The 69,213-nt window shown below is 50.1% G+C and overlaps 7 protein-coding genes across 10 annotated transcripts in view; 1 reads left to right on the top strand and 6 right to left on the bottom strand.

The window, feature by feature from the left end:
- Nucleotides 1–1,515, bottom strand: part of ap4b1 (adaptor related protein complex 4 subunit beta 1) — a 35,845-nt gene extending 34,330 nt beyond the window's left edge. For 2 of the 3 annotated variants that reach the window (XM_079238743.1, XM_079238744.1), the window contains exon 1: nucleotides 1,151–1,515. In XM_079238743.1, the coding sequence (XP_079094869.1) occupies nucleotides 1,151–1,263 (113 nt within the window). In that variant the 5' untranslated portion in view covers nucleotides 1,264–1,515. Of the gene's footprint in view, nucleotides 1–150; nucleotides 159–1,150 lie in introns of those variants that run through there. The other variant, XM_079238745.1, reaches the window with a different exon arrangement.
- Nucleotides 1,516–13,450: 11,935 nt separating this feature from the next.
- On the bottom strand, nucleotides 13,451–19,911 carry sephs3 (selenophosphate synthetase 3). The gene is made up of 8 exons (XM_079239567.1): nucleotides 19,549–19,911; nucleotides 18,729–18,832; nucleotides 16,896–17,003; nucleotides 16,493–16,647; nucleotides 16,180–16,270; nucleotides 14,775–14,874; nucleotides 14,393–14,605; nucleotides 13,451–14,318 (listed from the first exon to the last, which is right to left on the bottom strand). The coding sequence occupies exons 1-8, from the start codon at nucleotides 19,823–19,825 to the stop codon at nucleotides 14,083–14,085; spliced, it is 1,284 nt and encodes a 427-aa protein (XP_079095693.1). The 5' UTR covers nucleotides 19,826–19,911; the 3' UTR covers nucleotides 13,451–14,082.
- An 859-nt stretch (nucleotides 19,912–20,770) lies between these two features.
- Nucleotides 20,771–44,709, bottom strand: ikbkg (inhibitor of nuclear factor kappa B kinase regulatory subunit gamma). The gene is made up of 14 exons (XM_079239247.1): nucleotides 44,402–44,709; nucleotides 43,855–43,994; nucleotides 37,596–37,864; nucleotides 34,150–34,224; nucleotides 33,739–33,924; nucleotides 30,451–30,512; nucleotides 28,946–29,048; nucleotides 28,719–28,834; nucleotides 28,480–28,632; nucleotides 26,612–26,684; nucleotides 26,400–26,534; nucleotides 25,331–25,467; nucleotides 23,389–23,465; nucleotides 20,771–21,963 (listed from the first exon to the last, which is right to left on the bottom strand). The coding sequence occupies exons 2-14, from the start codon at nucleotides 43,991–43,993 to the stop codon at nucleotides 21,773–21,775; spliced, it is 1,716 nt and encodes a 571-aa protein (XP_079095373.1). The 5' UTR covers nucleotide 43,994; nucleotides 44,402–44,709; the 3' UTR covers nucleotides 20,771–21,772.
- A 369-nt stretch (nucleotides 44,710–45,078) lies between these two features.
- tmed4 (transmembrane p24 trafficking protein 4) lies at nucleotides 45,079–49,838 on the top strand. 2 transcript variants are annotated; one of them, XM_079238732.1, is made up of 6 exons: nucleotides 45,079–45,228; nucleotides 46,768–46,868; nucleotides 46,941–47,066; nucleotides 47,974–48,120; nucleotides 48,202–48,372; nucleotides 48,940–49,838. In XM_079238732.1, exons 1-5 carry the CDS (start codon nucleotides 45,093–45,095, stop codon nucleotides 48,349–48,351), a joined length of 660 nt encoding a protein of 219 aa, XP_079094858.1. In that variant the 5' UTR covers nucleotides 45,079–45,092; the 3' UTR covers nucleotides 48,352–48,372; nucleotides 48,940–49,838. The 2 variants fall into 2 exon arrangements, with proteins under 2 accessions (XP_079094858.1, XP_079094857.1); XM_079238731.1 differs by having other exon boundaries at nucleotides 48,202–49,838.
- Nucleotides 49,839–49,916: 78 nt separating this feature from the next.
- plpbp (pyridoxal phosphate binding protein) lies at nucleotides 49,917–56,905 on the bottom strand. Its single transcript, XM_079239431.1, has 8 exons — nucleotides 56,781–56,905; nucleotides 56,403–56,510; nucleotides 56,296–56,331; nucleotides 56,146–56,221; nucleotides 55,937–56,077; nucleotides 53,124–53,266; nucleotides 51,957–52,055; nucleotides 49,917–50,857 (listed from the first exon to the last, which is right to left on the bottom strand). Exons 1-8 carry the CDS (start codon nucleotides 56,868–56,870, stop codon nucleotides 50,666–50,668), a joined length of 885 nt encoding a protein of 294 aa, XP_079095557.1. The 5' UTR covers nucleotides 56,871–56,905; the 3' UTR covers nucleotides 49,917–50,665.
- Nucleotides 56,906–58,456: 1,551 nt separating this feature from the next.
- Nucleotides 58,457–60,878, bottom strand: snrpg (small nuclear ribonucleoprotein polypeptide G). Its single transcript, XM_079239626.1, has 4 exons — nucleotides 60,726–60,878; nucleotides 60,556–60,578; nucleotides 59,756–59,880; nucleotides 58,457–58,599 (listed from the first exon to the last, which is right to left on the bottom strand). Exons 1-4 carry the CDS (start codon nucleotides 60,755–60,757, stop codon nucleotides 58,549–58,551), a joined length of 231 nt encoding a protein of 76 aa, XP_079095752.1. The 5' UTR covers nucleotides 60,758–60,878; the 3' UTR covers nucleotides 58,457–58,548.
- Nucleotides 60,879–62,093: 1,215 nt separating this feature from the next.
- Nucleotides 62,094–68,800, bottom strand: LOC306754710 (uncharacterized protein). Its single transcript, XM_079238767.1, has 2 exons — nucleotides 68,666–68,800; nucleotides 62,094–65,260 (listed from the first exon to the last, which is right to left on the bottom strand). Exon 2 carries the CDS (start codon nucleotides 65,235–65,237, stop codon nucleotides 63,705–63,707), a length of 1,533 nt encoding a protein of 510 aa, XP_079094893.1. The 5' UTR covers nucleotides 65,238–65,260; nucleotides 68,666–68,800; the 3' UTR covers nucleotides 62,094–63,704.
- Between the last annotated feature and the right edge of the window lie 413 nt (nucleotides 68,801–69,213).

Here is a 69,213-nt window from a genome sequence, read left to right as displayed (position 1 = left end):
CCTCCTGTAGGAGCAACGTGGTAAATTCCACTTGGCGTGAAATTACCGCCATGCAACAGGTTAGAAATGGTGACTCCATGGAAACCCAGCAGCCTGCGGTCTTGGCAGCTACATGAGGGACACATGGAGCGGTGTGGACCTGCAAGCTACCTTATGGCTTTCAGTGGAGCGGTGTGGACCTGCAGGCTACCTTATGGCTTTCAGTGGAGCTGTGTGGACCTGCGGGCTACCTTATGACTTTCAGTGGAGCGGTGTGGACCTGCAGGCTACCTTATGGCTTTCAGTGGAGCGGTGTGGACCTGCAGGCTACCTTATGGCTTTCAGTGGAGCGGTGTGGACCTGCAAGCTACCTTATGGCTTTCAGTGGAGCGGTGTGGACCTGCAGGCTACCTTATGGCTTTCAGTGGAGCTGTGTGGACCTGCGGGCTACCTTATGGCTTTCAGTGGAGCGGTGTGGACCTGCGGGCTACCTTATGGCTTTCAGTGGAGCGGTGTGGACCTGCAGGCTACCTTATGGCTTTCAGTGGAGCGGTGTGGACCTGCGGGCTACCTTATGGCTTTCAGTGGAGCGGTGTGGACCTGCGGGCTACCTTATGGCTTTCAGTGGAGCGGTGTGGACCTGCGGGCTACCTTATGACTTTCAGTGGAGCGGTGTGGACCTGCGGGCTACCTTATGGCTTTCAGTGGAGCTGTGTGGACCTGCGGGCTACCTTATGGCTTTCAGTGGAGCGGTGTGGACCTGCGGGCTACCTTATGGCTTTCAGTGGAGCGGTGTGGACCTGCGGGCTACCTTATGGCTTTCAGTGGAGCGGTGTGGACCTGCGGGCTACCTTATGGCTTTCAGTGGAGCGGTGTGGACCTGCGGGCTAACTTATGGCTTTCAGTGGAGCGGTGTGGACCTGCGGGCTACCTTATGGCTTTCAGTGGAGCGGTGTGGACCTGCAGGCTACCTTATGGCTTTCAGTGGAGCGGTGTGGACCTGCAGGCTACCTTATGGCTTTCAGTGGAGCGGTGTGGACCTGCAGGCTACCTTATGGCTTTCAGTGGAGCGGTGTGGACCTGCAGGCTACCTTATGGCTTTCAGTGGAGCGGTGTGGACCTGCAGGCTACCTTATGGCTTTCAGTGGAGCGGTGTGGACCTGCAGGCTACCTTATGGCTTTCAGGACGGTGCTTCTGTAGCGCAGCGGGTCGGACTGGATGTTGGGGTTGGACAGACATCTCTTCAGCTCCCTCACCGTCTCCTCACCGCCCAGATACGGCATGATGGCCGCACAGTCGCTGGACCAGGGTCAAACACCTGAAGACAACAGCTAGTTTAACTGGCAGTGGCAACTGGCTCCCTGCTGCCCGAATTTACATAAACCTGTTCCAATCCAGCCGAAACCACTTCTACATCACGAACGGGAAGATGTGAATTTGTTCCAGTTTAAAATATGTTACCGGAAAAAACTCCTAACCGGAGGTTTTCACTGGAACCAGCATGGATTGTTTACATCACGAACATCCGCGTTTCTTCTTCTTCTTCGCTTTGCGCTTCTGTTCAGCCACACGTGGCCCTCTAGTGGCCAGACTGGAAACAGCACCCATCCTTCAGGAGTTTTTTTGTTGGTTTTTTGGGGGTTTTTTTTACGTTGGGTTCCTAATTCCTTAAAATCTACAATCCTGCAGCTTTTTGATGCATCTCTTCTGCAACATTTCTTCTGCATATCAGCAGCCCGACAGAGGCCTGAAAACGAGACATTCATTTCGTTCAGGTGTGCTGGATGCATCTAAACGGTGCCCCTGATTTATGTGCTTTGCGTTTGGGACCTGAAAGCATCTCAGATGAGCCACTCTTTATGCCACGTGACATTATTTTACGAAGACTTTCAGCTAAACATTTATTCATCTGTTCAATAACAATATATATATATATATATATATATATATATATATATATATATATATATATATATATATATATATATATATATATATATATATATATATATATATATATATATATATATATATATATATATATATATATATATATATATATATATATATATATAACAATAAATATCTGCAAGCTGGGGCTGCACGGTGGCGCAGTGGTTAGCACTGTGGCCTCACAGCAAGACAGTCACTGGTTCAATCCTTGGCTGGTTTGGTCAGTGGCCTTTCTGTATGGAGTTTGCATGTTCTCCCTGTGTATGCATGGGTTCTCTCCAGGTACTCCAGCTTCCTCCCACCATCCAAAGACATGCATGTTAGGTTAATTGGTCAGAATGGTCTGAATTGCCCCTAGGAGTGAGTGTGAGTGTGGTTGTTCATCTCTCTGTGTGGCCCTGCAATGGACTGGCAAGCTGTCCAGGGTGTACCCTGCCTGTCACCCAAAGCTGGCTGGGATAGGCTCCATCTTCCCCGCAACCCTGAATTGGAATAAGCGGTTCGGAAAATGAATGAATGAATGAATGAATCTGCAAGCTGTTCAGATGTTGTTGAGCTTTTGGGTGTTATCGATGAGCTAAAGAGATCTGATCACGTTTCCTGCAGGATGGGACAGGTTATTTCTGTCATGTGACCAGTTACCTGGTGTGGTGCAGTTGAGCTCTTCGCATTCTTTACAGCGCATGTTGTTTCTGTGCACAAAGCTGACTGTTAGTCAATGTTCTGGTCTTATTTGATCATATATTTACCAGGTCTCAGCGTTTATGTGTGACGATTTGTCGGGTCAGAAGTGCCATGAGTGGACATGTCCTGCGTGGACAAGTCGTTCCATGCCAGGATCATGCGCAGTGCAGAAAGCAGGTTTCTACAGGCCGCCTCTCTGTGGAACAAGTTGCCTGAAAATATGTAGACTGCCAGTAAAATAGGTCTTAAAAATAAAATTAAATCAGTGGTGAAAATCCTGCTTGTTATGCTGTTCTCATGTGTGTGGAAATACTGACGTCATCTCGTGTTTTTAGTACACTTTTTGTGTACATGTAACTTTATTTTATTGCACTTTTGTCTTGAATGTTGGAGGTGTGGGGTTTTGCATCCATGTGTTTTGTTGTAGTGCTAGTTCATGTGGGGACCTGAGGAAGTCCGGAGCATCTAACGGGAATCCTGGATACAAACCAACCAGACTGGGAAGGATGCAGGGCTAAAGGCCAAGACTGGACCTGGATCACAGCCTGGAAGAAGACTCCTCTGGAGATCCGTGGTGTGGAGCCATGCTTGCCCAGACTCTCCGCCGTCATCAGGCTTAATGTGGGACAAACATGCTTCTCTATCAGCGACGTGGCCACATTTCTAAAAGAGATTATGAAGCTGCAAACAAGTCTGAAAACATAGACTGTAGATAAAAAGATAAAAATTGCAGATAAAAATTCTCCATTCTAGATTGCGCCGTCTGTTGGCATCAAATTGTAGTAGTTCTGACTTGCTTGATTTTCTTCTCACATAGATATTACCTTAAATTAGGTATTTTTTTCGCAGGATTTCATGCCAGTTCGGAGGGTGTGCTGCAAGGAAGATTTTTCTGCATATGTTTGGCTCTTTCAAGGCTTGTTATGATGAGTCTCCATGGCAACGAAAGACTTGTTTACAATCGGGATCAACTAATTAACCTCTCCCAAATCAGGATTATCAGCGAAAAAACACATCAAATCCCGATGGAGTCGAAAAGAAAGAGAAGAGGATGCAGAGCGGGAGTCAGAGAGCAGAGAAAGCGATGGAGATTCAAACCATTTCTTTTTTTTCCACTTAAGTCTTTATTAATTTTTTAACAAATAAAATATAAACATATACAGAAGGCAAACCAGTGCCCCTTCGATGCATAAATTTACATTGTGTAAAATAACACAACATTAAAAGAAGAACAAACACACAAAGTGAGAGCAACAAAAAAAAAAAAAAAAAAAAAAGAAAAAGGAAAAGACAGCAACCAGTATTCGAATATACAGGTATATACGAAGAAATTTTTTTCCCCTCCTTTTTCTTCCTTTTTTCTTCCCTTCTCCTTCTTTTCCTCTTTTTTCTTCCCCTTTTTCTTTTCTCCCTTTTCCTTCCCTTTCTTTTCTTCCCTTTTTTCTTTTTTCTTTCCTTCCTTCTTTCCCCTTTTTCTTCTTTTCTCTTTTTCCTTTTTCCCCTTCTCCTTCCCTTTTCCCCTTTTTTTCTTCCTTTTCTCCTTTTTTCTTTCCCTTTTCCCTTTCCTTTTCTTTCTCTCCCCCTCTTTTTTTCTTTTTAAAATGTGTTCTTTGAAATTTTGTAGGCAATCCATTTGTCCCATTTTTCATGAAATTCACCCTCTTTAAGTCTCAAGACATAAGTCCTTTTCTCCACGGTGAAAATCTCCTGAACGACCTCCATCCACTGAGTATGGCTGGGCGGTTCAGGTTTTAGCCATCGCCGTGTTATTGCTTTTCTTGCGGCTGTCAATAATATTTTTACTAAATACTGGTCATCCTTATTTACAACATCAGAAAGATAGCCAAGATACAATGTAATGAATGTCAAAGGAATGGGGTATTTTAACATCTCGCACAAAGTTACGTGGACAGATGTCCAAAACAATTTAATCTGTGAACAATCCCAGAAGATATGAGTATGATTAGCACCTATAGTGCCACACTGCCTCCAACACATTTGCTGACAGGATAATTGTTTACTTTTAATAGATGGCGTAATAAAGAACCGCATAAAGTTTTTCCAATTAAACTTTCTCCATTTTAAAGAATTTGTAGAAGACTGAGATAGCTCACAGATTTTATGCCATACCTCATCAGAAATTGTAGTAAGTGATTCCTTCTCCCATTTTTCCTTGATATACAGAGTTGTACGTTTTTGACAGGACATTAAGCTCAAATAAAGCTTAGATATAATTTTACGTGTTTTTTGTTGGTACGCATCGCATATTGTCTCTAAAACTACATGAGATACACTTCCTTTTACTTTAATTTCTTTGTTATAATATTCTCTTAGTTGTAAATACCGAAATAAATCCTGATTATCGAGACCAAATTTGTCCTTCAAATATTGAAAACTCCTCATCTCACCATTATTAATCAAAATGCAAAATGCTGTAACACCCTTATAGTGCCAATACCTGAAGGTTGAGTCATACATTCCTGGTTTAAAATCCTTGTCGTACGCTATCCATTTAAATATTTTTCTTTCCTTTTTCAATTTTAATTGTCTTAGCACACTAAACCAAATTTCTAAAGTGAATTGTGTAATTGGACTTAGTATATCTTTCAAATTAATTGGTATAGAATCTTCACCTATAATTGTTTGGATGTTATGTCCCGGAATGCATGCCTCAACCTCTTTCCATTTTGCTAGATAGCCAGGATCGCACCAGCAGCACAAATACCTCAGTTGTGCTGCATAAAAGGACATTTTCAGGTTAGGGAGGTTCATGCCCCCTCTATCCTTTGGCAACTGTAGTGTTGCGTACTTAACCCTGGCCCTCTTACCATCCCAAATAAATTTTGATATCAACTTATCCCATTCTGTAAATTGTTCAGGTGGTATATTTATCGGGAGGGATAGGAACAAGTAAAGAAGCCTGGGGAGAATGCTCATTTTCACCACGTTTATTCTATTGCTTAAGTCGAGTGGATAGGTGGACCATCTTTGAATATCCGTTCTAATACTTTGATCAATTGGTTTGTAGTTAAAGTCGTATAAAAGTAGTGGATCTTTAGACAGGTATACACCTAGATATTTAATTTTGTTGGCGTTCCACTTTATATTATATTTAAGAGTGATGTCATTTGAGGGTGAGTGGTTGAAAATTAATATTTGGGTTTTAGATATATTCAGCTTGTGTCCTGCATGGGTGTTATACATTTCTAGAAGGTTCATTAGTTTAGGTAAAGATGTGTTGATATCCTCAAGATATAACAACACGTCGTCTGCGAATAGTCCAATCTTTTGTTCTCTATGGTTAATTATAATGCCCTTTAAATCATCTTTCTGTCGTATCGCCTGAGCTAGCGGTTCGATGTATAAGGCAAAGAGGGTGGGACTTAGTCCACATCCTTGTCTACATCCTCTACTGAGTTTGAATCGTTCTGTAAGTGACCCATTCATTTTTATTCTAGCAGTGGGCTTAGTATAAGTTGCTTTTATACACTGAATAGATTGAGTTGTAAGGCCAAATTTTTCTAATGTTTGATATAAAAAATCCCAATTTACTCGATCGAAGGCCTTTTCTGCATCAAGGCTAATCAAGGCTGCTTTAAGTTTTTTGTTAGTTATAGTGTGAATGATTTGTAAACTTCTTCTAATGTTATCTTGCGTTTGCCTGCCAACTATGAAGCCAGTCTGGTCTTCGTCGACGATGTCTGAAATAAATGTTTCAAATCTTTTAGAGATAATGGATGTGTATAATTTGTAATCCACATTTAATATTGATATTGGCCTATAATTGCCACAATTTTCTCTATCTTTATTTTCTTTGGGGATTAGGGAGATAATTGCTTCCTTCCATGATGGAGGGGTTTTGCCTTCCTTATGAATATAGTTTAAGGCCCTAAGAAGAGATGGCTTAAGTTCTTCCTTGAAAGTCCTATACCACTCACCAGGGAAACCATCACTGCCAGGGGCTTTATTTGCCTTCAGTCTACTTATTGCTTTGTCCAGTTCTTCTGGTGTTATTTCAGCTAATATTCTGTTGTTTTGTGCTTCTCCTATGCATGGAAGGTCTAATTCGTCTAAAATTGTTTGATGGAGTCTTTATCAGGACCGCCTTCTAGTGAATATAAGTTGCTATAATACTGATAAAAGGTTTTTTCTATTTCTCTTGGTTCTGTCTGTAATTTTTGCGCCGTAGGATCCCTAATTTTAACAATTGTTGAGTCTGCTTGTTGTTTACGTAATTTTCGAGCAAGTAACTTTGTTGACTTTGGGCCAAGTTCATAATATGCCTGCTTTGTATATCTGGCTTTTTTTTCTACTTCATCATCCAAATATTTTTCAAGTTGCAATTTTAAATCTTGGATTTCTTTTTGAGTTTCTTGGTCCTTTTTTAATTTGAATTTATTTTCTTTATCTTTTAAATCTTGAATCAATTTTTTATATGCTTCTAATTTTATTTTCTTAAGGTGCGTTGCCTTAGCTATCAATTTTCCCCTTAAGACTGCTTTCATTGAGTCCCATAATATTGATGGATCCACTTCTCCATTATCATTGTCTATTACAAATGTGTTAATTTCCTGCTCAACATAGCCAACAACTGATTGGTTATTCAATAGGCCTACGTTTAGCCTCCATAGGGTACTTTTGGGATCATTCTCCAAACTGATGTGTAAATAAATTGCACTATGGTCCGAAACATCTGCGACCCCAATCCTACATTCTTTAACCCTATAGTAATCTTCCTGTCTCATTAAAAAGTAGTCTATTCTTGAATGTGCCAGATGTGGCACTGAGTAATATGTATAGTCTCTCTCAGTAGGGTGAAGCCGCCTCCACACATCCACCATGCCCACTTCTTCCAAAGTTATGTTTAGTAGTTTCGTAATATTTTTTTGCTCCTGTTTTTACTTGTAGTATCTAATTTCAAATTTAACACTGCATTCCAGTCCCCTCCACAAATACAGATCCCTTCTGCTTCAACTGTTACATTGTTAAATAATGCTTTGTAAAATCCTCCATCACTTTCAGGTGGCGCATATATATTAACTAGTGTCATCAGATGGTTTTCAACTTTACCCTTCAATATAAAAAATCGACCCTCTTTATCCTTTACTTTAACAACCTCAAATTTGATTTTTTTTTATAAGAGTGTTGCTACCCCCCTCCTATGACTTTGTGAGTAAGAACTATAGAAGACATTGTAACCAAATTTGGCAAGTTTTTCATGTTCCTGAGGCTCCATGTGTGTTTCTTGAAGCATCACAACGTGTACATTGTCTTTTCTTATCTTCTTCATCACCCTTGCCCTTTTAACCGGATTACCCAGTCCATTGACATTCAATGACATTATTCTAAGTGTTTGACTCTGCATAAAAAAAATGAAATAAACTAAGTTGGTTGCTTATCTTACAAATAAAGTAACTCTCAACTTTTAACACAAACATTGCAATTGAGAACGGTAATAGAACTAAACTTTGAGTAGTAATACAACAAAAAAACAATTGAGGGGACTCCCAAGCTGGGGCATTATAAATCCCCTTATTTTCATCCTCAACAGGTAAGGGGAAAGGCCTCTCTTCCCGAGAGGGCCCCCTCCCAGAATCAGTGAATAACCCTATCAGAGCTTTTCCACCAATTCCACCTTGGCGTCTTAGCTTACCCAAGTCAGGTTATATGAATCATGTATTAAAACAGCAGAACTAAGATAATAATCAGTACCTTAATGCAGTTAAACATAGTGTCTTTGGAGCATCGTTTGTACCTATGTTTTCCCACGTCCGTGTCCGTATACTCGCTGTCTCAGATTAAGTGGTGGTCTTCCACTGGAACTCTAGTAGGCGCTCCCGAGCCCGCATGGCTGTCTCCTTCCCCCGGCGCCGGTGCACGCGTTGCCATGGCGAGGTCTGCTCCAGTCTTCTGGTCGCTGAAGGTCCGGAGGTCGTGGCTGCTTCATATTCAGGGTGGTTGACAGGTAAAAAACCTCTCTGGCGCAGTTCTCTTTCGGCGTCCTCCGCGCTGTTGTACGTTTGAGGGCCGCTTTCCCAGTGGATGCGCATTCGGGTATATGGCGTCTGGAATCGAAGACCTTCTTGTATGCTTTCCGCAGCTGGATCACATCTGATGCATAATCATGGTCGAATGACAAAATCCTGTCCCCAAGCTGAATTTTCTTTTTCCATGCATTCCTGAGAATCGATTCCTTTACTCTGTACTGAAGAAAGTTAACAACGATTGATCTGGGGGGGGCGTTGAGGGGCCCTTTGGGCCCAAGTGAGCGGTGGGCACGCTGTATTTGAGCATCTATCCCCTCCTCGATCAGATTTTCGCTCGCCAGAAGTTTCTCCACAAACGCAATCATAGAAGAGCCCTCCATGTCCTCTTGTACCCCATAAATCCTGAGGTTGTTACGCCATCCTCTTGATTCCAAGTCATTTACTTTGTCAATCAATGCCCTCTGCTCTTTCAATGTGTCTTGGAGGGCTTCATTAGCCGCTGTGGACCAGCTTTCCAGCTCTTCAATGCGTGCGGCGACCTCCTCGAGTTTTTTGTCGTGCTCTTGGAGAGTTAGCGTTGTAGTAGCAAACTGCTGGTTTATCTGTTGCCTGAATTCCGTCAACTCCCCTTTCATTTCTCGTTTGACGTCTTCCTTGAACAACGTCAAATCGGCGTTCAGCTGAGTTCGGAGACAAGTAATCTGGTTGCTTATGTCTTTCAAACTTAGCTCCGAAGCCAACTCGGTGCCAAGCTCGCTTTTGTTAGCATGGTTAGCATCTCTTGAGTTTTCATCGCTTTCCACAAGTCCAGCTTTTCCCATCTTTTCTGTCATAGTTTTGCTCCTTGTTTTTGTACCCCCGCTCATATTCTGAGTCTTTTGTCGAAAACTTTGAATTATTTAGCTGAATTCTAGGGGCATTTAGCAACCTGACTTTGGGAGCACTCGCTTCACGCATCCATCTTGCTCCGTGGCATCGCGAGAGCCCCGATTTAAACCATTTCTCCCAACCATCCTAATGGGTAATGTGAGATCGCTAGCTAACGAGCTGGAGATGCTAACAAGGTGTCAGAAAGAATACAGAGAGTGCAGTATTATGTGCTTCACCGAGACATGGCTGCATGAACACATCCCTGACTGTAATGTGTCTGTACCGGGCTTTAAAACGGTCCGTGCAGACCGCAGTAGACAACACAGCGGAAAGCTAAAGGGTGGTGGAATTGCAGTGCTGGTTAACCAGCGTTGGTGTCATCCTGGACATGTTACTGTCAAGGAGAAGATATGCACAAGGGACATGGAACTGTTAGCTGTGAACTTCCGTCCATATTATTTACCCAGAGAGTTTACCTGTGTTATTCTGGTAGCGGTTTATATAATACCTGGTACCGCACCAGACACAGCCTGTGACGTCATCAGCTCCGTCGTTGCTCGGCTACAAACACAGCATCCAAACTCATTCATGGCGATCTCCGGAGACTTCAACAACGTCTCCCTCTCTGCAACTCTACCAACATTCCAGCAGTTTGTCAGCTGCTCCACCAGAGAAAATAAGATCTTGGACTTATTTTATGCAAATATGAATAATGGATACAGTTGTTCTGCTCCGCCTCCTTTAGGAAGATCTGACCATAATCTGGTTCTTCTCACCTCCACCTACAAGCCCATCGTTCAGCAGCAACCAGTCATCACAAAGACTATCAACATCTGGTCTGCTGAAGCTGAAGATGCTCTTAGAGGAGGCTTTGAGGCTACAGACTGGAACGTCCTCTGTGAACCTCATGGAGACGACATCAACGCCATGACTGAGTGTGTGACAGATTACATAAACTTCTGTGTGGACAGCATCGTCCCAACAAGAACAGTGAGGTGCTTCCCCAATAACAAACCCTGGATCACCAGTGACCTGAAAAAGCTGCTGAACATCAAAAAGAAAGCCTTCAGGGATGGAGACAGGGAGTTATTGAGGCCAACACAAAAACAACTTAAAACACAAACTAAGAAGTGCAAGGAGGACTACAGGAAGAAGTTAGAAAGTCAGCTCCAGCAGAATAACCTGAGGGATGTGTGGTCTGGAATGAAGAAGATCACCGGCTTCAAGTTAAAGGGGAACCAGCCTGATGGAGGTCTGGACAGAGCTAATGAGCTGAACATATTCTTCAACAGGTTCAGTTCACCCCCTACCTCCAGCCCAACAGACCAGACACCCTCCATAAGCCCACTGCTTTCCTGTCACGCCTCCAATCTGTCACCCTGCAGCTCAGTCATGGACCAGAACACAGCTTCATCTTCCTCCACATCAGGACATCCTGAGACCTCCACCTTGTTTGTCTCCTGCAATCAGGTTAAGAAGCAACTTGAGAAACTGAACCAGAACAAGGCTGCAGGTCCAGATGGTGTCAGTCCCAGAGTTCTCAAGACCTGCTCAGAACAACTATGTCCGATTCTCCAGCACCTTTTCAACACCAGTCTGAGACAAAATAGAGTCCCAGTGCTGTGGAAAACCTCCTGCCTTGTTCCAGTGCCTAAAAAAACAACCAGCTGAACCAAGTGACTACAGACCAGTTGCCCTGACATCTCACATCATGAAAGTCCTGGAGAGACTCTTACTGGCTCACCTCAACAAGCAAGTAAACACCTTTCAGGACCCATTCCAGTTTGCATATCGTAATGGACTTGGGGTTGAAGATGCCATCATATACCTGCTCCAGAGAGCACACTCTCATCTGGACCATTCAGGCAGCACTCTGAGGGTCATGTTCTTTCATTTCTCAGTGCTTTTAATACCATTCAGCCTGCTTTGTTATGTGAGAAGCTCCATAAATTCCAGGTGGATACCTCCACAACCACCTGGATCTATGACTACCTCACAAACAGACCCCAGTTTGTGAGACTGAAAGGTTGTGTGTCTGAGATGGAGGTCAGCAGCACTGGTGCACCACAAGGAACTGTACTCTGGCCATTCCTCTTCACTCTGTACACCTCAGACTTCCAGTACAACTCTGAGTCCTGTCATCTGCAGAAATACTCTGATGACTCTGCAGTTGTGGGGTGTATCAGGGATGGACAAGAAGCAGAGTACACAGAACTGGTCAGTCAGTTTGTTAAATGGTGCGGTGACAATCATCTCATATTAAATAGCAGCAAAACAAAAGAGATGATTGTTGACTTCAGGAGGAAGAAGAATAAACAAAGCACTGTTTCCATCCTGGGAGAGGAGGTGGAGGTGGTGGAGGAATACAAGTATCTTGGAGTTCAGCTGGACAACAAACTGGACTGGAAATGCAACACTGACTACATCTACAAGAAAGGTCAGAGCAGACTGTACTTCTTAAGGAAGCTGAGATGGTTTAACGTCTGCACCAAGATGTTGCATATCTTCTAGAAGTCTGTTGTGGAGAGTGCAGTCAGCTTTGCAGCATCTGCTGGGGTAGTAGCATCAGAACCAGAGACTTGAAGAGAATCAACAAACTGATCCAGAAAGCTGCTTCTGTGCTTGGAGTAACTCTGGAGCCGCTGGAGCTGATTGTCCAAAGAAAAATGCTGCACAAGCTGATGAAGATGATGGAGGATTCTTCACACCCTCTCCACAACACAGTGATGAAACAACAAAGTGTGTTCAGTGAGAGGCTTCTTCAGGTCCGATGTAAGACTGAAAGATACAGAAGATCATTCCTGCCAGCAGCCAGCAGCCTCCGGAACAAGACCTCCTCTAGTTATTATTATATACTACAATATTAGATCTCCCTTTGGGGATTAATAAAGTATTTTTATTTCATTTCTAAAGATGGGGAGACACTCCGTGACATCACCCATAGGGGCCGGATTAAAGTGTACAGGTCCCTGGGCCCAAAGTGTTCCAGGGGCCCCGTTCCCCAACATTGTGAAAATTGTAAATGATACACTGTGGTCAGGTCCACAGGTGAAATTACATTTCTAACATCTCTCAGCCAGTGGTACCAGTAGCAACACACTGGGGACTGTGGTGTAACAATTTAATTTTTATATACATTTAGTTTATTGTCCAAACTGCTGGTGTTTTCCCTATCTGGGCCCCAAGTGGGGATGAGCCCCGAGGCCTGTGCTCATAATGCCCAGTGGATAATCCGGTCTTGCCTGTAGGTTTCTGAAGAGCTGAATTGAAGCTTTGTGGGTGGTTCCTACCATCACCATCTTGGCAGGGGCATGTCCGGAAAATACAAATATGGGCAAAGAGGTGGAGCTGAGAGGGGGGCTGTGAGCGTCATGGTGGATGATTGACATCGAGCGAACTCCGAGCTTTCTGTAGCTAAGAGCTAACCGAGCTAACCCGGAGATAACAGGAGCTAACCAGCTAACGGAGGTAAGCGGGCTAAAGCTAAGTCACGTTGTTAACCGGCTAAAAACCGCGGTTGTTCTACGTTCTTCTGACTCGAAGCGGGAGATCGGGTACCTGTCAGTCAAAAGGACACGCCCCTAAATATACCGAACTTCAAGATTAAATTACTTTAAAACGGGCGAGTTAGACAAAAATTCACTCCCCCCACAGTTGTCATGAAGGTAAACCTGACTTATTAAACCTAACATGGATTTTGTTCCAGGCTGTAAACATGTTTATTCCTGCTGTGAAGTTGGTCTTTTTAACATGGGAGTCTATGGGGATTTGCTGCTTTGCAGCCCCTAGTGGATGAAGGTGGAACGCCAGTTTTATGCACTTCCACATAGGCTTCACTTTTAACCGAAGGAGGCTCCATCCATCTTTCATATACGGTCTATGGTCTAGAAACCCCCGTTCTGCTGCAGCTTGGCCGGGCCCCACGTGTCCGCTCCGGGTCCAGCCGGAAAACCCAAACATCCCAACAGAACTCCAGTCAGAGTTGATGATGGTTTTATTGATTGTGAAAAGCAAAACAACAAAAATAAAAATCTATAAACACACACAGCTGAGACCTCCAGCGGTCCGAGTCCGAACCCTAATCCCAAAGGCAAACATCCGCCCAGCCTGGCCCCAGCGGGGGTTAACAGGCTGGGCTTCATCAAAAAGGACGAGTGGGAAGGACTCAGCGCAGGACGGCCAATCAGCTGTCAGGCAGAAGTCCAGGACGCCACCCAGCAGGTCCCAGTGGAAGCTGCTCAAGCCTTCCTCTGGGCTGCGGACAGATCCAGGAATCTCCACAGCATCCATCCAAGCAGCCACACCCCTTCCAGAGAGTCCATGCTGCCACTGGCCGACTCATCTGGAACGCTATGGATCCTGGTTTTCTCCGGACTTCTGCTGGTTTCAGATCAATCCAATCAAGACGCTAGTTTTTATTGATCAGAGGAAAAGTTGGAAACAAGCTGTGAAGCTCTAAACACGGTGAGAATGAACATTCGTCCCTGGACTCCATGATCAGTCTCCTCCTGGACGCATCACACGGCGCCAGCTTCGCCGCTGTTCCCGCTAAAATGAGATGAACAGTCACACAAGCAAACGCACGCCAGGCCGCCGCCAGAGAGGTTTCTATGACAACGTGTCCGGGCTGGTGGTGCTGTTGTCCTGGTGCGCGGCCGCGCTGCCTCGTGGCGGGACCTCGATGATGCGGGGCTTGTCGATGATGCGAGCTCGCCGGTCGCCTTTCTCTACGATCCCGATGATCCACGCTCCTGAAGAGCCCTGACCTCCGGCGCCGCCGAGACTCTTCATCTCCGAGCAGAACTTGGCCGCCTGCTCTCGAGGTAAACACACCAGCAGCCCACCTGCAGGGAGAGACGGGTGTGAGGGTCAACCGGCAGCGCGTTTGCGTGTGTGATGGCGATGGCGCGGTTGGTACCGGAGGTTTCTGCCGACGTTCCCTGCAGCAGGTTGAACAGGTTCCCGCAGGCTTTGCTGATGGTGCTCATCTTGGCGATGATTGGCAGGTTGTGGATGATGAAGGCCACCTCGTTTCGCTGCTGTGCCGCCAGGTTGTTGGCGTGTCCCAACAACCCGAAACCCGTCACATCCGTGGCGGCATGGGCCTGGAACTTGTGCATTAGGCCTGCCGCTGGAGACAAACACAGGAGCATGAAGGAGTCGGAACTGGACCTGACCCAGACATCCGGACACGCTTCTCTACACGCCGTTTACACGTGCATGTAAACGTCCCCCCCCCCCCCCGAGACACGTTTGATTCCTCTGCCAGGTAGCGAATGCCACAAACATCTGGACTGTACCTGTTCGGTTCAGCGTTGCCATGGAAAACATGGCTTCCTGATACGCCTCTTTCACTTCCTCTTTGGAGACGACGAGCTTGATCTTGTTCCACCGTTCAGGCTGGTGAGGAGATAAAAACCTTTAGTTTCTCATCCAACACAGTTTCCACTCGTCTTGTAAACATTTCCTCTAAACGCCACCAGGACAACACGCTGCGTCCATGATGCCGCATCACGTCAGAAGGGACGAGGACTTCCTCATCGCTGTGCAGCAACGGGAAGTAAAGCATCAGGACCAGTGTGAACTGGTTGGGTTAGTTAGTGTTCATTAGAAGCTTTATTATCCGTTCACTGGAACACCACGCGTCCCGCTCGGACGGAAAAACTGCCAGAGGAGACAACCAGCAGCTGGAAGAGGGACCAATGGGACCAGTAACCTCTGCTCCACATGCTGGCTTCTCTACCTGCACCATGGTGTTAGGGTGGAGGACTTTCAGACAGGTGGAGGACTTTCAGACAGGTGGAGGACTACCAGACAGGTGGAGGACTATCAGACAGGTGGAGGACTACCAGACAGGTGGAGGACTACCAGACAGGTGGAGGACTTTCAGACAGGTGGAGGACTTTCAGACAGGTGGAGGACTACCAGACAGGTGGAGGACTATCAGACAGGTGGAGGACTTTCAGACAGGTGGAGGACTTTCAGACAGGTGGAGGACTACCAGACAGGTGGAGGACTACCAGACAGGTGGAGGACTACCAGACAGGTGGAGGACTATCAGACAGGTGGAGGACTATCAGACAGGTGGAGGACTTTCAGACAGGTGGAGGACTACCAGACAGGTGGAGGACTACCAGACAGGTGGAGGACTATCAGACAGGTGGAGGACTATCAGACAGGTGGAGGACTATCAGACAGGTGGAGGACTACCAGACAGGTGGAGGACTTTCAGACAGGTGGAGGACTATCAGACAGGTGGAGGACTACCAGACAGGTGGAGGACTATCAGACAGGTGGAGGACTACCAGACAGGTGGAGGACTACCAGACAGGTGGAGGACTATCAGACAGGTGGAGGACTATCAGACAGGTGGAGGACTATCAGACAGGTGGAGGACTACCAGACAGGTGGAGGACTATCAGACAGGTGGAGGACTACCAGACAGGTGGAGGACTATCAGACAGGTGGAGGACTATCAGACAGGTGGAGGACTATCAGACAGGTGGAGGACTACCAGACAGGTGGAGGACTATCAGACAGGTGGAGGACTATCAGACAGGTGGAGGACTATCAGACAGGTGGAGGACTACCAGACAGGTGGAGGACTACCAGACAGGTGGAGGACTATCAGACAGGTGGAGGACTATCAGACAGGTGGAGGACTATCAGACAGGTGGAGGTATTGATCTGACGGGAGCAGCTGACCTGATCGAGCCACTGATGAGCATTAACGGCTACTTGGGTCCCCAGAGGTTTGGTCAGAACCAGAACATCTCCTGGAACGGCACCGTCTGGCCTGGAAGAGGAGAAATGTCAGTAAGCAGACGGACAACATGCAAGGAACATGCTAACTACACGGCTGCAGGAGAAGAAGAGGAGAAAACCTTCATTTCCCACTTGAAATCGTCTTGAAAAGTGGAAGGTGGAAAGTGGAAGATGCAACCTGGAAGGCGGAAGGTGACCAGGCGTGTGAGGATGACACCGTTCGCTGACAGAGCTGACGATTGGAGAAACTTACATGATGAACTCGTTGGGCTGGCAGACGACGGACGCTACGCCTCCGATGATGATCCAGGGGTTGATCACCGTCTGGCCGCCAGTTACAGACGTCCCTCCCTCCTCCGCTGCATCACGAAACCCTTCAATCATCAGCGGCATCACTCGCTCGCGGTCCTGTGTGTGTGGACGCCAAGGTTTACGTTCATTCTTTCATTTCCAAACATCTCCAGGTGACCTGGAGTCCATGCAGAAACCAGAGGAAGCGACAAACCAGGAAACCCAGAAACATTCTCCAATCAGAAACTCTAACCCTCCTGCTGTTAGAAAACCTGCTGTCTAACAAAAAACTGAACATAGACACTAAACATAAACAAGTTTCCTGAAGCAAAATGGCTGTGTGAGTGGAACACACACACCGGTACCTTGTCGTTCATCTTCTGGCTGACGCTCAGCAGCATCAGCATGTTGTCGCACTCCGTGATGCCCATGGCGTACAGGTCGCTGAGGACGTTGGCACACGCTATCCTGCCCTGAGAAACAGGAAGCACAGAACAAACCATGAAATCCTCTGTCTGCATGTGAAGCCTTCCCACTGGATCATTTCCCACCAGGCAGAAGCGTGCACGTTACCGCACACGCCTCTGCCCGTCATGTAGCTGGTTTACTCAGTCACACATTAATGCTGCTTCCCATAAATCATTTATGATGTGTTTTACTGGTCCATCTCCAGTTTACCCAGCAGGGCAGCTCGTCTACAAGGATGAAGGAACATGTTCAGGGGACAACATGTTCCACTTTCTGTTGTTTACTGCATGTGTGTGTTGTTATGACCTCTGATACGCTGGGTAAGCTGGCAGGGAAGGGCCATGACCGCCAGACATCTTGAAACTACGGCTGCCAGTAAGGGACACATGGCATCAGTTATCTCCCTGCAAGCCAGCACGCAGCGACTGAAGATCAGTGGCTTTTTACCCCAGCAAGCTGGAAAACCTGTTCAGTCAGATAAATGACAGGTTTCCACTGTCTTCGGCGTCACCAGGGAAATGAGACAGGTGGCTTAAAAGGCAGCGTGACGCGATACCCTGGGGCCAGCCTTCCCTAGGAGAAAGGAGCTGAAGGAGGAGGAAGAGTTTAAAAGCTTTCTCTTCCAGGAGTAAGCTGACGATGCTAAGTTAGCCTGAAGCTAACTTTTCCCATTGGTTTAGCTGAATCATCAGCAGCATAACAGCTCAAACACAGCCGCCTCATTGCTGCAGAAGTGGATGTTTACGTTGCTTCAGTGGCTCAAAGTTCCAGTAAATGTCACAGTGAGAGCAGCTTAGAAAGCTCTCCCAGAACCGGACCTACCGGACTAATGACGCCATACAGTTTGCTGTACTTATGAAACCAGTTTTCCCCTGATGACATGTCTCCTTCAGCTCCACGGCAGCAACTCATCTGAACGTGTCACAATTCCAGCATCAGAAGGAATTCTTGCACAATGTCCCTTTAAAACCTGTAAAATGGTTGCGTTTTCTCTCTCAGGTCTTTCAACTAAACACCAGGACCAGGATGTTGGTGTTGGTTTAAGCTCACAAAGTCTGTTTTTATTCAATCCCTCTTCTTTCTGCAAGCAACTCTCCATCCAGAGCCGAGGCAGAAAACGCAAACATGGCCGACAATGCAACAGCTGCTAATTATCTCATCGTTCTGGACATTTTCTACGGAATAAAACCAGTAACAGAATAACTTATCAATACTGTCATCGGTTTTCCTTTCCTTCTACACGTCTGACTGTGTGCCGTCAGAGCCGTGAGCTCTGAATCGTTTCAGCCTTTCCCGGAGAAATGTTCGAAAATTAAATATTTAACAGAAAATGATCAATTTATTTCATAATTCAACATGAAAATAAAACTTTACAGTCTAAATAGGTAGACTGCATGAAGATTCAGTTCGTTCTTGATGAAGAGCGTTTCTCCTGATGGCAACTGCAGGAAGACATGGCAGCAGCTTGAGCTTTATTTACAGATAGCTTTTAACCTAAAGCTCCGCTGCTTTTATGATAAACGTCCAGGTACAAGTTGTAAAGACCAGACTTTGCTCCTGATAAGGACAATGAGATTATTACCTGACTGATTTCAATCATTGCATCATCATCAAGCCAACTGCTCGTCCTAAAGGTTGACTTACCTGCAGACATCCAGCAATCTGCAAGTCCCAGCAGTTTTCTGAGAAACAGGGTGCCAAATAATGTCTGTAAAGCTCCAGTAACTCACCATCATGTAAGGATCTTCCACCAGGGGGTAAAAGAAATCCGTTGTCTGAACCAGAGACAAGCCTCCATGCCTCAGAGGAATCACACAGCTGTCCATTCCTACGCCTAAAACACAAAGCAAAGAGTTAAAGCTGCTGCAAGCATCCTGCCCTTTACATGCCAACTTCATATAAACCCTAACCCTGTGGCACCAATACACGGAAAACTCTTCCTTTCAAAACGCGGAAAACTCTTCCTTTCAAAACGCGGAAAACTCTTCCTTTCAAAACGCGGAAAACTCTTCCTTTCAAAACGCGGAAAACTCTTCCTTTCAAAACGCGGAAAACTCTTCCTTTCAAAACGCGGAAAACTCTTCCTTTCAAAACACGGAAAACTCTTCCTTTCAAAACACGGAAAACTCTTCCTTTCAAAACACGGAAAACTCTTCCTTTCAAAACACGGAAAACTCTTCCTTTCAAAACACACAAAACTCTTCCTTTCAAAACACAAAACTCTTCTTTTAAAGCTCTTTGACATTATGATGAACTTTGCACTCAGGGAACCAGACGTTTGGCTGGATCATGACATCATCCAGAACTACTGATCTCTGACCTAGTTTCTAGCGTTTCCTACCGGCCAGAATTATGACGTAACACCGTCTGTAGACTTTACAACAAACTTTACAGAAAAAGTCTACAAAAACGTCCCCTTTCAGCTGATTGTTAGAAGTCAGACTGCTGATCAAGCTGTCGTGAGTTAACCCATGCTAGCGGTGTTAGCAACACTCCGTTAGCTAACTGACGTCACCAAGCTGGTTCTGACATGACGGAGCTTTTCCTCACCAAGCCGCGGTCCGGTCAGCTGTTGGCCGAACTCCACAGCCTGGTCTCCGGCCCTCCCCGTTCCGTCGGCTCGGTCCGGCTCCAGTCCCGCCAGGAGTTTGAGCAGAGCCTCCTGCGGGACTTTGCAGCCTCATCCCTTCAGGTCCGAGAAGGCGGTGAGGCGGAACCCGCGGTCCAGGCCGTGCTCTTCGGGTTGGAAAGGCTTGTATCCGGGGGGGAAACACCCCTCCGGTCCAGATACCTCCACCGAGGGAGGTGGGGAAGTTGAGCTTGACATGCCTCCCGGGAGAACACACACAATGCAGATGGTTGGGTCCACACACGCCGCCGGCACGCAGAGAAAGGTGAGCGTGGATCTGGCGATCGCTGCGTGAATGAGAAGCGTAAGGTTACGTCCTTACGTCACATGAGAAAGGTGAGCGTAGGTCTGGCCACCGCTGCGTGAATGAGGAGCGTAAGGCTACGTCCTTACGTCACATGTTAAACCGCTTAAACTTCCTGGTTTAACTCCCGCCAGAAAGAAAAAAACCCGAACTCTTGTATAATTCTTTAATTTTGTTAGCTAAACATTTTATACACAAATGACGCTTTTTAAATATAAAACCACTGTTTGTTACATTTAGAAATTAGTTATTGTATTTAAAAAAAGCTGTGAAATGCATTTATTCAAAACATGCTTTGTACATTTATAATGCGCTTGGATTTTTTATTAGACTTCGTTCTTTTTTCATTTTATGTACTTTTTCTACACAGGTTTTCGGCATTATGCTTATCGATTTAATTTATGCATTATTTTCAAACCTAAACCTCTTTTTGTTTTTGGGATAGCTATTAAGCTCAGTTTTTTTTATTGTATCTAAATGCCTTTGAAGTAGTTATGTACTAAGAAAGTCTTTTTTCTTGATGCCAGTCCTTTTAAAAGAAAAAAACAAAACAACAAAAAAAAACCTCCCTAAAGTCACGTTTACGGGTCAATGCTGGTGGATTCCCGACAGCTGTAGCATAATTTACACAAAGTACTCAAATTCCTACAGTACTTGTAAAAATTAATAGTTTTATCATTTATAAAAAAGCGCAAAGGTTTACAAATTCATATTTCCAGTCCCACTCTTGATGTACAGTGACGTAGCGTAACGTGTTGACGTACAGAACACGCATCGACAACATCTCAGGTGTTTTTGTTTAATATGGTTCTCTTTATATATACAATTATTTTCATGTTAAACTATAATTTAGTAGTTACAAATCAAAGCAACACAAGTCGCAGCTCCACATACATGAAACTACACAGGAAGTGGAACACTAAAATATAAACTAATTAATACAACACACTGACAATAAAACACACGGACAGTTGAATAACTGATTTATTGTCTTAATACCCAACAGTTTGAAGCTTTGCAACAAATATAAACAATATTCACAAAAACTGCAAAGAAACTGCTTACATTCATATAGATAAATAGCTGTTTGCCACAGGTAAGATAAGACAGAATATGCAGCGGTGGGTCAGGTCATAATAGCATCATCATAAAGCAGCGGCTCAAACATGGACACAGGCACAGAACACAGAGAATGGCTACTTTTTTCCATCAGGAGGAAATCCATCTCTAATACATTATAATAATGTTCTGATGTAAAGCAGACAGCTACATTTACAACCAAAACACATTTTTCACTTTATAATTTAAAGCTCACTAGGTCATTTACATGCATCTTCTCCAGTTTTAGAGGAAACTATCCATCTGAATTGTCACTTTCTATAAGGTCCAATATCTACTCATGTCCTGCACGAATTGTGCTGTCAAAGTATGCAGATTAACTCTACGGCATGAGGTTTAGGCATCCTGCAGTCAAGTAAAGCAGGAATCATGTGAAATCACTGACGGCCATTTGCATCAGGAAGCCACTTCAGGTGGTCGGCAAACAGAGGCTCAGCTGATGACAGGAAAAGTAGCTACAGCAGAAACTAAACCGTGGAGCAGTTGTGGGGAATCATATTCAGATCTGTGCTCTTGTCATTCGTCTGTTCATACAGTCAGCTGATTACCTTCATATGACTTGTTTTGATTCATTTAACAGTAAGATTCAACATTGTGTATCTGTCGTTGCATAAGGTGCAAGAACCAAACAGGTTTTTCCAGACTGTGTACAGAGCTGAGCACAAACACACTGAATGTAAATATAATATCTAAACTACAGCAAGGTGTGCAGTATGTAAATGTTACTGTATACAGTCCATGACGTGTATCTGCAGTGTGTCCATATCTGGAGCCGGGTACTGGCACTTTGGGCAGCATAAATCTGGCAGCTCCTCTGTTCCTGCTGCTCCTTGATCGCTGACAGGTACCAAACCCTGATTACGGTAAGAGGGAGCCGGAGGAACTGTATTGAAAGCTGCACCAGGGAACACTCCTGAGGAAAAGCAGAGAAAGCAGAAGTCTGTAACTGCTGGAGGTACAAAATATGACATTTTCCGAGGGATCTGTGAAGGCTATACTGCACCATCTGGTCCCATTTAGACAACTGAGAAACACTTTGGTTTAGAGTTTTACCAACCAAACTCTTCAACTCTCCGCTCTTACAGGACGGTGAGAATATGAAGCATGATCCAGTAAAGTTTCAAACAAGTTCTTAGCGAGCTAAATATCCAACACACAGTTTCCAGTGTGAACCACCCGCAATTTCAAGCTGCTTGAGAGCGCTGGCATCAGACGTTAAAGTCCATGCTTCGTAAATACTGCACAGAGGTAGAGAAGATTGGGATGAAGGCTTTCCTTTCGTTCCATTTGCTGCTCAGGAGTCCACCTAGGAATCACTTGCCTAGTCCAGCTGACCTGGTATTTAGACACTTTGTAAACACAACAACGGGTGCAGGGCTGGACCCAAGATACGCATCAGACCATATCTTTGTATTCCTTGCTCAAATGTACAACCACAATCAGAGGCTTATGTGTTGGGCTTTGACTGCACAAGAAATGAAACACAAAGAGGGTGCAGCCAAGTTCCCCTCCAATGCCCTGTCCAGGGTGTCTTTGTCATAAACATTTTGGTTTCTGTCTAAAAGGAGGGAGGTGTTATGGGCCCAGGCCTAGGACTCTTGTTTTATTTGGATAAAAACAGACCTGGCTCAACAGCACACACCCGGCTGTGTGCCATCACCTGTCTGCGATTGGTGAGATCTGGGATATCTCGCCTGTGATTGGCCCAACCGTCTGCTGTCCGGCTGGAGCTCTGCTATAGAACCTGACAAACAGAGCAGCTGTGTTCAGCACAGCTTACCATCAGAGGCTTGATGTTTTGGTGACGTCCTTGTAGTGGACCGACCGGGTTGGGATACCTGGTCGTGTTTTTGATAAGTAAAATGCTTCTTTTTGTTCCTGGCGTTTTGGTTTTGTTTCCTTAATGAACTTTGTGTTTCTACCATTTACTCTTTGTCTTTAATGTTGCTGCCCGTTTCCTCTAGCAGAGTCGGGTTGTATCAGAGCCAAATGAGGAACGTAGTCTAGATGTTTGTGCTGAAGCAGCAAACAAAGACTTGAACAGAATGAGAAAGAGGAGAAAATGTTCAGAAAGCTGGACGAAACACGAACCTTCAACTTACAGAAGTGATCGCTGTCTGACATGCAAATGAGGTTTTTCATCAATTAAAAGAAGGAAACGTTTGCAGGTCTCCCCTTCATACGTATAGAGTACCGTCCTTGTACTGTGTGGGAGACTGGAAGAAAGAAGTCCATTTCCTAGTTGCCATTTTGTGCAACAGATTGATCCACAAAATCAATCAAATAATCCAATGAACTGATGGGAAATGGATGCTGATGTGGGACGGCTGTAACATACCTTGGGGAGGGGGAATGTGCGGGGGCCGAGAAGGAAAGTCTTCCAGGTGTCTCAGCTTCATCTGCTCCATACGTGCACTGAAACAGGAGAACGGTGACAACTTCCTGCTTAATAATGACTTCGTAAGACGGTACTGCAGGTTTCAGGACGTTAAATTTAAGACCGTTTAAAGGGACACTGTGTAAGAATTACTCACATCTAACGTTAAAATTGTGTGTCTTACTGAAACGAATGATGCCTCCTCACCATTTCCAACACCTTTTACAGCAACGGGAGCTGCAGTGAATCAAAAAGCCTCGATGTCACTTCAACATGCCGTCTCCATGCTGTGTGTTTGTTCTGCTCAGCGACTGAAACTGGTTAATTCACTGTGCAGACTGGAATCACCTGGTTTAGTGCACGGGCAGAACAAGTTCATGGCATGGAGATGACTTGCAAAACATAATCCCAACCTCTGCAGTCCAATAAGTTCACTTTTACCATGGTCTGGGTGAATCCTCGATTCTGATAGGTTGCAGGGTGTCCGTTAAAAAGTAATATTGGACACCAGTTAAAAAAAGTTGCGTCAAATAGCAGAATAGTTCTAAACCACTGCGCTGGCTTTTAATTTTAATTTAATTTAGAACAATAGAGACTTAATTTAGAACAATAACCAGAGTAGAAAATGGAGAAAGGAAAAAAAAAAAGTCTCCCCATCTCACTACTGTAATATGTTCATGTTCTACAGAGATCATTAGTGGAAATCAGTCATTGCAGATAAAATATCCATCATATTGTTTAAAACCGGATTAAATAATTAATCAGTTAGTTCGTGATGAAGCTCCAGATCTCTGAAAGAGGGACAGAGCGGCTCTGACGGCACTCTGCAGCGGTCCGGCTGTTTCTCTCTGCATTAATGCTCCAGCGGTTACGCCACATCTTCAAGAATAAAAAGGTCCATGCTGTTCACGTTTGCATTTTTCCACGGCTGAAGTTTTCTTATGCTGTTATAGAAACCAACCATTGCACGTCTTCCCTGATCTCCTTCATATTGTGACGAAATATGCATTTTCAGAAAATCACATTTTCATTGGAATTTGTTAAAAGGAGGGGGTGGCACTTCCGTTCAACACTCTTATCTTTCAGGCTCGATCACCTGACAGCACACTCACTGCAACACTTTCATATTTCACCATCATCGGTGATACTGTGTCCCAACCATCTCCACAACCCGTCCTCCTAAGACTGGGAACCTGCTGTTATGCTGCCATGGCAACGAGCAACACTGTCTTACAAAACCGGATGAAAACAGTTAGCTTCAGGCTACTTTAAGCAGTTGAGGTACCTGTGGAGTAGACAGCTAGAAAGCTGACAACTTTACGATCTCTTAAAATATTTTTTCTTGCTGATATCTTTCCACCTGCGGACGATAGTCCGATGTTAATCCTCTGGTCACGCTGCTTGATAGGTACCTTTTTTATGATGGTGAAAACGGCTCCTGCTGCATTATTTGTGAATGAATGTTAAACAAATTTTCCAACTTGCCGGGTAGCGAGCTGGCGTCTCAATCACTGTGCTGACTTGCAGGGAAAACACCTTAGGTGCTTGGGTACTTTTTGGCCCTTACTGGCGGCTGTACTTTCAAAATGGCAGACTGACATGGCGCATTCTACCGGCTTACCTGTCATATGTATAAACAAATCTGAAATTTTTCTTTCATGACAATGTGTCGGGTTGTTAGCGGAGGTCATAATACACCAATGATAACACATATAAATGGAGGCGTTGAAGGCCACTAAATGAGAAAATATCACACAATGTCCCTTTAAACTTAAAGTTCTGAATCAGAGTTTGTTGCAGGAACCCTGTAATAATGTCTCCAAACTATCACAAAGGCTTTCCTGTGACACTTTCAAGCAGCTAATCCTGGATTTGTTCAGTAACTTGTTCAGCATGGAATTACCGTGATGTTGCCTCCTGCTTGAGCCTGTCAATGTCAGCCAAGGCCTGATTCAGCTGCTCCTGCAGCTCCTCCTTCTTCTGGTTCAGCTTCTCTCTTGCTTCTCGCTCTGCGAGGAAATCTGCCTTGTAGATCTCCGCCTGAGGAAACACAGGGAGATGGGACGTTACCTGTCTGGAGTCACTTCAGTATGCATGTAAAGAAGTGTGCTGCAGACCACCGATACACCGGAGCTCCCAGCTCCTCCCTGCAGCCAAACACACACACTGATGCAGCTTCTTCCAGTATCAGCAGATGAGAGCGTTTCGCCCCGCAGCATGCTGAAAAGCTGAAAACTGGTGCAGAAAGGAATCTAAGCAGGTGTGTCAAGCCATACATAGAGACGGTTTCATTTGCAATGGAACTGGTTGGATCACCCTGTTCAACATGCTTTAAGACTCTACACCAGTTAGACCATGCAGATCTTTACCTCCATTATATTTGATGTAAGCCCCGCGTCTTTCCATTAGAAAGCGTTTTACGTCCTCTATATATCATTTTTACAGCTCTTTTAGTGTTGTTTTCAGGACTGACTACCAACAACTGATTAGTGACATGGTTGGATCAGACAATGAAAGGCTCAGCAGTGATGCTTTACCACAGCAGCAGCAGGTATCAGCATGTTCAGTTAATGGAGGACAGTCTACGTCTCAAAACGGAGCTGGATTTAAAGACAGGATGTTTGGGATTTGGATGCATTAACAAGGTATTTTTCTGCTGTGGAAAAGTAACTATAGGTAAAGTCAGCATGTTTGGTCGTTAGTGTCCAGAAGCAACATCACTGTGTTGGGAACAGAGGGAGCGTTGACACCAGGATACTAGATAAAAACACACTAACCACTGTGTGTGTTTTAACCAGAATCTGCCCAGTCTGAGCACAGGCCAGACAGTAAACTTTCCAGCATGTTACGCCTCTTTTTCCATTGACTGAATGGGGCTGGGGTCATGAGGCAGACCAAACAGCAGCAGCAGAATGCGTTCTGCAGGAACAACAGGTAAAAGGTCTCCAGCTGCATCAGCTGTGCGACTGTACCTGCGCAGTGAGGACAGGGACAGTCTCAAGCGAGCCTTTCAGCTGCTCCACTTCCTCCTTCAGCTTATCAATCAGGTCCTGCTTCAGAGCCAGCGCTCGCTCCGCCTCCTCCAGTCGACTGCAGAGATCTCCTCCCTGGAAGAGACACGGCACGGTTCAGATACGCACAGCGAAATGGAGGGGAGTGAACACATCCTGAAATGGATTTTTACCTCACTCTTCAGTTTAGCATCATAATCTCTGAACAGACACGTGTAAGCATGCTGCAGTTGGGTCAGTTTCTTCCTGAGAAAAACAAAGAGTGAAGCAGAACCTCAGTATACACATTTGCTTTCTGGAGCACAGATTGATAAATATAATGACAGAGCTGAGCTAAACAGAAACAAGCAAAACACACTGACTTTAATATATTCAAATGTAATAACTCAGATTTCCAGTCATAAAGTTCAGAGATCAAGATTTTTTCCTTTTTAAGTTTTCTTTGATTTATCAGTGTATATCAGCTTCACAGCAGAAATAAAAATTTACAGCATGCTGCTAAAAACGTTTTGGGTTTAAAAGGTTACCTTCAAAACAACTGAGGAAGTGAACTTTTTATAACTCATTCCATCAGAAGTATTTTAATCTTTAATTTAGGTTTTATTAAGGCTGTGTCCTTTCCTACCTCTGCTAGCCAGTTAGCTCCTGTTAGCTAGTTGAAGTTTGACAGACGACATCAGACCCCCTCTCAGCTCTCTTTGCCATGATTGTATTTTCCCCAGAGTGACGACACGCGTGACGCTACAAAGATGGCTACGATGAGAATCGGCCTATGAGCTTCAATTCAACTGTTCAAAAACTTCAGGTTGGAGGCTTTGTCCTTCTCACAGTAGCAGCCATGTACTGTTAGCATTAAATTATATCACTATGGACGGTCACATCAGAAGCTAATGCTAAGACTGTGGACGGTCACATTAGCGGCTAATGCTAAGACTGTGGACGGTCACATTAGCGGCTAATGCTAAGACTGTGGACGGTCACATTAGCGGCTAATGCTAAGACTGCGGACGTCACATTAGCGGCTAATGCTAAGACTGTGGACGGTCACATTAGTGGCTAATGCTCAGACTGTGGACGGTCACATTAGCAGCTAATGCTAAGACTATGGACGGTCACATTAGCGGCTAATGCTAAGACTGTGGACGGTCACATCACCAGCTAACGCTAAGACTGTGTAAGGTCACATTAGCGGCTAATGCTAAGACTGTGGACGGTCACATTAGCAGCTATTGCTAAGACTGTGGACGGTCACATTAGCAGCTAATGCTAAGACTGTGGATGGTCACATCACCAGCTAACGCTAAGACTGTGTAAGGTCACATTAGCAGCTAATACATTCTAATATATACGATATTGGACTGGTAAATATAGACAACGATCTTTTGAATATGGTATTTTAGATGTACATGTAGACATATGAGATCATATACTTACAGCAACATGATTACTCCCAGATACTCCCATAATTTGATACTCATGTAAACGGACTCAGCGTTTTAGGAAAAATAACCTGCAGTCTTTAAAATCAAACAAAAACTGGTATCTGGTTTTATTTTAGTGTTTTCAATGTTATCTCTGTAATGTTAGTGTAATCTTATGTAAGTAAGTGTTATCACAGCGTAATCCCAGGTAATTAAGTGTTATCACAGTGTAATCCCAGGTAAGTAAGTGTTATCACAGCGTAATCCCAGGTAATTAAGTGTTTTCACAGTGTAATCTTAGGTAATTTAGTGCTATCACAGTGTAATTATGGTGTCATCTCAGTATCATTGCAGTGTGATCTCAGTGTTATGTCAGTGTAATCCCAGGTAATTAAATCCTATCACAGTGTAATCCAAGGTAATTGTTATCACAGTGTAATGTCAGGTAATTAAGTGCTATCACAGTGTAATCTCAGGTAATTAAGTGCTATCACAGTGTAATCTCAGGTAATTAAGTGTTATCACAGTGTAATCAGGGTGTAAATATGGTGTAATGTCAGTATCACTGCAGTGTGATCCCAGTGTTATGTCAGCGTAATCTCAGTGTGTGCTGAACCCACTTCTCTTCTGTGACGACGTGTCTCTCTGTCTTCAGGGCCTGCTCCAGGCTCTGGGTCTGTAACAGCAGCTTGTCCATAGCCACATGATGTTGCTTCTTCTGCTGCTCAAGCTCCCGCTCCGTCACCTGCAAGGCTTTCGCCTTACTGCTCAGCCTGCACATGTACAAAGAAAAGTATCAGCAGGTTAGCAGAAAGGAGGCAAATAAATACATTCATGCTGATGTGACACGACAGCGTACTTCTCGTCCAGGATTTTGCGCTCGTGCTCGCTTTTCTCCAAGCAGCTCTGTCTCTCTTTCAGTTCTCCTAACAGGGAAGTTGCTTGAGCCTTCAGGGACTCACAGTCCTTGGCCAGCTGCAAAATGAGAAGGCATATGTCAAGTCTGCCTGCCACAGAGTGTTCATTTTAAGCATTTACAGCTGCAGTAGTTGTTGAGATGAGACATCCCAGCTGGTCATGTCATACCTGGGCACAGTCCTTGTCCTTCTGTTTGAGCAGAGCTTCTGTTCTGTCACGCTGAGCAGAGCTCTTCTGGAGGTAATCCAGCTTCTCCTCCAGCTCCCGATACCTGCACATAAAACTCACCTGTCAGCTGAGCAGATGGCAGAACTATCAGCGTTCTCTAAGGTGGATATTTAACATTCAGTGAATGGATTAATTAGTTGCAATGTACACAACACAACAACACATCACTCTTTGGATGATCCAAAGCACCTGCAGATATAAACCTCTCCTTTTAAAACAATCAGACATAAAATAGATTTTTTTTTTATTTGTAAAATTCTACACTAATGAAAACACAGTTGTATCATGTTTATCATTCATTCATCATCATAACCGCTACGTCTGATGAAGTGTCGCGGGAAGCTGGAGCCTATCCCAGCAGTCACTGGGCGAAAGGCAGGGTACACCCTGGATAGCTTGCCGGTCCATCACAGGGTTTTATCATGTTTATGAAAATGAAAATAGTTCACATTTTACACAGAGTTGTGTTGATTTAACGTTTGTAGATTAAAATATATAAATTATATCTTGTTTACTCCCATAGCAGTTTCCAGAACGAACATGTGAAGCATAGACTGAATGTACGGGCATCAATAATGAATCCAAAGACTAACTACAAACTGTAATGATAAGCTAAGTGGTAGCTTAGATTTCTGCATCAATAATGATAAAGAAACTAATATTAAATAACAGGATTTTACATGATTTAAAATCCATTTCTATTTATTCTTTTATGCTTGTCTACACTGCCTAACAAGCTGTGCTGAGGTTACATAAAACCACAGCAGAGCCAATGATTTCCTGACAGACATGAAGGATCATTTGAAATATTGAACTTTTTTTAAAAAACTATTTCTTTGCATCAAATTATTTTTTAAACAGCTGTTTCCAACACGTCGTGCTCTCGTCATCCTCTGAGATTGTTCTGGTTTCAGGTCCGTTTCTGTGCAGCTGAGCATGCACATGCAGGAGTTCTCCAACTCAACACTGGATTTACTCTGAAGGCTCTGTCTTCATGTGGACTGGCATGTTCTGAGTTCTGTGTGGTGATTCTGTTTGCCATCAGTCTTTACAGATTCTTCAAATCTATTTATTTACTTATGTTTGAGTCTGACAATGTTTAACATTCAAAATGAAGAACATAAGAGAAAACTAAAGTGTATGGAAACAAACACCCAGGAGACAAACAGAGGGAAGCAGGAGTGCTGCTGCATGCACGGTGAGAAGAGAAAGCCACACAGAGCTGTGGGCTCACCTGCCCTGTGTGGCCTGAAGCTGCTCTGTCAGTTTAGCCAGGCTAGAGCTGGAAAAGGGAACAAAAACACAGCGAGGAGGAAGAGGAGGAAGACCACATCTCAAAGTTTCAAGCAGAGGAGAATGAAATAGTTTAACATTTAGCAGAAAGTAGTTTAGTCATGTTAGTGTGACACCACGAAGTTTGTATGACAGCAGGAAACGTGTCGTACCAGTCAGACGAGTGTTGTGCCTCCGAGCGCAGATGGACAACCTCTTCAGCACCGCCGCTCGCCTGAAAAACATGCACAGCAGCCGCTACAGTCTGGTACATACATCACACATGTCACAGGAAGACGTGGCAGCTAGAGGGGCTGGGCCTGCTGATGGGCCTGCTGGGAACTCTTAAAGGTTCGTAAAGCTCAATCTTTTACTTTAACTGGTTCCTTCAGTGATAAAATTGCCAAAATCTGCAGAAAATAAATTTTTATCTAACAACCACAATGAACTTTTACAACAGATGAAACAATAAAACATCAAAAGTAAAAAACAAAATCAGACAATGATTAAACCTTAAAAATGATTCTAAATAAGTCCATATTCTGATTGCGTGAGGTGAAAACAGAATTCATGCCATCATTTATTTGTTACAGAGCAGAATAATTTCAAGATTTTATTTTATTCTTAGGAAGAAAAATGCTTTTTATGCATTATAATGTAGTAAAAGAGGCCACGCCCACCTCAAATGTCCAACCAATCACAGAATACTTCTCGAAGCCCTACAAGAAAACACTTCTGCAGCCCGGTGTGTCGAGAACTGTCTTCAATCACGTCCCCCAGAACAAAATGACGGCATTTTATTCTCAAGGCCACAAGAACAAGAACAAAGTTCTGGCTCCTCGTAGAGGATGGAAAAGCTGCGAACTAGAAAAACACACTTCCCTCTGCATCTACACCGTCTGCAGCCGCCTGCAGCGTCTGCAGCCGCCTGCAGCCTCTACACCGCCTGCAGCGTCTGCAGCCGCCTGCAGCCTCTACACCGCCTGCAGCCTCTACACCGCCTGCAGCGTCTACACCGCCTGCAGCCTCTACACCGCCTGCAGCCTCTACACCGCCTGCAGCCTCTACACCGCCTGCAGCCTCTACACCGCCTGCAGCCTCTACACCGTCTGCAGCCGCCTGCAGCCTCTACACCGCCTGCAGCCGCTACACCGCCTGCAGCGTCTACACCGCCTGCAGCCGCTACACCGTCTGCAGCCTCTACACCGCCTGCAGCCTCTACACCGCCTGCAGCCTCTACACCGCCTGCAGCCGCCTGCAGCCTCTACACCGCCTGCAGCCGCCTGCAGCCTCTACACCGCCTGCAGCCTCTACACCGCCTGCAGCGTCTACACCGCCTGCAGCGTCTACACCGCCTGCAGCCGCCTGCAGCCTCTACACCGCCTGCAGCTGCCTGCAGCCTCTACACCGCCTGCAGCCGCCTGCAGCCTCTACACCGCCTGCAGCCTCTACACCGCCTGCAGCCTCTACACCGCCTGCAGCCTCTACACCGCCTGCAGCCTCTACACCGCCTGCAGCCTCTACACCGTCTGCAGCCTCTACACCGTCTGCAGCCTCTACACCGCCTGCAGCCTCTACACCGCCTGCAGCCTCTACACCGCCTGCAGCCTCTACACCGTCTGCAGCCTCTACACCGCCTGCAGCCTCTACACCGTCTGCAGCCTCTACACCGTCTGCAGCCTCTACACCGCCTGCAGCCTCTACACCGTTTGCAGCCTCTACACCGTTTGCAGCCGCCTGCAGCCTCTACACCGTTTGCAGCCGCCTGCAGCCTCTACACCGTTTGCAGCCGCCTGCAGCCTCTACACCGTCTGCAGCCTCTACACCGTCTGCAGCCTCTACACCGCCTGCAGCCTCTACACCGCCTGCAGCCTCTACACCGCCTGCAGCCTCTACACCGCCTGCAGCCTCTACACCGCCTGCAGCCTCTACACCGTTTGCAGCCGCCTGCAGCCTCTACACCGCCTGCAGCCTCTACACCGTTTGCAGCCTCTACACCGTTTGCAGCCTCTACACCGCCTGCAGCCTCTACACCGCCTGCAGCCTCTACACCGCCTGCAGCCTCTACACCGCCTGCAGCCTCTACACCGCCTGCAGCCTCTACACCGCCTGCAGCCTCTACACCGTTTGCAGCCGCCTGCAGCCTCTACACCGTCTGCAGCCTCTACACCGCCTGCAGCCTCTACACCGCCTGCAGCCTCTACACCGCCTGCAGCCTCTACACCGCCTGCAGCCTCTACACCGCCTGCAGCCTCTACACCGTTTGCAGCCGCCTGCAGCCTCTACACCGTCTGCAGCCTCTACACCGCCTGCAGCCTCTACACCGTTTGCAGCCGCCTGCAGCCTCTACACCGTCTGCAGCCTCTACACCGCCTGCAGCCTCTACACCGTCTGCAGCCTCTACACCGCCTGCAGCCTCTACACCGCCTGCAGCCTCTACACCGCCTGCAGCCTCTACACCGCCTGCAGCCTCTACACCGCCTGCAGCCTCTACACCGCCTGCAGCCTCTACACCGCCTGCAGCCTCTACACCGTCTGCAGCCTCTACACCGCCTGCAGCCTCTACACCGTCTGCAGCCTCTACACCGTCTGCAGCCTCTACACCGCCTGCAGCCGCCTGCAGCCTCTACACCGCCTGCAGCCGCCTGCAGCCTCTACACCGCCTGCAGCCGCCTGCAGCCTCTACACCGCCTGCAGCCGCCTGCAGCCTCTACACCGCCTGCAGCCGCCTGCAGCCTCTACACCGCCTGCAGCCTCTACACCGCCTGCAGCCTCTACACCGCCTGCAGCCTCTACACCGCCTGCAGCCTCTACACCGCCTGCAGCCGCCTGCAGCCTCTACACCGCCTGCAGCCGCCTGCAGCCTCTACACCGTCTGCAGCCTCTACACCGTTTGCAGCCGTCTGCAGCCTCTACACCGTCTGCAGCCTCTACACCGCCTGCAGCCTCTACACCGCCTGCAGCCTCTACACCGTTTGCAGCCGTCTGCAGCCTCTACACCGTCTGCAGCCTCTACACCGTCTGCAGCCTCTACACCGCCTGCAGCCTCTACACCGCCTGCAGCCTCTACACCGCCTGCAGCCTCTACACCGCCTGCAGCCTCTACACCGCCTGCAGCCTCTACACCGCCTGCAGCCTCTACACCGTTTGCAGCCGTCTGCAGCCTCTACACCGTCTGCAGCCGCCTGAAGAGCAGCTGTAGCTCCTTAAAAACATGGTCCCTCATCATGCTAGCTTAGCGTTCTCCCTGCAACTGAAATATTTGCCTTTCTGTAACTTTCACAGCTTTCCTGTTTTGGATCGAACCAGTTGTCACCAGATCTCATGACAGAGACAAACTGATTGAGGAAGTGAAGCTAATTGAAAAAAATACATAATTTATTATTTAACTGCAATGTTTTTGTAGTTTTTTAGACTAAAAGCAGGAAATAGATGGAAGTGTTGAACACTGATAGCGTTACCTGTGTCTGGACGAGTTTAGCGCGCAGCTGGTCAATGCAACGACGCATTCGCTCCCTCTCCTTTTCTCCTTCTTCCTTCTCCCTCTCCAGCTCATCGTTCTTCCTCCTCAGTTCTTTCATCCCTTCGTCCAGTTTCTCTTTGTTTGTCTTGAGCCAGTGCAGGACATCGTTTCCGCCTTCCACTGGCTGCAGAGACATGGGAGCAGAGACACTCCGGCTCAACTGAACAAATGATGCCAAATCAGCAGCGAGGAGGAACACGACTACTGGATGTGAACTACAGTAAAACTTCAGCGTTTATGTCGTCACATGTGAGCCTTGTTAAAACATTTGTTAAAACACAGGTGGGTTAGGGTCTGCAAACCTGAGCTCAGCTAAGCTGATGGAAAAGTGAGCAGATATGCATCTTACCAGGCTGCGAGGCGGCGTGGTCTGTGTTTGCTGTTCTGTCTCTTCCACTCGCTTCCTCTCCCAGTGATCCAGAGTCTGACAGACGTAACAGCAGGATTAGGTCAGTGTGAAGCTGAAATAAAACTGCAGCTGACAGACTGCACAGCTCAAAGCCCGCTGATAAAACCAAGCGTTTGATTCCTGCAAAGCTGGAGGCTGGAAGACAACTTTAGAATCACATTTTAACACCAAACGGCTGGAAGCTGAGGAGTTCAGGAAGCTCTGGTTTAAACTAGACTGGGAATTATCTCTGTCCCACAGTATCTGAGTGGTTTGGATCCTTCCTGTTATTTCAAACAAACAGCTGGGAGGACAGGAAGGAAATTCTGAGATTTCCCCCGTTATTAACCCAACAGGTGCAAAACTTTAGGTTGCTGGGATGGAAATGTCTGAGGCCAGTTCAGTTCAGTTCAGTATGTCCCAATCTGCCATGATTGTCCTGCAGCCTCATTTTTCCTTCAATTTCAGGGCTCAAACTCTCAAGAAGCACAACTCAGGAAATCGGTTATGAAACAATAATACAACATGGAGAAAATCCCATCCAGAGATTAAGTTAAGTTAAGACCATTCTGAAGCCCAGTAATCCATCCATCTTTCTTAAACATCTTATGCAGGTTGGGTCGTGGGGCAGGTGCTCATCTGGTCATGATTGCAAGCTCTGGCGTCTGCAGTAAAGCGGACTCTGCGCCGGTCTGTCGTGGTGAAGAAGGAGCTGAGCCAGAAGGCGAAGCTCTCCATTTACCAGTCGATCTACGTTCCTACCCTCACCTATGGTCATGAGCTGTGGGTCGTGACCGAAAGAAGGAGATCCCGTATACAGGCGGCTGAAATGGGTTTCCTCCGCAGGGTGGCCGGGCTCTCCCTTAGAGATAGGGTGAGGAGCTCGGTCATCCGGGAGGAGATCAGAGTAGAGCCGCTGCTCCTCCGCATCGAGAGGAACCAGTTGAGGTGGCTCGGGCATCTGGTCAGGATGCCTCCTGGACCTCCCTGGTGAGGTGTTCCAGACACGTCCCTCTGGGAGGAGACCCCGGGGAAGACCCAGGACACGCTGGAGGGATTATATCTCTCGGCTGGCCTGGGAACGCCTCGGGATCCCCCCCGCAGAGTTGGTAAATGTGGCTGGGGAGAGGGAAGTCTGGGCTTCTCTGCTTAGGCTGCTGCCCCCGCGACCCGACTCCGGATAAGCGGCAGAAGATGGATGGATGGATGGATGGATGATATAGGGGGAAAAAAAGCATACTGAAAAAAAACCTCATTGATCAATATCCATAGTTATCAAAACATTAAAAGATATATTTTAAGTGCAGTGCGGTCCATCATCGTGCTGGTGTCACGATTTGGTTGGAGTACGACTACCTTGTGTCCTTGCTGACAGCCTGGCTCTGTGCCTGGTTGGAAGGAAGTAATGACCGCAGTATGAAGCTCCGTGTTTTTCCACCCTTTTCTTTCAGCATGTCGTGCTTTTATTCATTCTCTTGGTTGGTTTAGACCAGTTTTACGTCAAGCCCCTCCAGCTGGTCCACACATCCTCCGCTCGTCTTTTAACAGACACACTTCATGGAGCGAGTCCTTGTTTGTGGGTTAGCCCATCTTACCGAGCAGAGCTTTTATCAGGTCACGGTCCACGTAGATCCTTCGGCTCCTCTGACCAAAGACGTTTGCTGGTCTCCTGGAACAGGCGGAGCCAGCGGGGAGGTCGTTCCTCCCCTTCATATGAGCATTGCTCCTAAGCTGGACATTTTTACGTTTGCTAAAGACGCATTTTAAAATGTAGTATTTCCTGATGTCTTTGTTGGTTTTGTTTGATGTCTTTATTTCTGTTTGTGTTTCCATGTGCTGGGTGTGCCTTTGTGCAACATTCTGACCAGGTTTCTGGATTAAATGTGTTTTACAGTTCAATAGGAGTCTTCAACTCAACATTGTAGCCTTCTCAGTGCTCAGTAAGCTCGTCTACTTTAGAGGCTTTGCACTGCATCTCTTAGTGGTAGTAGTAGTTAGAAGCAGTTAGTTAGTAGTAGTAAGTAGGAAACCATGACTAACTAAACGTTTTCATCTGTTAGTAGTTAGTTAGTAGTAGTTAGTGCGAAACCATGACTAACTAAAAGTTTTAATCAGTTAGTAGGAAACCATGACTAACTAAAAGTTTTCATCTGTTAGTAGTAGTTAGTTAGTTAGAAGTAGTTAGTAGGAAACCATGACAAAAAGTTTCCATCTGTTAGTAGTAGTTAGTTAGAAGTAGTTAGTAGGAAACCATGACAAAAAGTTTCCATCTGTTAGTAGTAGTTAGTTAGAAGTAGTTAGTAGGAAACCATGACTAAACGGTTCCATCTGTTAGTAGTAGTTAGTTAGAAGTAGTTAGTAGGAAACCATGACAAAAAGTTTCCATCTGTTAGTAGTAGTTAGTTAGAAGTAGTTAGTAGGAAACCATGACTAAACGGTTCCATCTGTTAGTAGTAGTTAGTTAGAAGTAGTTAGTAGGAAACCATGACAAAAAGTTTCCATCTGTTAGTAGTAGTTAGTTAGAAGTAGTTAGTAGGAAACCATGACTAAACGGTTCCATCTGTTAGTAGTAGTAGTAGTTAGAAGTAGTTAGTAGTAGTAAGTAGGAAACCATGACTAACTAAACGTTTTCATCTGTTAGTAGTAGTAGTTAGTTAGAAGTAGTTAGTAGGAAACCATGACTAAACGGTTCCATCTGTTAGTAGTAGTTAGTTAGAAGTAGTTAGTAGGAAACCATGACAAAAAGTTTCCATCTGTTAGTAGTAGTTAGTTAGAAGTAGTTAGTAGGAAACCATGACTAAACGGTTCCATCTGTTAGTAGTAGTTAGTTAGAAGTAGTTAGTAGGAAACCATGACAAAAAGTTTCCATCTGTTAGTAGTAGTTAGTTAGAAGTAGTTAGTAGGAAACCATGACTAAACGGTTCCATCTGTTAGTAGTAGTTAGTTAGAAGTAGTTAGTAGGAAACCATGACAAAAAGTTTCCATCTGTTAGTAGTAGTAGTAGTTAGAAGTAGTTAGTAGTAGTAAGTAGGAAACCATGACTAACTAAACGTTTTCATCTGTTAGTAGTAGTAGTTAGTTAGAAGTAGTTAGTAGGAAACCATGACAAAAAGTTTTCATCTGTTAGTAGTAGTTAGTTAGAAGTAGTTAGTTAGTAGTAGTTAGTAGGAAACCATGACTAACTAAACGTTTCCATCTGTTAGTAGAAGTAGTATATGAAGTAGTTAGTAGTAGTTCGTAGGAAACCATGACTAGTAGCAGTTAGTTAGAAGTAGTTAGTAGGAAACCATGACTAACTAAACATTTAAATCTGTTAATAGTAGTAGTTAGTTAGAAGTAGTTAATAGGAAACTAAAAGTTTTCATCAACAAATAAAGACTAAACGCCAGTATTTTCAGCGAGCTGACCTGCGGTCCATCCACCGGCCCATTCCTGGCGGGGCGTCCCTGCAGGTCTTCGGTTTGGCTGGAGGTGCAGGAGTGGTTGGAGGAAGAGGAGCTCGGTCCGTTCACCATGCTCTGTAAGGAATGGTTCTCCTGTGCCAGTCTCTCCACCAGGGCCCGAGCCTCCTGGAAGCGGCAGCTGAGAAACTCCCGCTCCTCTTTCGTTCTTCGCTGCCATCCTTCCATCTCTTCACAGCGTTGCCGCAGGGCCTGGTTGCTGCGACGCAGAGCCTCTGGAGAGCAGACGGGTTGTTGACATTCATCGTGTTTTCCTTCAGACACTGCTCTCACCACAGACGTATTTAAACGCAGTGTTCACTACCTTTACCACAACAATCACCCTTCAGCCACAGTACAGCTGTGAAACAGCCATTCCAGGACGGACTGCCTGTGTTTTCTGCTGGTTGGCTGTCTGGCTTCGCCTCCCAGACCGTTTCTGTCCAGCTGTCAAGCTGCATCGTAAGTAGAGAAAGTAAATCTGTCCAATGGCACACAGCCACTAAATAATGGAAGTTTTTATGCTTTGGGACACACGTCCCGCAGAACAATCCAGAGATGGACATTTCCCACTCATCCTGCAATTCATCACGTCGCTGCTTCTCTACAGCTGAAACAGCAGATGTCTCATTCTGACTGCTGCGTAACAACCGTTCCTGTGGTCCCTCTCTAAGAGCAGCAGCGTCCACCCGCCATTACAAGCCCATTGTCTTCCTGCTCTTTTCTCCATCTATCTGTTCAGCCTTCCTCCTACACTTCTCTTCTCCTCATCTGTGCGTCCTGATAAATGTATAAAACATATAAAACGTTAGTTAGTCTTTATGTTACTTTAGATTCGACCCAGTTAAACCAGGTTAACTCCTGCAGGTGTTTCCCGCTCTGACACTCTTTAAACAGATCAAACCGCCTGTAAACTTCTGCACAATGACTCATCTGTTTGGCTCAGGTGTGACTAAAACAAACCAGAATAAACTGCATAAAGAAATAACCTGCTGACTCATTTTGACAGGAACCTGCTGCGTTATTTTATAACACACTATGATACGTATGAATGTACAAGGTTCCCAAGCTGTAACGGATCAGTCATAACGTATCGTCATGGCAGCACGGTGGGAAATGTTCCTCTCGTTTCAAGCTTCTTGTTTATTCACTCAAGTCCTTCTGAGGTAACAAACGTTGTCATTTTATCTCTCAGATTGATGCCAAATGAACCAGTCAGAATAATGAGAGGAAACGCTACAATAAGAACTTCATAAGCCGCAGTGTGTATGATCAGGACCTGGTTCAGTATCCTCCTCTCCTCCTGCTGCAGACACGTGTTCAGAGGAAACTCCGTCTGACTCAGGCCGACCTGGAAACTTCTATCTTTACAGGGACGAGCCACGGTGGGGACGGTGTGGTGGGGACGGCCACGGTGGGGGACGGCCACGGTGGGGGACGGCCACGGTGGGGGACGGCCACGGTGGGGGACGGCCACGGTGGGGGAAGAGCCACGGTGGGGGACGAGCCACGGTGGGGACGGTGTGGTGGGGACGGCCACGGTGGGGGACGAGCCACGGTGGGGGACGGCCACGGTGGGGGGACGGCCACGGTGGGGGACGGCCACGGTGGGGGACGAGCCACGGTGGGGGACGAGCCACGGTGGGGACGGTGTGGTGGGGGACGAGCCACGGTGGGGGACGAGCCACGGTGGGGACGGCGTGGTGGGGACGGCCACGGTGGGGGACGGCCACGGTGGGGGACGGCCACGGTGGGGGACGGCCACGGTGGGGGACGAGCCACGGTGGGGGACGAGCCACGGTGGGGACGGCCACGGTGGGGACGGCCACGGTGGGGGACGAGCCACGGTGGGGGACGAGCCACGGTGGGGACGGTGTGGTGGGGACGGCCACGGTGGGGGACGGCCACGGTGGGGGACGGCCACGGTGGGGGACGGCCACGGTGGGGGACGGCCACGGTGGGGGACGGCGTGGTGGGGACGGCCACGGTGGGGGACGGCCACGGTGGGGGACGGCCACGGTGGGGGACGGCGTGGTGGGGACGGCCACGGTGGGGGACGGCCACGGTGGGGGACGGCCACGGTGGGGACGGCGTGGTGGGGACGGCGTGGTGGGGACGGCCACGGTGGGGGACGGCCACGGTGGGGACGACCACGGTGGGGACGGCGTGGTGGGGACGACCACGATGGGGACGGCGTGGTGGGGGACGGCCACGGTGGGGACGGCGTGGTGGGGGACGGCCACGGTGGGGACGGCGTGGTGGGGGACGGCCACGGTGGGGACGGCGTGGTGGGGGACGGCCACGGTGGGGACGGCGTGGTGGGGGACGGCGTGGTGGGGGACGGCCACGGTGGGGGACGGCCACGGTGGGGGACGGCGTGGTGGGGGACGGCCACGGTGGGGGACGGCGTGGTGGGGGACGACCACGGTGGGGACGGCGTGGTGGGGGACGGCCACGGTGGGGACGGCGTGGGTGGGGGACGGCGTGGTGGGGGGACGACCACGGTGGGGACGGCGTGGTGGGGGACGGCCACGGTGGGGGACGGCGTGGTGGGGGACGTGGTGGGGGACGGCGTGGTGGGGGACGACCACGGTGGGGACGGCGTGGTGGGGGACGGCCACGGTGGGGGACGGCGTGGTGGGGGACGACCACGGTGGGGACGGCGTGGTGGGGGACGGCCACGGTGGGGACGGCGTGGTGGGGGACGGCCACGGTGGGGACGGCGTGGTGGGGGACGGCGTGGTGGGGGACGACCACGGTGGGGACGGCGTGGTGGGGGACGGCCACGGTGGGGACGGCGTGGTGGGGGACGGCGTGGTGGGGGACGGCCACGGTGGGGGACGGCCACGGTGGGGACGGCGTGGTGGGGGACGGCGTGGTGGGGGACGGCCACGGTGGGGACGGCGTGGTGGGGACGGCCACGGTGGGGGACGGCCACGGTGGGGACGGCCACGGTGGGGGACGGCCACGGTGGGGGACGGCCACGGTGGGGGACGGCGTGGTGGGGACGGCCACGGTGGGGGACGGCCACGGTGGGGGACGGCGTGGTGGGGACGGCCACGGTGGGGGACGGCCACGGTGGGGACGGCCACGGTGGGGGACGACCACGGTGGGGGACGGCCACGGTGGGGGACGGCCACGGTGGGGGACGGCCACGGTGGGGACGGCGTGGTGGGGACGACCACGGTGGGGACGGCGTGGTGGGGACGACCACGGTGGGGGACGGGCGTGGTGGGGACGGCGTGGTGGGGGACGGGCGTGGTGGGGACGGCGTGGTGGGGACGACCACGGTGGGGGACGGGCGTGGTGGGGGACGGGCGTGGTGGGGACGGCCACGGTGGGGACGGCCACGGTGGGGACGGCCACGGTGGGGACGGCCACGGTGGGGACGACCACGGTGGGGACGGCGCGGTGGGGGACGGCCACGGTGGGGACGACCACGGTGGGGACGACCACGGTGGGGACGGCGCGGTGGGGGACGGCCACGGTGGGGGACGGCCACGGTGGGGACGACCACGGTGGGGGACGGCCACGGTGGGGGACGGCCACGGTGGGGACGGCGTGGTGGGGACGACCACGGTGGGGACGGCGTGGTGGGGGACGGCCACGGTGGGGACGGCGTGGTGGGGGACGGCCACGGTGGGGACGGCGTGGTGGGGACGGCCACGGTGGGGAACGGCCACGGTGGGGACGGCGTGGTGGGGACGACCACGGTGGGGGACGGCCACGGTGGGGACGGCGTGGTGGGGACGACCACGGTGGGGACGGCCACGGTGGGGAAGGCCACGGTGGGGACGGCGTGGTGGGGACGACCACGGTGGGGGACGGCGTGGTGGGGACGACCACGGTGGGGGACGGCGTGGTGGGGACGACCACGGTGGGGGACGGCGTGGTGGGGATGGCCACGGTGGGGACGGCCACGGTGGGGACGGCCACGGTGGGGACGGCGTGGTGGGGACGACCACGGTGGGGACGACCACGGTGGGGACGGCCACGGTGGGGGACGGCCACGGTGGGGACGACCACGGTGGGGACGACCACGGTGGGGACGACCACGGTGGGGGACGGCCACGGTGGGGACGACCACGGTGGGGACGGCCACGGTGGGGACGACCACGGTGGGGACGGCGCGGTGGGGGACGGCCACGGTGGGGACGACCACGGTGGGGACGACCACGGTGGGGACGGCGCGGTGGGGGACGGCCACGGTGGGGGACGGCCACGGTGGGGACGACCACGGTGGGGGACGGCCACGGTGGGGGACGGCCACGGTGGGGACGGCGTGGTGGGGACGACCACGGTGGGGACGGCGTGGTGGGGGACGGCCACGGTGGGGACGGCGTGGTGGGGGACGGCCACGGTGGGGACGGCGTGGTGGGGGACGGCCACGGTGGGGACGGCGTGGTGGGGACGGCCACGGTGGGGAACGGCCACGGTGGGGACGGCGTGGTGGGGACGACCACGGTGGGGGACGGCCACGGTGGGGACGGCGTGGTGGGGACGACCACGGTGGGGACGGCCACGGTGGGGAAGGCCACGGTGGGGACGGCGTGGTGGGGACGACCACGGTGGGGGACGGCGTGGTGGGGACGACCACGGTGGGGGACGGCGTGGTGGGGATGGCCACGGTGGGGACGGCCACGGTGGGGACGGCCACGGTGGGGACGGCGTGGTGGGGACGGCCACGGTGGGGACGGCCACGGTGGGGGACGGCCACGGTGGGGGACGGCGTGGTGGGGATGGCCACGGTGGGGATGGCCACGGTGGGGACGGCGTGGTGGGGACGACCACGGTGGGGGACGGCGTGGTGGGGACGACCACGGTGGGGGACGGCGTGGTGGGGATGGCCACGGTGGGGGACGGCGTGGTGGGGATGGCCACGGTGGGGATGGCCACGGTGGGGACGGCCACGGTGGGGACGGCCACGGTGGGGACGGCCACGGTGGGGGACGGCGTGGTGGGGATGGCCACGGTGGGGATGGCCACGGTGGGGACGGCCACGGTGGGGACGGCGTGGTGGGGACGACCACGGTGGGGGACGGCGTGGTGGGGATGGCCACGGTGGGGACGGCCACGGTGGGGACGGCGTGGTGGGGATGGCCACGGTGGGGATGGCCACGGTGGGGACGGCCACGGTGGGGACGGCCACGGTGGGGGACGGCGTGGTGGGGATGGCCACGGTGGGGGACGGCGTGGTGGGGATGGCCACGGTGGGGATGGCCACGGTGGGGACGGCGTGGTGGGGACGACCACGGTGGGGGACGGCGTGGTGGGGATGGCCACGGTGGGGACGGCCACGGTGGGGACGGCGTGGTGGGGACGACCACGGTGGGGGACGGCGTGGTGGGGATGGCCACGGTGGGGACGGCGTGGTGGGGACGACCACGGTGGGGGACGGCGTGGTGGGGACGGCCACGGTGGGGACGGCCACGGTGGGGACGGCCACGGTGGGGACGGCGTGGTGGGGATGGCCACGGTGGGGATGGCCACGGTGGGGACGGCGTGGTGGGGACGACCACGGTGGGGGACGGCCACGGTGGGGACGGCCACGGTGGGGACGGCCACGGTGGGGACGGCGTGGTGGGGACGGCCACGGTGGGGACGGCCACGGTGGGGGACGGCGTGGTGGGGACGGCCACGGTGGGGGACGGCGTGGTGGGGATGGCCACGGTGGGGATGGCCACGGTGGGGATGGCCACGGTGGGGATGGCCACGGTGGGGACGGCGTGGTGGGGACGACCACGGTGGGGACGGCCACGGTGGGGACGGCCACGGCGGGGACGGCGTGGTGGGGACGACCACGGTGGGGGACGGCGTGGTGGGGACGGCCACGGTGGGGACGGACGGCCACGGTACACCTGCCTGCCAGGAGGCTGTTACCATGGAACCAGTTTCCATGGTAACAGCCTCAGTGTCACCGCGGGGTTAACATCCTCTCTCTGGAACAGAGCCCAGTAAGTTAACTGGGAATGCTGGGAAGCAGTAAAACCAGACATGAGTTGTTCTGCATGTGACACAGTCAGGTGTGTTGGTTAATAGGGACATGATCTGGTGATACTGGTATACTGGTGATACTGGTGATACTCGTATACTGGTGATACTCGTATACTGGTGATACTGGTATATTGGTGATACTGGTATACTGGTGATACTGGTATATTGGTGATACTGGTATACTGGTGATACTGGTATATTGGTGATACTGGTATACTGGTGATACTGGTACCTCGCAGCTGCTGGTTGTCACACAGCAGCCTGGTCACCACCTCATTCCCCGCCAGCTCCGGTGGGACCCTGAGGGCCCCTCCGCTGTCCTCTGCAGACATGTCCCACTGCATGGGGCCGTCAGGCTGCGGCTGCACCATCCTGCAGAGACACACACATCATTACTGCTGGTCATGAACACACCTTCACTTCACGCGCGCGCCCCACATGTGCGACCACAGCCCGGAGCGGCGCGCGGGGACAGTTTTACTTTCTCTTCCAGTCCTGGCTTTGGCTGCCTGTTAAATGTTCTGAAATGTTTCAGCTTTGTCTCGGTGTTTTTTCTCCTCTGCAAACCGGAAACCCGCATGCAGGCGACAGAGAGCCATGACGTCATATGTCACCATGAGAGGAAAGGGGGGCTTTGTGTGAAAATAGTGATTAATAAGAAATAAAAGTCAGTTTTCAGCGCAGATACGACCCCCCCCCCCCCCCCCAGATGTTTTCCTCGCGACTTAAACATGTTTAACATGTTAACATGTAGCCCGTTTACACAGAACCTGTCTTACCTTTTCTGGTTGTTTTAGTTTTGTAATCCGGAGTTACACGAGGTCAGGATATGACAAACAGAGCTTGGCTGAGTCAGAAAGCTGCTGAAGCGGCTAAAAGGAGCTAATAGCTAGCAGGCTAATGTATCAACCGCTGAGTCGGCACATTCAGCGGCCTGCTGACTCACAGAAACAGCAATAAACACTGACAAACAGTCTAACTCCACTGACACATTCCCTACTGTCCTGTAGCTTCATCCACAGCGGGTTTTAGTGTAGTTTCTGATAGTTTAGCTGGGCTTGTCTCTTAAAGCCGATGCGACTGTTGTTAGCGCTGGACATGTGTGTTGTTTTTCCCTCAGCTTAGCCTCGCAGGCAGCGCTGTCACCAAAACTCATTTCATCAATTCATTCATTCATTTTCCGAACCGCTTATTCCAATTCAGGGTCGCGGGGAAGCTGGAGCCTATCCCAGCCGGCTTTGGGCGACAGGCAGGGTACACCCTGGACAGCTCGCCAGTCCATCGCAGGGCCAAAACTCATTTCTAGTCCTGCAAATGTTTCCCTGCGAGGCCTAACTCAGGGAAAAGCATTTTCGAGCTCACAGGAAATCCCCTTCCTTTTTCCGTGGAGGACGGTGACGTCATTCCGCCTTTTTGCGTGGAGGTGACGTCAGTCCGCCTTAGCGTCACCTCTTCTTCTGCTGATGTGACATGATGCTCCGTCTCCCTGCTGCTGCAGCCTTTCTCCTAACTTGGGTTTTTCCAAGTGTCGCTCTCTATTTCCACATCGGAGAGACGGAGAAGAAATGTTTCATAGAGGAAATCCCGGATGAGACGATGGTGATCGGTAAGCAGCTGCACTGCTAGCCTAGCTGCTAGGCTATCAGCTAGCCTATCTGCTAGGCTATCAGCTAGCCTAGAGCTGCTAGGCTATCAGCTAGCCTAGAGCTGCTAGGCTATCAGCTAGCCTAGAGCTGCTAGGCTATCAGCTAGCCTAGAGCTGCTAGGCTATCAGCTAGCCTAGAGCTGCTAGCTCTGCGCTGCTAGGTTAGCTGCTAGCTCTGCGCTGCTAGCCTAGCTGCTAGCTCTGCTAGTTAGCAGCGCAAGCTAACAGCTGGTTGCAGCAAACATGCAACGTTGCATCAGAACTAATAAAGAGGGATGTAACGTACTTAGAGACGGATTGCTACGGTTTAAAGCAACCAGGGTGTGTAGGACTTGATGGCTCGTAGTTATTTACATTAGCATTAGCATGTACCTGCTTGTCTTTACGTTCAGAGCAGTATAATGGAAGGAGGGGCAGTTGCACATCAGTCAGTCCTTCTCACCTCAGTAAAACGAGGCCTACGGCTTTAATCCACCATATAAAATTAGATTTGGACACAATTTTCACACAAAGTTGGTGATTTATAGAAAAAAAAACTTAAGGAAGTGTGTGCGGTGGGAAACTGAAGCCACAAGGCATCATTCCTCTCACGTGTTAAATTTTACTTAACATCAGACTGTGATCATAGATCATCTTCATAATAAGCCTTTAGAGCAGAAGTGTTATTAATGCTCGTCTGGTGAGTTTTAACTTTACCTCAGGACCTCTGATGTAAAGGTGGTTTGTAGGCCCTTTTTATATTTATTTAAAAGTCCACAGAGCATTTAATCCGTTTTCCCACCCTTTTCCAGCTGCAGAGAGGGGCTACGGAGACAAGCACCATGTTGACCTCCACATCATAAACACCAGCTTTCACCCTGAAGGGGCCGACTAGTCATTTTTCAACCTCATCCTGATTTAAAAACAACTGGTGGGTCACCGTGACTGGGCAGAAGTTGACAACAGGCGATATTTCACTCGAGTGTTGGTTTAAGGAGAAAACTATAACTTTCTATTCTATCCTGCAGTCATGTAGCAGACGCTTTTATCCACAGCGACTCCCATCTGAGAGTCAGAACAACACAAGCATGAAATCAGACAGTGGAGGACATCATGGGGAGGCCAGTTGGACACAGGTGTTGGCATGCGGTGCTACAGGCTGTGCTTTTTGGGCTGTGTTTTCTTCACACCCTACAATGTTAAAATGAGAAGAATAAATACTATAACATTAGTTGCAAAGAGCTTCTGTGCGTAAGAGCAGTCTGTGGTGATGGACGGGAAAGTTTGGCAGCTGATGACATTAAATCTCCTCGTCTCTCGAGATGCTTGCAGGTTGTTGTCTCAAGCGGATTTCAGATTGACCATCTAAATAAATAAATTGGATAAACATGAATTAAAACACACATTTTAGTGGCTAAACGTATCCTAACAGATAACTCTGGTTCCACACACACCCTCCTGGTGGTGGTGATACTCCCTGAATGACAACTTACCTGACGAGACGTGTCGTCTGTCTGGCAGGAAAGTACAGGACCCAGCTGTGGGACAAGCAGACCAGTTCCTTCCTCCCGTCCACACCCGGCCTCGGGATGCACGTAGAGATCAAGGATCCAGACACAAAGGTGAGTACGGAACCTTCTGTAAAACACACCCACTTAAGACAGCTGAAACCCTCCGGCTCGCTCTTCTTCCAGATCATCCTCTCTCGGCAGTACGGCTCTGACGGGCGCTTCACCTTCACCTCACACACTCCCGGAGAGCATCAGATCTGTTTGCACTCCAACTCCACCAAGATGGCTCTGTTTGCAGGAGGAAAGCTGGTAGGAACACAAACACCGTTCAGGTTGCCAGATCCCGCGCCGCCGTCTTCAGGACGATGGAAAGATCCTTCTGTGCTGTTTGGGACAATGAATGAGGATGATGTCCATTCTATGTCCAGTTTCGCAGTACTATAGCTATACAGGTGTTTCCATGGTAACAAGCAGGTCTGTGCGGTGTCCTTAACGTTGGATGCAGACGTGGCTGAACTGCAGGTGTCCTTCAGTAGATTTCATGCAGGAATCTGTTGCGTTTATTTTCTTTTAGCTCGTGTAAATAGAAAAGCGGCTCTATGATGCTATGTCTAGTTTTCTCAGCTGTCTGCAGTGTTATAGTGAGGAATACTCATCAGACATACGAGCGCTGCTCTTTTTTCACCTAAACGCATGTTTGAGTTTTCCAGCATGCTCATTGTGCAGTTTCCATGGCGACGGAAACGATTGGTGTTAGAGTTTTTTCTACTTCCAGATTCTAGTGACGTCCCGGGGAGGGACTCAGTGATTGGTCATCTTCTTCAGGTTGTGCAAGTTTACAAGAAGAAAGCCACGCCCACATTCACTGCTCAGTATAACTACTCCTAGCAGTTGACCAATCAGACGCAGCCGCAGGCAGGAGGCGGAGCTTCCTCTGTTGGCGTGTTTCTGGCAGCGAAAACAATCTGAGAAGATCAATACAGGATGAATGAAGGGGTTTGTGGGAAATGCTGATTATTTCTTGTCCGTCTAGACTTTCATATTAAAACAAATTAGACTGAAACGTGCAGAATTGAGACAGTTTAACATCCAGTTTTAATCTCTTGATAAGAAACGTTCCCTTCAGGCTTTGACGTTGTGACCTGAGCTGCTGGAAGCGGCGCTTCATTCTAACGCTGTTGTGTCTGCTGAGCCGATCCTCTGCTGCGTGTTACAGAGGGTTCACCTGGACATTCAGGTTGGAGAACACACCAACAACTACCCTGAAATCGCAGCGAAAGACAAGCTGACGGAGCTGCAGCTGCGGGTGCGACAGCTTCTGGACCAGGTGGAGCAGATCCAGAAGGAGCAGAACTACCAGAGGGTCAGTTACAAACGTCTGCACGTCACAAGCAATGCATGTTTAAGCCTGGCTCGCTGTGGAGACTGAACGTGTCTTTGGCAGTATCGCGAGGAGAGGTTCCGCATGACGAGCGAGAGCACCAACCAGCGGGTTCTCTGGTGGTCCATCGCTCAGACCCTCATCCTCATCATCACTGGAATCTGGCAGATGAAGCACCTGAAGAGTTTCTTTGAGGCAAAGAAACTGGTGTAGACTCCATGTGAGCGGCATCAGGTAACCGGAGGAAGTGGGACTTTAACGTGGAGACGTCCATCAGGGGACGTGGTCCTGATATCAGCCAAGCTGGCAGCAGTGAATCCTGGGAAATGGGACTTTTTCCTTGTAAATGTTTTAGGTTTTACATTCCAGCCGCATTTCTCCTCCTTCTTTTCTTCTGTCAGGTGCAGGAAACATCTGATTTCATCTCATTTTACAGGACAAGGTTAATAACCTTCGTGTAATCCAGTTTTTATTTTTCCACCTTTTCACCAGACTGTTGCATCCGACAGCCTCGACGTTGTCAGAAATCCACTTTAACCATCATATCACACCAGAAGAGCTGCTTCTAACAAACTGCAGCTCAGAGGAATCAGATTTTCCTCCTTCACAGGACAAAACCCATGAAAGCAGGAGCTCGGAGAGCATTTCTGGGCTTCTGCATATTTTTATGAAGAAATTTTGTTTCTGTCTTTTGTTTTAAAAGAAATTTAGTCTCTTATTTCCACCTGTTTGGAAACATTGTCGTCTAATAAAAATCTGCTTATTTGAAAATCTGAAGGGACGTTTCACATTTCTGTCCAGCTCTGCGGACCGAGCCGACCAGGGGGAGCTGTCCGGTCAGAACCGACCCGGCGGACCCGACCAGCCTCAGGCTTGCTCTGACTGGTCGGCTGACTGGTCTGAGCAGGCTGGACACGGTTTGTCCATTATATCCTTCCGTAACTTAGGGTTACGACAGGAATAATCCATCGAAGCTACATGTGGAAAAGTTTACATAAACTTTGCGGGTTTCTGCTGCGGCAGAGAAGATTTTCTAGATAACAAAGTCTATGAGAGGAAACTGGATTTCCACTACAGGTGGTGTCATGTTTCCATCGCGGACAGATCAACAGACCTGAAGGCTGATCTTGCAGCCGAGCAGGAGGCTGCAGTTCTGCATCTCCTCTGCTGTTTGACATGACAGAACGCTGCGTTTAAAGGCAGAAAATGCTTCAGAAGGTCTTGTTTCTCAGAAAAAAAGCAGCAAACGTAACATTTTTGCTGTTTTCCAGAACATCTTTCGTTTTGCTTTTAGTCGTGTTCAGCAGGGCTGGAACTCGTCATTTTATCCGTTATTTCTCAAAGTAAAACTGAATCACACCCACAGATGAGTGGGCGGGGCTTATGAAAGGAAAAGCTTCTGATTGGTCGTAAAGGTCGACGCGTCTCCTCCTGCTGCTGTTAAGACTTCATGTCGAAGCGCATGAAGATGTTTCCGTCCGCTACAGGCTGTATAGTTCATCTCTCCAGCTCTGTAAATACCAGCTCGTTTTCTACAAACCCAGCGACTCGCAGGTTTTTAACCTCATTCAATCTTATTTATTTTGCACTGGAAGATGTTTTATTTCCAAGTTTTCCTTTGTTTTTAAGTTATTCATCAGATGAGCAGTCATCAATATAAAACATTCCAGTTATTCCTCCATGTGCTAAATAAAAACCTTCCACCAGACGGTTGCTGCCGCGTCGTTTGTTCCACTTCGCCCTGAAAAGGAAGAAATAAACTGCAAATGGCCGATATGTTCAACAGGGACGTTTATTGCTTGGCTTTGTCCTTCAGAGCCAGACTCCAAACCAAACAACGCCGAATGGCTTCACACTCAGCTGACAGTTCATGGTAGACAGAAACGCGCTGCGCTGGTGACATCAGACACCACAATGACATCACAGTTCCAAAACCAAAGACTTTGCATAGGTTTGCTCTCCCATCTTCACATCATCCCAACATCACATCACGACACACACAACACTACACAACGTCCTCGTTAATATCAAGAATAAAGATTTGGCACGAAATATGAAACATATCAAACTCACAATGCTAAGTTCTTTATAAAGGGATAAATGATTTATTAAATCAAGTCTTTGCTGCAAGTGTACAATAAAAATGGTACATCGTCGTGAGCTCCGGGGCGGCTGGAGAAATAGAAAACAATACATCAGCACAACCAATCATTAGAACTTAAGTTAATTTCCTCAAGTTACCAAGGTTTTTTAAGAGTTTGTGTCCAGGAGTATCACCAACGGGCTTCCAGGAGGGCGCCGTCGCAGCGCTAATGGCTAGCAACACCCGCTGGACTCTTTAAGAAGAAAAACGTCATCGATTCTGAACCAAATGCCACTTTAATGCTTAAAAGAGCAGAAAAAAGGTCAAGAATGTGTTGGTTGTCTTTAAAAGAAGTCGGCTAGAAGTCGGCGGTCCTAGCTCCACATAAGTACCATGTTAGCTTTCCGTGTTAAGACTTTTCCCTAACGGGGATTGGAGAAGCTCTTAGTGTTCAGATACGGTCAGGTGGTGCATCTTCTTGGCAGCTTCCTCTGACACCACTTTGGCGGTCTTCTCGGGGCTGGGAGCCGGACTGGGAATCGGACTGGGGTTGGGAGTGTTGGCTGCGCTGTTGGGATACTCCCGGTTCCCGAAGATGATGCTACCCACTCGCACGTTGGTGGAGCCCACTTCGATCTTCAGACACATGAAGGCAGAAAAAGCTGTTAGTGACAGAAAGCTGCGGAAATGAAATGAAAACTGCAGGTTTTTCACCCAGCTACTCAAAGGAGCTGTTTCACAAGCTTAAAGGGTATTTAGGAACCACGGGTTAGGGTTACACGCTGCACGCATCCGACCGGAGCCACCGCATCTTCACACGGGCCGGTCTCTGGGGCAACGAGTTGCACAGCGGCCCCCGTGGTCCCGGTTTTATTTCCAGCCTGCCCCAGTCTACGTTCCTGGTCTACGTACCGCTGCCCCGGTCTACGTTCCTGGTCTACGTACCGCTGCCCCGGGCTACGTTCCTGGTCTACGTACCGCTGCCCCGGGCTACGTTCCTGGTCTACGTACCGCTGCCCCGGGCTACGTTCCGCTGCCCCGGTCTACGTTCCTGGTCTACGTACCGCTGCCCCGGGCTACGTTCCGCTGCCCCGGTCTACGTTCCTGGTCTACGTACCGCTGCCCCGGGCTACGTTCCTGGTCTACGTACCGCTGCCCCGGGCTACGTTCCTGGTCTATGTACCGCTGCCCCGGGCTACGTTCCTGGTCAACGTACCGCTGCCCCGGGCTACGTTCCGCTGCCCCGGTCTACGTTCCTGGTCTACGTACCGCTGCCCCTGGCTATGTTCCGCTGCCCCGGGCTACGTTCCAGGTCTACGTACCGCTGCCCTGGTCTCCATTCCTGGTCTACGTACCGCTGCCGCAGTCTCCATTCCTGGTCTACGTACCGCTGCCGCAGTCTCCATTCCTGGTCTACGTACCGCTGCCCTGGTCTCCATTCCTGGTCTACGTACCGCTGCCCTGGTCTCCATTCCTGGTCTACGTACCCGGTCTACCTTTCTGGTCTGCCTATCTCGGACATGCTTCGTCTCCGTTTTTATACGCCTGTTTTCAACACGTCTTTGTTGGAAGCACGAACGGAAAATTCCGTTCCAGGTGGAGGATTCTGATTGGTTGTAGGGCTCCACACGCCTCAGTCTCCTTATAACTCCTCATATCATCAAACTGAACAAAAACGTTTGGAAATCAGCCGAGAGGTGGAATCACCCAGAAAGCATGTTCGAAGGAAACTCACCGCATGTTCGAAGTCAGTGGACATGCCCATGCTTAGTTCCACCTCCTCCAGAGGAAGCTTTAGGCTGTCGCACACTTCCTGCCTCCGGCTCAGCAGCATCTGCAACCAGGCAGAGAGCAAATATCCCAGTAAAGACACCAGTACAGACACCACCCAGGACAGGCACCAGTACAGACACCACCCAGTACAGACACCACCCAGAACAGGCACCAGTACAGACACCAGCCAGTACAGATACCACCCAGGACAGGCACCAGTACAGACACCACCCAGGACAGGCACCAGTACAGACACCACCCAGTACAGACACCACCCAGAACAGGCACCAGTACAGACACCAGTACAGACACCACCCAGTACAGACACCACCCAGGACAGGCACCAGCCAGTACAGACACCACCCAGGACAGGCACCAGCCAGGACAGGCACCAGTACAGGCACCACCCAGGACAGATACCAGCCAGTACAGGCACCAGTACAGACACCACCCAGGACAGATACCAGCCAGTACAGATACCACCCAGGACAGGCACCAGCCAGTACAGGCACCACCCAGGACAGATACCAGCCAGTACAGACACCACCCAGGACAGGCACCAGCCAGTACAGGCACCACCCAGTACAGACACCACCCAGGACAGGCACCAGCCAGTACAGACACCACCCAGGACAGGCACCAGCCAGTACAGACACCACCCAGGACAGGCACCAGCCAGTACAGACACCACCCAGGACAGGCACCAGCCAGTACAGAGACCACCCAGGACAGGCACCAGCCAGTACAGACACCACCCAGGACAGGCACCAGCCAGTACAGACACCACCCAGGACAGGCCCCAGCCAGTACAGACACCACCCAGGACAGGCCCCAGCCAGTACAGACACCACCCAGGACAGGCCCCAGCCAGTACAGACACCACCCAGGACAGGCACCAGCCAGTACAGACACCACCCAGGACAGGCACCAGCCAGTACAGACACCACCCAGGACAGGCACCAGCCAGTACAGACACCACCCAGGACAGGCACCAGCCAGTACAGGCACCAGTACAGACACCACCCAGGACAGGCACCAGTACAGACACCACCCAGGACAGACAGTTAACTGTCAGGTCAGTGTATGCTGACCACATCTTTATTATGACCACTCATCTGGTCTTCCGTACCTGAAAGTCGGGGTTGGGGCCCAATGTGAGGTCGTAACCATAGCGACCGATGGTCATGAGTCCTGAGAAGTGCAGGGCTGAGCACTGAGACACAATGTGCTTCACCGTGTTGACCGTTTCTTCTGGTGGGAGGCCATGTTTACCTGCAACACACACTAAAGGTTACCTTCATGTTCAGCAACGGGATCCAGCCTTCACCTAAACACACCTGGAACACACCTGGACTCCCTTAAAGTCACCTAAAAATACTGGTCTCTCTCGAACAAAACTGGAACTAGGGCTGGGCGATGGGGCTATATATATCATCTGGACGATAGAAAGTGTTTCATACGAGGGTCTATTGTTTATGCCACCATAAGCTGCTTTACTGCAGTATTTTACGTTAGGATACGCTTTACGGCACGCTACAATATACACAGCTCAAAAATAAAGGGAACGTAACACGTTGTAGATCTGAATGAATGAAATATTTTTAATACTTGGTTCTTTCCATAGCAGAATGTGCTGACAACTAAATCACACAAAAATTATCATTGAAAACCAAACGTATCAACCCATGGAGGTCTGGATTTGGAGTTCTACTCCAAATGAAAGTGGAAAAACACACTACAGGCTGATCCAGCTTTGATGTAATGTCCTTTAAACAAGTCAGAATGAGGCTCAGTAGTGTGTGTGGCCTCCGTGTGCCTGTATGACCTCCCTACAACACCTGGGCATGCTCCTGATGAGGCGGTGGATGTTCTCCTGAGGGATCTCCTCCCAGACCTGGACTAAAGCATCCGCCAACTCCTGGACAGTCTGTGGTGCAACTTGGCGTTGGTGGATGGAGCGAGACATGATGTCCCAGATGTGCTCAGCTGGATCCAGGTCTGGGGAACGGGCGGGCCGGTCCAGAACATCAATGCCTTCATGTTGCAGGAACTGCTGACACACTCCAGCCACATGAGGTCTAGCATTGTCTTGCATTAGGAGGAACCCAGGGCCAACCGCACCAGCATATGGTCCCACAAGGGGTCTGAGGATCTCATCTCGGTACCTAATGGCAGTCAGGCTACCTCTGGCGAGCACATGGAGGGCTGTGCTGCCCTCCAAAGAAATGCCCCCCCCCCACACCATTACTGACCCACTGCCAAACCGGTCCTGCTGGAGGATGTTGCAGGCAGCAGAACGTTCTCCACGGCGTCTCCAGACTCTGTCACGTCTGGCACATGTGCTCAGTGTGAACCTGCTTCCATCTGTGAAGAGCTCAGGGCGCCAGTGGAGAATTTATCTTGGTGTTCTCTGGCAAACGCCAAACGTCCTGCACGGTGTTGGGCTGGAAGCACAACCCCCACCTGTGGACGTTGGGCCCTCATACCACCCTCATGGAGTCTGTTTCTGACTGTTGGAGCAGACACATGCACATTTGTGTCCTGCTGGAGCTCATTCTGCAGGGCTCTGGCAGTGCTCCTCCTGTTCCTCCTTGCACAAAGGAGGAGGTAGCGGTCCTGCTGCTGGGTTGTTGTCCTCCCACGGCCTCCTCCACGTCTCCTGATGTACTGGCCTGTCTCCTGGTAGCGCCTCCATGCTCTGGACACGACGCTGACAGACACAGCAAACCTTCTTGCCACAGCTGGCATTGATGTGCCATCCTGGATGAGCTGCACTACCTGAGCCACTTGTGTGGGTTGTAGACTCTGTCTCATGCTACCACTAGAGTGAAAGCACCGCCAGCATTCAGACCAAATCATCAGCCAGAAAGCATCGGAACCTTCATCCCTCTGTCCACCAGCTCTTCCTGTCCCTTATCCGTCCTTCATAATCTGACATCCCTCCATCGTCTTCATCCATCTAATGTCTTCATCATTCTATCATCCATCCCATCATTGTCCCTCTCCTTCCTCGCGTCTTCAGGACACACATCTTCAGGACACGTCTCCTGGACACACGTCTCCGGGACACGCGTCTCCGGGACACGCGTCTCCGGGACACACATATTCGGGACACGCGTCTCCGGGACACACATGTTCGGGACACGCGTCTCCGGGACACGCGTCTCCGGGACACACATATTCGGGACACGCGTCTCCGGGACACGCGTCTCTGGGACACACATATTCGGGACACGCGTCTCCGGGACACACATATTCGGGACACGCGTCTCCGGGACACACATATTCGGGACACGCGTCTCCGGGACACACATATTCGGGACACGCGTCTCCGGGACACACGTCTCCGGGACACGCGTCTCCGGGACACGCGTCTCCGGGACACACATATTCGGGACACGCGTCTCCGGGACACACATATTCGGGACACGCGTCTCCGGGACACACATATCCGGGACAGGCGTCTCCGGGACAGGCGTCTCCGGGACACATATTCGGGACACACATATTCGGGACACGCGTCTCCGGGACACACATATTCGGGACACGCGTCTCCGGGACACACATATTCGGGACACGCGTCTCCGGGACACACATATTCGGGACACGCGTCTCCGGGACACACATATTCGGGACACGCGTCTCCGGGACACACGTATTCGGGACACGCGTATTCGGGACACGCGTATTCGGGACACGCGTATTCGGGACACGCGTATTCGGGACACGCGTCTCCGGGACACACATATTCGGGACACGCGTCTCCGGGACACACATATTCGGGACACGCGTCTCCGGGACACACGTATTCGGGACACGCGTATTCGGGACACGCGTATTCGGGACACGCGTATTCGGGACACGCGTCTCCGGGACACGCGTCTCCGGGACACGCGTCTCCGGGACACGCATCCCGCCGTGCTTCCTGTGTGCACCACTCACTCTGCTCCCCGCTGGTGTTGACCTGCACCATGACCTTTAACCTCCGGCCGCTGCCTCCTCTGACCCGCTGCCAGGAGCTGTTGACCTTGTCGGCCAGCTTGGCCGAGTCGACCGTCTCCACCAGGTAGAGGTTGGGGACACCTGGAGACAGACGGAGACTCAGAGGACAGCTTTCTGCAGGACATGCAGCTTGTGGAGGAGGAGCTCACCCAGCAGCTTGTTGACGTTGTTCTTCTGTAAATGTCCGATGAAGTGCCACTTGATGTCCGGACACGACTCCAAGATCTGCGCGTGGAAAAGCTGTTCACACTGACGTGGGAGAACTCCCTCCCTCCCCCCCCCCACCCACCTGGACTTACCAAGGGATCCGACGCTTTGTCCACGAGCTCGTTAACCTGCAGGAAGACACGACAGCAGGTCAGGTTCTGCGTCTTTCCACGCGGGAGTCCACGCAGCGTCTACTCACGTAGTTCTCCCCGAAGTCGCGCTGTCCGTGGCGGTAGGCCTCCACGATCATGTCCGGGGGTTTGGTCTTACTGACGGCCACGAGGCGGGGGGGCACGGCGGGGAGGCTCTGAGGAAGGACAGCAGTCTTCATCACACCTGCATCCTACACGGACACGCGCTTTCACACTGATTCTACACCATCAGACATGCGCGTGCACAGTGAGACGCTTGCACGTCAGCGCGCGCGCGGCGTTATGACAGCAGCTCCACGGTCTCCATCCAAAGGTTGACATGTTTGCAGCCTTACATAATGGCTCGCGCTGCTGCAGCGCGCGCGCTGTCAGAGCAGCACAGCGGACACGCGGGTGGCGCGCGCAGCCTCTCGCGCCGCTCTTACCTGGGGCCGCCGTGCCGCCGCCTGGCTCACGCGCTCCAGCACCGACTGTATCGCCTTCCCAACCTCATCCGACATTGCTACTTTCCACATTCCGTCAAAGGAACAAGGGACGTCACAGTGACGCAGGTGGCATGACGTCAACACGCTGTCCGGAGCGGAAGCGAGCGGATGGTCAGCGCCCCCCCTGCAGGTCGCCGCGGGTATTACAGCTCTCTGTCAGGGGTGCCCAAACTGTGGCCCACGGGCCAAAATCGGGCCGCTATTTGTTGTTTATATTAATACCCTGGAAATCTTGATGAAAATACTTTCAGTGTCATGAACCTCAATAAGTCCAGACTCAGAGGGACCTAATGACATCCTCACGTTGTCAATCAGCCAGGTGCAACCCAACATGGAGAGACAGGTAATGTCCAAAGATCAACTTCATGCGTCCCACCAAGTATCAGTAACCCTCCTCGGTCAACATGCTCTGTTTCCTCTTGTTTACATGTTGCTCTTGGTTGAAGTTTCTGTAATTATTGTTTCTTGCCCCTCTAACTGGGGCTTTATTGTTCTTTTGCCAGATTGATTTTTTATGCAACATTTCATTTCCCCAGACAGGAAAAAATACACTGTATTAGCAATTGAACAATAAATAAAATAACTTTATACATTTACTTGTGTTTTATCCTTAAAGCTGTCCTGTGGATCCCTGGATCATTTTTAGTTTGGCCCTTTGAGGCAAAAAGTTTGGGCACCCCGTCCTACGGTTTAATTACACCTTTTCATGAAAAGATTTGTTTTATTAAAGAATACATTTATTTATTCAGGCTTTATAAATTACTGTTCACACTCACCAACCACTTTATCAATTCCACCTGTTCAACTGTCCATAAACGCAACATCCCACCAGCCAATCACAAGGCAGCGTGTGAGGAAGACTCACAATGACCATCAGGAGGAGGAAATGCCAGTCTCTGGACTGTAAACCAGACGTGTTGTAGACGGTAAACTTGTCTTTAACTTTGGGCGTCTTGATAAAACAGCTGACTGGTGGCGTGTAAAGTTATCAATATGATGATTGACCTCGGGAGCAACATCTCCTGTTATTTAGGTTATAGGCTGAATGGATAAAATCAGTGTCGTCATGACTCCTGATGAGAATCTTCTGCAGCCTCCAGGCGGGGCCGTGAGGTTCCTGCGGTTGCTCCAGGCTGTCATCCAGGGGCCACCGAGCGCTTCCAGGGTCTGCAGGAAGGCCTCTACAGCCCGGCTTGTGAAAAGTTACTTTTAGAGTATTTCTTCTGGTCTTATGCAGGTTTTTACCGACTTTATTGTTCTGCTTTGGGTGACTGGGAGGGAAGTAAACATGTTGTAAAGAGAAAGTTGTAACGATGTAATTAATGTTTACTTTATTAATGCTGATGAGGAGATTCCACTCAACCTCCAACCTGTAGCTGTACTACAGACCAGGGTCTGCCGTGACCCAGCACCAGGGAGCTGCTGGGAGGAGTGAAGAGGCTCCCCTGTGGAGCAGACCCGAAGCCCAGGTTCTGCAGACCCGAAGCCCAGGTTCTGCAGACATGCCAGCATGTTGGAGGAACCTCCCCAGCCCCCTCTTTCTGACCATCACATGTAGAATGAAATGTTTCAGCACGTCGCCGTTGTGAAGCCGTTTGATGAAGTGAATCCAGACGTTGAAAAGAAAAACTGATTTATTCACAAGAAGAGAAAAGAAAGGTGAGGCAGGACATGTGACAGGCTGCGGCGGCGTGTGAAGGTGTAGATCTCAGACTCTCTCCAGGGCCTCTAGCATGATGATGCTGTTTCCTCGGATGACCTTCAGGAGAAAACTTCAGATTAAAAGTCTGGTTCAGAAGAAAACACGTCTATCAGACATAAAACTCCACGTTTAAACATTAAATATCAGTTTTTCTCTGACAAGCTGCATTTGCAGCTCAACACCCGGCTCGGCTACGGGGCCATGCGTCAGATGATCACCATGGCAACATGGATGTAACCTGGAACTATAGGACATCTCGCACGTCAGATTGCCGTAGCAACAGGTGTGACTGGCTGAAGGCCAGGTGAAATGTGACACCACACAAACCAGGAAGTTCCCTCAGAGGAGCCTTCCCACCAGGACCTGATCCACCCCAACCACCAGAGAGGGTGTTTTGAACTGTCTGATAATTAGAGTACTTAAAGACTTTAAACAAGACTTCAGGTTGTTCAGGTACTGTACCTTTGCTAGTAACCAGCACAGAGGCTGACCATGTCTTTGTTTTCATGTCGTTAATTGCAGTAAAACAGCATTTTTATTAAAGAGCAACAGCTTTTAAATGAATTAGTCATTATTTTTTATCAATGCACCAGGTCAGTGTCCCTCCGCAGTTAGACTGGCATCTTCTGCTCGCTGTCCTGGACCTGCTCCATGATCATGTCTGTGAAGGTATTTCTGTCAACATTCTGGATAGTCTGGGGGGTTGGTCCTTACAGCCATCTTTAACTTCCAATACTTTATCTGTAGTTTAACGCCAATCCTCGTATTTATAAGTTGAATTACTACAGTTATGTAATTCAACACCAACCAACAATGAAATAACCTTTTTAACAAACACTGACCCAAATCCAACTGGATCAGAACAAACCGGATCTGGTTGTGAGAATCGACTATAAACTTTGAAAACTAAAATTGAATCAATTCTTGAAATCTGAAGCGATGCATGAGAAGGCCGTCTCGGTCTGGAATCATGCTGAATAACGTGAGATGAGCTTCAAACAATCTGAAAACCACTTTGCCCTCCTTTGTTCTTAACGTGACATAAATGCATAAATATCTGTTTTCTTCTTATCGTTCACAACGAACTGCAAACACACAGGTTTAATTCGCTCAGACGCCAAGCGGCATGGTTTCATGTCCACTCTGTAGTACAGCCGGCTGCTTTTCTAATGTATTTGCTGGGAAACTAAAGAATGCCATCCGGGGTACTGACCACCATGCCGATGGTGTTTTGTTGTCCTCCTGGACCCATCTCCAGACAGTCGTCCACCACCAGATTCATGAAGGGGTCGAAGCCTCGCAGGATGCCCTGCACATGCCGGCCTCCGTTCAGCTTCACTGAAGGATGGAAGAAAGATATTTCTTTCATTTTTTTTCCTCCGCAGCGCGTTTCCACAAAGTTACACAGGTAAGTAGATGTTAAAGTTTAACTGAACCATTTCATTCTGCTGCTTTTCCTGCCCTGCAGACAGAAAGGGACTGTTCTCTGCATATCTATAGGTTCTGTAACATTAATCTGTGATTTGGTGTTTCTGAAATTTTTACAGTTAAATTATAAAGTCATTCAAGGAAATTATTAACAATTCCCTAGTTTGAACTGATCCATCATCTTACGACTCTCTGTACATGTAGCCCGTTTTCCTGTTTGAGTTATTACAAATAATAGTTCAGATTTCAGTCTCTGATGAGCTTTATTTCCTCCAGAGAAGCGTGTCTACATGAATTTAAAAGCCTGAATAATTTACAATAAATGTTTTCTAACATCACAAGTTAATCTGCTGGGTTAATTAATAATCAGGATTCATGGTCACATAACATAAATGGCCTTTTCTTTACAGAAAATCAGTTTTCTACCCTCAGAGTTGAGATTTTAGTAAACAAAAAAAAATTATTTGTAGATATAAAATCTAAACATGTGATTAGCTGATCTCTGCTAACGAGCGAACGCTTCAAATGGAACAAAAGAAACTAAATAATTTAAAAGACCACAACCAAGATTAAATTGATACTCACATGAAAGTTTCTTGTCCATGAACCTAAAAGAGAAAAAAAAATTATCTGATAAATTTAATAAAAACTCATTTTTAAGAGAAGCTAACGTTAGCATGTAGCTAATTAGCTCACAACGCGCCGCGCATCAACATTTCCCGCGCGGCTCCATTAAAAAGGAATTAAAAACTTACTTCTTTAATTCTGGAGGGTGCGCTTTGCTCATCTTCTCTGTTTGTGGGAAAGCCGGCGAGAAGCTGCGGGAGGATTTCTTTCACAAAACGGCGAAACAGCGTGCTAAGACCGGAAGGTAAAGGAAGAGGGACCGGAAGTTGTCGAGCTGGAGTTTAAGCTGCTGGACCTCACAGCGTCCCCACGAGGCCATAGACAGGTACTGCAACACATTTACCTCAGCCACAGGGAAAATCAAGTTTTATTCCGGGATTATAAAGTGGACGGAACAAAAGTGGAGTAAAAACATGGAAAAGGTAATATGTGAAGCCCTATAATACTACAGCTGCTAAATTTAGACTTTACATATTTTTCCTGTAAAAGGTGAAACAACAAAAGTGAAATACAAGGTAATTAAGTGCACCGGAATCCCACATCTGTCCGGCTGCATCAGTGTTCTTGGACTGGAAGCCTAGTAGAGATGCTGCAGGAAATGCTGAATGAGATCCTCCCAGCCAGAGGAGTAGCTTCAGAGCCATGATGCCTGGACCATGACTTCACCATAAATGCAGAAAATCTAATGAGTTCCACCAGGTTTGAGTCAGTACTGAAGAGGAACATCCGTCTCTGACTCTGAATTTAGTTTTATTATTCCTCCTCCTCATCCAGCCCAGAAACAGCATCTTCCTGCCCGATTGTTTCTGCAGCATCTCTCAGACTGACCAGGTCCATCAGAAATACTCCCCACAGCTGCAAGTAATCAGAGTATTTCTGCAGATGACAGAAGTCTGAGGCGTACAACGTGAGAGTACGATCTGTTAACAGAGACCTTCACACGACTGCAGAACAGATCTTGTGTTTATAAAATAGACGTGTTGTGTTTCTGAGCTCAAAGTGGAGGCTTGGCGTCCAGAGGAACAGGAAACATGTTCCCAGTAACAAGACAGCTGGTAGAAACTGGTTTTAACCAGACATGAGACACCTGCAGCCGGACTTGCTTTAAGTCTTCAAGGTGTCCTTCAGCACCAGTTTTCCAGGCTCCACAAGGCCTTCCAGAAGCACCAGTGTCTCCATGAGAAGGTGACTTTCACAAACGGTGGCATAGTTCAGCATGACCTGCGTGTGGTTGGGGGAATCTGAAGAAACGGGACACAACTAGTCTCACACCTGAAGAAGAGATGGACAGCAGATCCAGCGAGACGTGAAGCAGACCTGAGATGCAGCTGGGCCTTTGGCTGGTCCTGCTGCTGCTCGTAGCTCATCTGGATTCTTAGTTCTTTATAAAAACGGTTTTGCATCAGGTGCATGTCGGACATTTCCAGGCAACATGAGGGGTGGTTCACCACTGCAGGGCGTCACATTCCGTCAGACAGGAGAAAACTTACCTGCGGAACAACAAGGTGTTGCTGCTGGATTCCTACGGCAGCTTGTCTGCTCTGGACGGAGTGTTTTCCATGTGATCAGGAAGAGACCGACTTCCCCTCGTCAGAAATGACACAAACCAGAAGAAATCTAATAAATCTTTTATTCTGTTCATCTATAAAGAGCCAAAAATTTTTTACAAAAGATCCAGAAAAGTTACCAAAACCAATGAAATCATGTTCTACATGTTTACAGGAGCAGAAATCCCAGTCGTTCCGCTCTCAGTCTGTCTGTTTGCATAGTAGATGTGACCCGGCAAGCCAGCACGACGCCTCAAACACGAAACCATCCAGTCTCCCGCCGAGCGGCGCTCTGCAGTCAGAGCAGCCTCCATCAGCCTCCACATGCTGCTGTAGCAGGAAATACGTGACTGAGGCAGACTGATCAGCTCCTGCCATTCAGCCACAGTCACACAAAGCTTTTTACTTCAGCCTGAAGACGTACGTTCCACCGCCAGAACAACTCATAGCTTCACGCCGCCTGACTAGCCGGCGTGGACGAAGAACCAGACCGGCTCCAGAAGGAAACCAATCCAACACGACCCGCTCCTCGCTGAACAAAACGGAAACCAAAGCGAGGAGTTCAGTTCCAGCAGCTCAGCACCCGTCTGTCCTCTCCACCCGTCTTACTGCGGGATGTTGGGGAGGAGCGAAGGTCCGGAGGGGAGGGGGGACCACGAAGATGCTCAGTGCAGCCGGGCTGCTGAGGAACGAAACCTACAGAATCCTCGTTGCTACTTCAGGACAATTTTCTTCCTTCCTTTAGAAAGGAGACGTTCAGCTCCATCCCATCATGCAGAAACCTCCGTCTCTAAGTGTTCCTGACGTGTCTGCAGCGTCCCACGGGAACGGTCCGGAACACGCCCCAGTTCTAAGGGCAGGTCGGTTTCCACCAACAGAAAAAGACCCGCGTTTCATCATGGACAATCCGTTTTGGGATTAAACGGATGATTTAATCCCAAAACTCTGAGCATGAACTGCTGGAGGGACAGCTGAGCTCAGCATCCGTTACCACGGTAACCTCAGAGACGCTTTAAAACCGGACCTCGGGTTTTAGCTGCATCCTACCACGGAGGAGAAAACTGCTCTGAATGTTTAGTTTCCATCAATCTGCACCAAATTCCCGGCTGAAGCAACGTTCAGACATGAGTCGCCATCACCGTGTGTCCAGTCGCCGCCGTGGTGGCAGCTGGAGGCGACCTGCTGCCACGGCTCGGTTCGGCCTCTTACAACCTTTAAACGCAGATCTAGAAAGGAATTTACAGCAGAGTTGATTTACTGGCCGGCAACATGCCTTCTCTGGAGACCTAAAGCACGTTTTCCTGCTGCTGTCAGTGACTCTGAATGCAGCACGGCTTGCTGGTGCAAGGCTGAACGTCCCGCTCGCTCTGGGACAGACTGACTGCTAAACAAGCACATGTCTAACGTAACCCAGGAAAGGCTTCCATCCCAACCAGCGATTGGTTTCAGCATGGCTGTGCAGGACAGCGTTGAGCAGGATGGCTGTGAGATGGAAGCTCCATCAGTGAAGACGACTTCCACAGATCTTCCCCCCTCACGGTGAAGCGGCAGCAGGCAGAGTCAGGCTTTGCCGGCCTGCTGCGTGGAGCCCTCCGACATGCGGTCCTCCTCCACCTTGACTCGCAGGTGCTGCTGACAGTGTTGGAGGAAGGCGTCCAGCGCTGAGAAGCCCTGCTGGCAGGGCACACAGTGGTACAGCCGCTGGCGCTTGGAGCTCGGCCATTTGCAGGTGTCCATCTCGTTGGTGCACACGCTGCACTGTCTCCTCCTCACCGAGGACTGGTGCAGCTCCATGTGCTCCTTCAGCTGCCACTGCAGGGAGAACACCTCTGCACAGGAGGGGCAGGGGAACTCTCTTTCCTCCTCCTCCTCCTTCACATCAGGCGCTTCCCTGCACCTCCCTGGATCAGCATCGCCCACCCCCCCAGGCTCCCTCCTGGGCCTTCCTGGACCGGCCCCGACTGTCTTATTTTCTACTTGGCTCGTCTTTTCTTTGTGGAGCCCGTCTCCAGTCGACCTGGAGTCTTCAGCGGTGCAGCCGGTGGTGAAGCCTGGAGCTGCATGCCGTCTGAAATGTGCTCTGAGGGACAGATGATGAAAGAAGACCTTGCTGCACAGCTGACACGGATACGTCCCTGTTTTCCTGCGCTTGATGATGACTGGCCGCACTTCACTCTGGACATTCTTCTCTCGGCTGTGCTTCTCTCTCCTGTGCACATACAGTTTAGAGGTGCTCCTGAAAACCATGTCACACGAGCGACAGGTCAGGAGCTTTTTAGACGCCAGCCTTTGGCCTGCTTTGTGTTTCAACTTGCTCCTCCTTTCAGTTCTGGTCTCTCCGTCTGGACTTTGATCTTTGGCCTTTTGCTGCTCCTCCACGTGGTTGTTCTGTTGATGCCGCTGCAGGGCGGCCTCAGTGCGGAAGGTCCTGGAGCAGAACTGGCACATGCTGCTCGCTCTGCTGCTGGGTCCCGGGCTGTCTGAAGAGTCCGACCGGCTGGAATCTCCTTCAGAAACAGGTGGAGAATCATCTGCAAGGCAACTTCTATGGACGATGTTGGATGGAGACTGGCTGCATCCCGCCTGCTGATGGTGCAGCAGAGCCTGCTTCTGGCTGAAACCTCTCCCACACGGGGCGCAGGCGTAAGGACTGCCGTCCAACAGGTGGGGCTGGCGGAGATGTGACTTATCCTGCAGCCTGCCCGGATCTGCAGTCCGAGTCCTGCACGCAGAGCAAGGAGCACCCAGCAGCAACAGTCCCTGACAACGCTCACACCGAGTGGAATCTCGGCGACATCTGTGCAGCTGCAAGGAGGATCTGAGGGAAAACTCCTCCCCACAGGAAGGGCAGCGGTGAGGCTTCGGCAGCGTGTGCTTCACCTCCTGGTGCTGCAACAGGTCTGCTGGGTAAGAGAAACCCTTTCCACACTCTCCACAAACATAGGTGGGCAGGAGGTCTGGTTGCTGGATCTGGGTCGACGTGTGTGGCTTTGGGTCGGCGCGTGCGATGAAGCTGGCCAGCCGGGACAGCGTGGTGGCGGAGCGGCTGAACGACTCCCTGGACCTCGTGGTGCTCCATCTGACTCCATCCATCCTTCCTCACAGCCTGCTTTAGTCTGAGTGGAGAAACAAGATGAGAGACTGAGGTGTGGAGCTGCGTCTCCTCACACACAACGTGGATCCCGCAGGAGGACACACCACGTCACGTGTCCAACGTGGATCCCGCAGGAGGACACTCCACGTCACGTGTCCAACGTGGATCCCGCAGGAGGACACACCACGTCACGTGTCCAACGTGGATCCCGCAGGAGGACACACCACGTCACGTGTCCAACGTGGATCCCGCAGGAGGACACACCACGTCACGTGTCCAACGTGGATCCCGCAGGAGGACACACCACGTCACGTGTCCAACGGGATCCCGCAGGAGGACACACCACGTCACGTGTCCAACGTGGATCCCGCAGGAGGACACACCACGTCACGTGTCCAACGTGGATCCCGCAGGAGGACACTCCACGTCACGTGTCCAACGTGGATCCCGCAGGAGGACACACCACGTCACGTGTCCAACGTGGATCCCGCAGGAGGACACTCCACGTCACGTGTCCAACGTGGATCCCGCAGGAGGACACACCACGTCACGTGTCCAACGTGGATCCCGCAGGAGGACACACCACGTCACGTGTCCAACGTGGATCCCGCAGGAGGACACACCACGTCACGTGTCCAACGTGGATCCCGCAGGAGGACACACCACGTCACGTGTCCAACGTGGATCCCGCAGGAGGACACACCACGTCACGTGTCCAACGTGGATCCCGCAGGAGGACACACCACGTCACGTGTCCAACGTGGATCCCGCAGGAGGACACTCCACGTCACGTGTCCAACGTGGATCCCGCAGGAGGACACACCACGTCACGTGTCCAACGTGGATCCCGCAGGAGGACACACCACGTCACGTGTCCAACGTGGATCCCGCAGGAGGACACTCCACGTCACGTGTCCAACGTGGATCCCGCAGGAGGACACACCACGTCACGTGTCCAACGTGGATCCCGCAGGAGGACACTCCACGTCACGTGTCCAACGTGGATCCCGCAGGAGGACACTCCACGTCACGTGTCCAACGTGGATCCCGCAGGAGGACACTCCACGTCACGTGTCCAACGTGGATCCCGCAGGAGGACACACCACGTCACGTGTCCAACGTGGATCCCGCAGGAGGACACACCACGTCACGTGTCCAACGTGGATCCCGCAGGAGGACACACCACGTCACGTGTCCAACGTGGATCCCGCAGGAGGACACACCACGTCACGTGTCCAACGTGGATCCCGCAGGAGGACACACCACGTCACGTGTCCAACGTGGATCCCGCAGGAGGACACACCACGTCACGTGTCCAACGTGGATCCCGCAGGAGGACACACCACGTCACGTGTCCAACGTGGATCCCGCAGGAGGACACACCACGTCACGTGTCCAACGTGGATCCCGCAGGAGGACACACCACGTCACGTGTCCAACGTGGATCCCGCAGGAGGACACACCACGTCACGTGTCCAACGTGGATCCCGCAGGAGGACACACCACGTCACGTGTCCAACGTGGATCCCGCAGGAGGACACACCACGTCACGTGTCCAACGTGGATCCCGCAGGAGGACACACCACGTCACGTGTCCAACGTGGATCCCGCAGGAGGACACACCACGTCACGTGTCCAACGTGGATCCCGCAGGAGGACACACCACGTCACGTGTCCAACGTGGATCCCGCAGGAGGACACACCACGTCACGTGTCCAACGTGGATCCCGCAGGAGGACACACCACGTCACGTGTCCAACGTGGATCCCGCAGGAGGACACACCACGTCACGTGTCCAACGTGGATCCCGCAGGAGGACACACCACGTCACGTGTCCAACGTGGATCCCGCAGGAGGACACACCACGTCACGTGTCCAACGTGGATCCCGCAGGAGGACACACCACGTCACGTGTCCAACGTGGATCCCGCAGGAGGACACACCACGTCACGTGTCCAACGTGGATCCCGCAGGAGGACACACCACGTCACGTGTCCAACGTGGATCCCGCAGGAGGACACTCCACGTCACGTGTCCAACGTGGATCCCGCAGGAGGACACTCCACGTCACGTGTCCAACGTGGATCCCGCAGGAGGACACTCCACGTCACGTGTCCAACGTGGATCCCGCAGGAGGACACACCACGTCACGTGTCCAACGTGGATCCCGCAGGAGGACACACCACGTCACGTGTCCAACGTGGATCCCGCAGGAGGACACACCACGTCACGTGTCCAACGTGGATCCCGCAGGAGGACACACCACGTCACGTGTCCAACGTGGATCCCGCAGGAGGACACACCACGTCACGTGTCCAACGTGGATCCCGCAGGAGGACACTCCACGTCACGTGTCCAACGTGGATCCCGCAGGAGGACACTCCACGTCACGTGTCCAACGTGGATCCCGCAGGAGGACACACCACGTCACGTGTCCAACGTGGATCCCGCAGGAGGACACACCACGTCACGTGTCCAACGTGGATCCCGCAGGAGGACACTCCACGTCACGTGTCCAACGGGATCCCGCAGGAGGACACACCACGTCACGTGTCCAACGTGGATCCCGCAGGAGGACACACCACGTCACGTGTCCAACGTGGATCCCGCAGGAGGACACACCACGTCACGTATCCAACGTGGATCCCGCAGGAGGACACACCACGTCACGTGTCCAACGTGGATCCCGCAGGAGGACACTCCACGTCACGTGTCCCGCAGGAGGACACACCACGTCACGTGTCCCGCAGGAGGACACTCCACATCACGTGTCCCGCAGGAGGACACTCCACATCACGTGTCCCGCAGGAGGACACTCCACGTCACGTGTCCAACGTGGATCCCGCAGGAGGACACTCCACGTCACGTGTCCAACGTGGATCCCGCAGGAGGACACTCCACGTCACGTGTCCAACGTGGATCCCGCAGGAGGACACACCACGTCACGTGTCCAACGTGGATCCCGCAGGAGGACACACCACGTCACGTGTCCCGCAGGAGGACACTCCACGTCATGTGTCCCGCAGGAGGACACTCCACGTCATGTGTCCCGCAGGAGGACACTCCACGTCATGTGTCCCGCAGGAGGACACTCCACGTCATGTGTCCCGCAGGAGGACACTCCACGTCATGTGTCCCGCAGGAGGACACACTACGTCATGGTTCCAACAGGAAGTGAAAGGAAGTTTCTCTTTCCTCCATGTCAGTAATAATTGTCACTAAAACGGTCCAAACCGGGACAACAAGTTTCTATAAAGTAACATAACGTGCAGGAAGGTCCAGCAGAGCTGCCAGACATGTATTTAACCAGCAGACACATGTAAACATGTAAACATCAGAGTACGAGCTCCGTGTTTGCTAACGTTAGCGCCATGCTAACGCGGCTAGCCCGGTGAGCGCGCGCCTTCCCGTTGATCCCGGCGCTTACCGGAAGTCAGACAGACACGGCGGGACTCCTGGAGCCGCGGCAGCTTAACGTGAGACGGCGGGGATCCTCAGCGGGTGGTCGAGACGCTGGGAGCCGCATGGCTGCAGCAGGGGACGCCAGGTTAGCTTCTCCACCGCAGTCACGTGACTTCCGCTCCGTCACACCTGCTGGTTTACCACGTGACTTCCGCTCCGTCACACCTGCTGGTTTACCACGTGACTTCTGCTCCGTCACACCTGCTGGTTTACCACGTGACTAACGACCATAAATCATCCATCAGTAGTAATGATGGATCATCCAGCAGATAAAACAGTTTAATCTCTGGATTCATGTTTTTAACGTGTTTCATGTGAAACACGTGAAAAATATCCAGATAAATTAATTATCCGGATAAATTAAATGTCCAGATAAATTAAAGATCCATATAAATTAAATATCCAGATAAATTAAATGTCCAGATAAATTAAATATCCATGAAGTTCCCAGTACTTCCGTTGTCATTATTAAAACCGGGCTCTGCAGGTTTCTTTTGCTTTAGAAGGAAAAAA

Source organism: Telmatherina bonti, assembly GCF_933228915.1.
Source record: "Telmatherina bonti genome assembly, chromosome: 4".
Taxonomy (NCBI): domain Eukaryota; kingdom Metazoa; phylum Chordata; class Actinopteri; order Atheriniformes; family Telmatherinidae; genus Telmatherina; species Telmatherina bonti.
Note: the sequence above shows the minus strand (reverse complement) of the source record. Positions and strands in the feature narration are given on the sequence as shown.

Coding starts and splice junctions, on each gene's coding strand:
- snrpg (XM_079239626.1), bottom strand. CDS start 60,757: ATGAGCAAAGCGCACCCTCCAGAATTAAAGAA. Junction 60,579..60,725: donor CACCCTCCAGAATTAAAGAA/GTAAGTTTTTAA, acceptor TTTCTCTTTTAG/GTTCATGGACAAGAAACTTT. Junction 59,881..60,555: donor CATGGACAAGAAACTTTCAT/GTGAGTATCAAT, acceptor TCCATCCTTCAG/TGAAGCTGAACGGAGGCCGG.
- LOC306754710 (XM_079238767.1), bottom strand. CDS start 65,237: ATGGATGGAGTCAGATGGAGCACCACGAGGTCCAGGGAGTCGTTCAGC.
- tmed4 (XM_079238732.1), top strand. CDS start 45,093: ATGATGCTCCGTCTCCCTGCTGCTGCAGCCTTTCTCCTAACTTGGGTT. Junction 45,229..46,767: donor GGATGAGACGATGGTGATCG/GTAAGCAGCTGC, acceptor TCTGTCTGGCAG/GAAAGTACAGGACCCAGCTG. Junction 47,067..47,973: donor TGTTTGCAGGAGGAAAGCTG/GTAGGAACACAA, acceptor TGCGTGTTACAG/AGGGTTCACCTGGACATTCA.
- plpbp (XM_079239431.1), bottom strand. CDS start 56,870: ATGTGGAAAGTAGCAATGTCGGATGAGGTTGGGAAGGCGATACAGTCG. Junction 56,222..56,295: donor ACAAAGCGTCGGATCCCTTG/GTAAGTCCAGGT, acceptor TTCCACGCGCAG/ATCTTGGAGTCGTGTCCGGA. Junction 50,858..51,956: donor CCACTGACTTCGAACATGCG/GTGAGTTTCCTT, acceptor ATGTGTCTGAAG/ATCGAAGTGGGCTCCACCAA.
- ikbkg (XM_079239247.1), bottom strand. CDS start 43,993: ATGGTGCAGCCGCAGCCTGACGGCCCCATGCAGTGGGACATGTCTGCA. Junction 28,835..28,945: donor AGGACAAGGACTGTGCCCAG/GTATGACATGAC, acceptor CTCATTTTGCAG/CTGGCCAAGGACTGTGAGTC. Junction 25,468..26,399: donor TCCCTGTCCTCACTGCGCAG/GTACAGTCGCAC, acceptor GTGTTTCCTCAG/GCGGAGATCTACAAGGCAGA.